The 72089-nt window shown below is 34.2% G+C and overlaps 3 protein-coding genes, 1 long non-coding RNA gene and 1 pseudogene across 6 annotated transcripts; all 5 read left to right on the forward strand.

Annotated features, from left to right (window-relative positions):
• The first annotated feature begins 17415 nt into the window (after positions 1-17415).
• LOC108450382 (pentatricopeptide repeat-containing protein At1g63330-like) lies at positions 17416-19575 on the forward strand (annotated as a pseudogene).
• Positions 19576-20001: 426 nt separating this feature from the next.
• LOC108476524 (carboxyl-terminal-processing peptidase 2, chloroplastic-like) lies at positions 20002-21908 on the forward strand. The gene is made up of 8 exons (XM_053031009.1): positions 20002-20083; positions 20204-20237; positions 20385-20453; positions 20685-20803; positions 21115-21190; positions 21397-21505; positions 21608-21705; positions 21803-21908. The coding sequence occupies exons 1-8, from the start codon at positions 20002-20004 to the stop codon at positions 21906-21908; spliced, it is 693 nt and encodes a 230-aa protein (XP_052886969.1).
• LOC108450390 (uncharacterized) lies at positions 21908-24807 on the forward strand. The gene is made up of 2 exons (XR_008285862.1): positions 21908-22826; positions 24568-24807. It is a non-coding gene; the product is annotated as an uncharacterized LOC108450390 (long non-coding RNA).
• A 6935-nt stretch (positions 24808-31742) lies between these two features.
• LOC108450354 (pentatricopeptide repeat-containing protein At5g18475) lies at positions 31743-33432 on the forward strand. 3 transcript variants are annotated; one of them, XM_053030647.1, is made up of 3 exons: positions 31743-32124; positions 32470-32529; positions 32596-33432. In XM_053030647.1, the coding sequence occupies exons 1-3, from the start codon at positions 31743-31745 to the stop codon at positions 33312-33314; spliced, it is 1161 nt and encodes a 386-aa protein (XP_052886607.1). In that variant the 3' UTR covers positions 33315-33432. The 3 variants fall into 3 exon arrangements, with proteins under 3 accessions (XP_052886607.1, XP_017603444.1, XP_052886608.1); XM_017747955.2 differs by having other exon boundaries at positions 32470-33432; XM_053030648.1 differs by having other exon boundaries at positions 31990-32124; positions 32277-33432.
• On the forward strand, positions 32097-35990 carry LOC108450372 (DNA polymerase II subunit B3-1). Its single transcript, XM_017747968.2, has 4 exons — positions 32097-34118; positions 34545-34629; positions 35496-35537; positions 35678-35990. The coding sequence occupies exons 1-4, from the start codon at positions 33663-33665 to the stop codon at positions 35749-35751; spliced, it is 657 nt and encodes a 218-aa protein (XP_017603457.1). The 5' UTR covers positions 32097-33662; the 3' UTR covers positions 35752-35990.
• Positions 35991-72089: the final 36099 nt, after the last annotated feature.

The following is a 72089-nucleotide window of genomic DNA, read 5'->3' on the forward strand; positions in this document are numbered from 1 at the left end:
TGGAGAGTTAATCACCATGGATTTCAATTATCCAATGTATTTGCATCCTTCATACACACCAGGCACTCAGTTAGTTTTGCATCAGTTAATGGATCATAAAAATTATGTTGTTTGGAGCCTATCAATGTGAATTGCTTTGCTAGCCAAGAATAAGCTTGTTTTGTCGATGGATCTTGCTCAAGATAGTCAGTGCAATCGATCTTTCAGTCACAATGTGATCGTTGTAATACGATTGTTCTTTCATGGATCTTGAACAATGTTAATATCAATCTATCCACAGGAATCTTGTTTGCAACTAATGCTACTCATGTTGGAAAAAAGGGTTTGGAAAACATAGTGGAAAATAAATTTAGGGAAAATCAAGAGTTTTAAAATTTTTCTAAAACAAGATCTTGGTTGTAATATCTAAAGTAATAAATACTTAATCAAAATTGTACATTTTTTATTCGTTTAGGATGAGCACTTCGACCGAGTAGTCTTCTCCACTATCCTCAAGCTCACGTCTGCCGAGTGTGGGCTTGCTATGAATCAAAAAAATTCACAAAAATTACCAATGGCGTAATTTTACAATTTCTCTAACCTTTTGGGTCAAGTTGTAAATCAGAAAAATATCTCTAGAAATTTTCTAGAATAATCTCTTCTGAGAATTTTCTCTACAACTTTCTCTTGAATTCAAGTATGTGTAAATAATGACTCAAGACTCTCTTTATATAGGAAAGTTTAGAGAGTTTAACTATGATTAAACTTAATCACTTTAATATTAAATTAATATTATATTTATCAAGATAAATATTAGATTAAATTTAATATTAAATCTTATTAAATAATAGAATGTTTATCTACAAGATAAACATTAAATTAAATTTAATATTAAGATAATCACTTTAATATTAAATTAATAAAATACTACTAAGATAAGTATTAAATTAAAATTAATATTAAGCTATTAAAATAATGTTATTTTTGGAATAATTAATCTGAAATCAAATTCTCTAGTAGAGTCCCAGTAGGAGTGCAACTCTTCCACTACTCAACCACTAATGACCAACCACCTTTGGTTACCGAGATGCCACCGGCACTGTTGTGTCAGGTGATGTAGGTGTGACATTTTACGGCACCCAGAGTCGGTTCGGTCAGGGTCAATGATGACCCGACCTATCTGGTAAAGCCACTGGTTGGAACGTCGGCCCGGTTTCATATATCGGGGGTTCAGATTTTTTTAGGTCTTGGTCTCGATTATGGGCTTCCTGACCCAATTTATGATCTTAAGTCCAATTTTCAATTTCAATTACCCATTGGGCCAATAGTCTAACTTGAAAATTAACTTCCAAAAATATCATATTAATTTTAAATGATTTGATTAATTTAATTTTACTTGATCAAAATTAATTTTTCCAAAAATCACTTAGATTTCCAAATTAATTTTTTGAGAAAATTCTTTAATCAAATTCTCTACTTGAACAATCCTGATGACCACTTAATTTAATTCCACATCGAATAAATCAACTCAATTAAATTATTCCCAAAGTCATAAAATTTTCTTCTAATTCAAATGCAGTATGATCGAGCTTTTGTTGAGCTAGTGGAGGGACCAATCAGACATATACAATTAGGCTCTAGTGATTGCAATTATGTCCAGAAGTATCGTTCAGATAATTCGCAATTACTTAATCATGGAGTCAGTCCACAAGAAGTACCATGATTGAAAACTCCTTATTGTATACTCTTTACAAAAATAATTCATCCAACTGTTTTATTCAATGACTTTGTCATGTGTGTGTTACCCTCTTATGGCATCATTGATTCCTTTTAGTTAAATACGTTCATTCAATACAATCATATTTTATCTCATTGTCACCATTCTGTCTTTTTAATGATTAATATGATCACTGTCAACAAATGGTTGTGATAAATTGCTCGTTTGAGAACAAGTAACCCGTGGTCACGTTCCATATTTATCAGTCCACACAATGCCAATGAGAGGATACCATTAACTCTTTAATTGAGCTATGAATTCCACTGTTGCTAATAAAGTCATGCCATACACAAGCCATGTACCCAACATACTAGCTATGGGCTCGATCATCTTTAGAGCATAAACCTCCATTTATATCAAAGCATATGAGTTGCATACGCATGGTCAATAACTAACTCAAGATTTAGATAAATCACATCATTAACATCACAAGTGAATTAATTCACAAATGGATTCAGAATTAATTAATCTTAGGTTCAGTCTAATGTATCATTCTACCAATGAATACATCTATGTCTTTACTCGTGGAATCAACTGCTCTGATAGCCAAGACTAGCCATCTCCCCAATTGGAATTGTAGACAATATAATAATCATTCTCAGTATTTGAATCAAATGCTCACTTTAATCTTTTACGGGATTACAAACTCATTTAAATTATCTACTGAAGTAAATCTTCTTTCTCGCAATGTAAACATTCTTTACAATGCCACTTATCTTCAATTTGAACTTTAGACAATCAATGAATTAATATTTCCTTGTTACACTTTTGCTGTGCATGCAAAATATAAAAGACAGAAAATACAAAAGACATAATAGTGAAATGTGAAATTAACTTTATTTATTTATTCATCGTTCAATTAAATAGAAAACAGTTACATGTTTACTACAATATGCGTATATTTCCCAATAGCCTAAGAATAGAAAGACCTTAAGGAACACTACAATAAGGTCAATGGGTCAAGTATCTTCTTTCTTCAATGGGAGATTGCTTTGCATGCTTAAGGTACTAGCTCTATCTCTATTTTCTTTACTCAATTGAAATGCCTTAGTGCAAGTTTATTCATGTAACTATGAAATGTCCCAAATATTTTTAGATGTTCAACAATAGAGATTGTTTTAGTTTCTGATGGGCTTGAATGATTCCTATGCTACTGCACGGAGTCATATTTTATTTATGCAACCATTATCTACGGTAAATCTTAAATACTATATGATGACTTAAGAAGAATCTCAACGGGAACATAGTTCAAAAGTTCCCTTTAATGATCCAAAAGTCATGTATTCTTCAAAGGTGCAACAACAATCTCAGAAAAAAAGGTTCAACGGAGTATGTGATCACTGTAAGGTGAAAGGCCTATGCGAAGTCCCTGGTTCGAAAAAGAACCCCCCCCAAAATCGGTTATACTAAGCTAATATCATTCAACCAAAAGGCTTCTGGTAAGTGGAGATATTGACTGCAAATACTCTTTTTTTTTTTGTCAAAGATTTGGACTAAGCCATGAAATCATATATCCTATAGTTTCTTAGGAGTCCATTCACACGATAAACTTTGAATTCGTCCCTTTGTATAAACAAATCCCTTTTGTTTTCTTAATCTTTTTGTGCATTTTTGTTTTCCTCTTTCTAGTTTGGTTGTGCCTCTTTTTAGCCTTGTTGGCATCTTTCGGAAAAGGTCTTCTTGGAGATACCCTTCCCATCCTTCTTTAGTTTATATAGAGGGTATTATCCTAAAAAATTTCATTTACTGTAGTAATTGCTGTCAAGGAAGCGATCGATACTTTAAAGAGTAATAGCGTTAATACCTTTGCGTTGGAATTTTGTGGTAATAGGTGATTAGCTTTCGACATGATCCATTTTAAACTCGCCCTTAATACAGGTTTCTTTAAAAGATTCAATTTGCTACAGCGGTGGGCTTTCACCCAAAGGAATTGAAACAGCCAAAATTTGGTAAGTTTAAGCCATTGAAACTAAAAATTCCTTTTATCCATGTCAAGTTTCATAGCACAAGTTATCATCATTTGTTTTTTGTGGAACAGGTTAGTCAAATGAGTGATTATGTATTTTTTTATAATCGTGGAGTTTGAGATATATACGACACGGATTCCCTCAGCAATAACAGCTTCAGAACCCTTAGTTGTACTGGTAAGCTTGGTTTAAATAAAAAGACTTCATTTTTTACTATTACAATGTCAAATCTATTTCTGTATGTCAGATCATGGTTTCCATTACCTGAGCTTCCATTAGGTGAACATGGGTACTGCAAGTGCGAGTGAAATTTTAGCTAGTGCGTTGAAAGATAATAAACATGCAATGTTGTTCAGAGAATCGACATACGAGAAAGGGTAATTTATGCTTCGTTTACTACCTTTTTGTATACAATCACATCATCTTCCTATATCCTTATAGATCGTAACTAGAGTGATTTATTCCACACCTTCACCGTTGCAAGGACGACAAGAAGAAAAACAACCGTTTTCACTTTCAAAGAAAAAGAATGAAAAGAGGAAGAAACAAAACATGTCCTAGAACTCAAACGATTCGACTCACTCCCTTGGAACTCTTCTCTTCCCAACGAAGAAGAAGATAACACCTTTGTTGGAAGCGTAATAATAAAAATAACTCAAATACTAATTTTATTACACACAAATAAAATACAATACAAGCTCTCTTTTAATTTTTTTCTCTCTATATTAGTTGCTACTAGTTTTTCTTTCTATATTCACAACACCTTTTTTTTTTCTCAAACTCACTTTTTTTTTCAGCACTCACACACGAACTATACATACATATATATAGACATAGTAAGCCTTAATGATTGCTTATCCCTTAAGTATATGATAATACTTATCTATTGTACATGCCTTGCCTTGTAAGACTTTTCAATGTTGCTACCATCTTGATTTTTCATGAAATTTCCAACATGATAATCTTTATCCAATTTGCAAAGTTGTATTCAATTTGAAAACCAAGTTGTATAAGGTAGAACCCAATTTGGATTTGACTTCTTTAGTTGTAAATTTTGACCTTGAAAAGTTTGGTTTGATTTTTAACACTCCCATTCAAACTAAACTTTTCATTCCAAGCTTTTCTTTGAGTTTATGGAATATGTCCACTTTTAATGGCTTCGTAAAAATGTCCGCTAGTTGACCTTCTGTTCTGCAGTAGACTAACTCCACATTTTTATTTTTCACTTGCTCTCGAATAAAATGATACTTTGTATCGATATGCTTGCTTCGAATATGAGACACTGGATTCTTTGCAAGAGATATTGTGGACTTGTGGTCAACATAAATTGTAATTAGACCTTCTTGTATAATAGATAATTCACCTAAAATATTCTTTAACCAAATTACTTGACACGTGCATGTTACAACAGCCATGTATTCTGCTTCACATGTTGAAAGGGCTATTGTTTGTTGCTTTTTCAATGACCATGAAAATGCTACGGAGCCAATATGAAATAAATATCCGGATGTGCTTTTGCGATCATCCAAGTCACCACCATAATCACTATCTGAATAACCAACCAATTTTGAACTTTGTGAGTATGTATAAAATAAACCATGATCCATCGTACCTTTGATGTATCTCAAAATTCTCTTTGCTACAATCAGTGATCTTGTTTTGGCTTCTCCATGTATCTGCTAACTATTCCCACTGCGTACATGATGTCTGGCCGCGTGATAGTCAAGTACCTTAAACTTCCAATGATACTTTTAAACAACGTTGGATTTACTAGCTCTCTGGATAAATCAACACTTAATTTCGTACCTGGTTCTGCTGGCGTGGCTACTGGCTTGCAATCTTTCATATTGAATTTTCTTAAAATTTGTTCCGCAAACTTCTTTTGAGACATAAATGTTCCATCTTTTATTTGTTTCACTTCGACTCCAAGAAAGTATGACATTTCACCTATATCTGTCATTTCAAATTCTTTAGTCATAGCTTTCTTAAAGTCATTGAACATACATGGATTGTTTCCCGTGAAAATCATAACATCCACATATAAGCACACGATCATGATGTCACCAACTTCATTTTTCTTCGTATATAGAGCATGCTCGTATGGGCTTTTCATGAACCTGTTCTTCTAAAAGTATTCATCTATTCTTATGTTCCATGCTCTCGGGGCTTGCTTCAGTCCATATAAAGCTTTCTTTAAACGATAAACTTTGTCTTCTTGTCCTTTTTTACTATATCCAGGTGGTTGTTCAATATAGACTTCTTCTTCCAGGTAGCCATTAAAGAATGCTGACTTCACGTCCATCTGATAAATTTTCCATTTATTTTGTGCTGCAATTACCATAAGAAGCCTTATAGTGTCAATTCGGGCGACTGGAGCAAATACTTCATCATAGTGTACACAATGTCTTTGCTTGTAACCTTTTGCAACTAGTCTTGCTTTGTATTTCTCCACTTTTCCTTCTTTGTTGGTCTTCGTCTTGTAAACCTATTTGACTCCAATTGGACTATGTCCTTCTAGTAGACTTGCTAGCTCCCATGTGTCATTTCCTCTTATTACTGCAATTTCTTCATCCATTTCCTTCTTCCATCTGACATCTTTAATTGCATCTTTATATAGTATTGGATCACATTCTGTCATTAAACAAAATAATGAATAATCGAGTATTTTTTCTATGGGTTCTGTAACTTCATAAATATCGCGTAAACTACGCATTCTTGTATGTGCTTCCTCTGAGTTGCTGGTATTGCTGCTGGTTGCTGATGATGATGTTGTAGGAGTTGTTGCAACAGGACTTGGAGGAGGGCTTTGATCGTCGCCTTGTTCTTGATTAATGAAGTCATCTTCATTGTCATCACTGAAAAATAAGCCTTCAATTTTCTTCTCTTCTTCGCTCCATCTCCAATAATCAGCTTCATTGAATTCAACATCTCTTGAAATAATAACTTTCTTGGTGAGAGGGTTGTATAACCTATATGCCTTGCTTCTCTTTTCAAAACCAATGAAAATACATTTTACTCATTTATCGTCAAGCTTCTTTCTCGTCTGGTCAAGAACATGAGCATATGCGATGCATCCAAAAATCTTGAGATGTCAGACTCCTGGCTTTTGATTGCTCCAAGCTTCATTTGGCATTTTGTATTTCATACTTTTTGTTGGACACTGGTTCAACAAATAAACAGCACATTGAATAGCTTCAGCCTAGAAAGTTCTCGGTAAATGCCTACCTTTAACCATGCTTCTGGCCATATCAAGAATAGTGCAGTTCTTTCTTTCAGCGACTGTTTTGTTGTGGTATGTATGCAATTGTCAACTGGTGAATAATTGCGTGTTCCTTGCAGAAGCTTTCAAATAGCTTTGAAGTATACTCACTACCTCTATCAGTTTGAGTATTTTAATGAAATGTCCACTCTGTTTTTCTACCATGGCTTTGAACTCGATAAACTTATCAAATGCTTCTGATTTTGTTTTAAGAAGATATATCCAACTTTTTCTACTAAAATCATCAATAAAAGTAACATTGTACCTATTTCTATCAAGTGATGGTATATCAAAAGAACCTACTATATCGGAGTGTACGATCTCCAATGGTCTCCTAGCCCGTCTAGTTTTTCCCGTTTCAAAACTCTGTCTATTTTATTTTCCTTTAATGCAGGCTTCACACAGTCGATCAGAAGGATTAATTTCTGGCAACCCATTCACCATATTTTCTTTTGACAATAGCTTCAAACCGGAAAGTCCAAGATGCCCGAACCTTAAATGCTACAACCATGATTCATCTTTAATTGCATTCTTCATACATTTCACCTCTCCAGATTCAATGTCAATAGTAAACAGACGGTTACGCGTCATATCAACTTGGGCAATTAATTCACCACTCTTATTTTTTAGGGCGAGCATGGAATTTTTCATATGTACTTTATATCCTTTTTTTAGAAGCTGTCCAAGGCTGATAATGTTGCTTTTCAAAGCTGGTATGTCATAAACATCTGAAATGAACTTCTTTTCTCCATTCTTTTGTGTAATAGTGACTTTGTCTTTGCCTTTGACCGTGACTTGCGATTCACCTCCAAACGTTACTTGTCCATGAATATTCTTATCCAACTCTGAAAATAAGTCTTTTCGGCCACACATGTGATTGTTGGCTCAATTATCAAGATACCAAATATTTTTTTCTTGATTTTTCACTTTCTTTATAAGTGAGGAATACACTAGATTCCACATTTTTCTTCTTCTTTAGCTGCTGCTACATGATTTCTCTCCTCCATCTTGGATTTGATCTACACTCTTAACTATAATGGCCATATTTATTGCAATTATAACATTGTACCTGAGATATATTTCCTTGTTGAAATCTACCTCTGCCTCGACCTCGACCTCGAGCTCTTTGTCCACGACTTGATGTTTGATATTCGTTACTTGTTTGGACTTTACTATATGATTGATTGTCTCGTCCACGTGTTTCTCGTCCACCTCTATTTCTGCCTCTATATCCTCCACGGTATCCTCCACGATTGCTCGTTCCTTGTCCAAAATTATCCCTAGCTCCACTTTCATTGAAGGACAACTTACTTTGCAAGACTGGTCCGAATTTCCAATATCATCATTTAGCTTCATTTTATGCTCATTGGCTTGGAGGGAACCAAAAAGTTCGTCGATTGATATTTGTGATAAATCTTTTGACTCTTCAATGGCAACCATCACATAATCAAATTTGCGTGTCAATGACCGCAAAATTTTTTCCATTACTCTGACATCATCAAGTGTTTCTCCATTCCTTTTCATTTCATTTACCACCGCTTTCACTCGGATAACATGATCATCAACACTTTCCGATGGTTTCATTTTCAACGTCACAATCAAGTTCTAGGTTTGGAAAAAAAAATTAAAACTCTTATTTTTTCTCAAATATATTTTTCGCTGCATTTTTCAAACCTGATTTTCCAACGTAATGGAGAGCCTAATTTGACGTAGCAAAATACTACAAATCACATGTATATATTTAAACCATAATCAAAGTTTCATGTGTATAATTGCATCAAATCAAAGTTCATATATCAACTTGTACATAATTTTAAGATTTTGTCCCTTAAAAAATTACATAATTTTAAAGGGTGAGGACCAAATTGACAAAAAAAAAACTGTAATGTTGAAGGTCAAAAAAGTTTAATTTTAAAAACCAGTTGACTCGTAAACATGTACGAATTGGTTGAATCGAGCTTTAATGATAAAATTAAATGGAGGATCAAGATTTTAAATAATAAAATCCCAAGAACTCAATATCTCAAAATTAAAGTAGAGATTAAATTTTAAATTTCAAAATAGTATAAGGACCTTTTGAAATACTTAACCATAATTTTAATATTTTTATAAAATTTTAATTTTTTTTATGATTTTTAATGATTTTTTATAATTTTTTTAGAAAATTGAAAGATTACATAGGGTTTGCCATCTAATTGGTCTATTAATTAATTTTAATGGTTAACATGGTCAAAGAGAGAAACTTTTAATGGAGTGACTTGATTAACTTTTTCTGTTAACGACAAAGGCTCAATTGGTTGCGAATTAAGTCGAGGGGCTTAATATTTGTTTTGTTTCTCAAGTTTTTTTTTTTTTAGCGATAAACTTGACCATTTACCTAAAAAGGCCTATTTCCAAACAAAATTATGGAAATGGGCCAATTAACAAATTATTTACGGAAAAGGGAGTTCTAGCAAAACGCGCCTATGTGGCCGCGTTTTAGGGAAAAAAATCCAGCAAAGCGCACCCTTGGGGAAGCGCTTTATGCGACGTCAGCAAATCGTGCCTATGTGGGCGCATTTTGCTGACGTGGCACAAAGCGCTCCTTTAGGGGAAAGCTTTCTTTGGCAAAGAACTATAATTTTTTGAATTTTTTTGACCATTGGGGGGTCCAATAGTAATTTTTTTTATAAAAACCCCATTCTTATATTTCACACTTAATTTCTTCAAAATTTAGCCAAAAATCTCTAAAAATTCTCCCTAAAACTCTTAAATTTCTCATTAAATTTCTCAAAGCTCTTTATAATTAGTTATTTACTTTATTTTTTAAAATTAATAATATATTTTTTATAATTTCAAAAATATTTGATTGTGTTAGCAATAACTGGAGAATTAATTCGTCTCGATCATAAACATATCTCCGTCGAACAAATGAAAATGGTAACGGTTTATTTTAAATGTTGAAAATTATTTAATATTTTTTTATTTATGTAATTTTAATTAATTTTAATTTTTTAATATTATTTAATATTTTTTTCATTTATGTAATTTTAATTAATTTGTATTTTATAGTTTTCTATAACAGTCTGTAGATCGGGTGTTACAATGTTATATTCGTAATATGACTAGTCCGCCATCACCGTTGATAGAAAATTACTTGAGGGAAACGGGTTTTTGGTACGCGGCCACTATAGGTCGGGGGTGTAAGTTGGACCCAAATCTCATCAGCACGTTAATAGAGAGTTGGAGACTCGAGACGCACACATTTCATCTTCCATGCGAAGAGTGTACTATCACTTTGGAGGACGTCCAGTTACAATTAGGATTGCTGGTGGATGAGTCCATAGTCACCAGGTCCGTTCAATCTGTTGATTGGGAAGCCATATGTTACGATCTTTGGGTGTGATTTCGGATAATATTTACAGAGGTCGGATTGAGATGGGCTGGTTACGAGACACATTCCTAGAGCCGAACTTGTCACGAAACCTCATACATTTGAGGTGACTGTTGAAACTCGTTGATTTTAGAGCAACTGGCAAGCTTAGTTGGGGTCTGCCGTGTTGGCAACATTGTACCAGGAGATATGCGGGGCGATGCGACCAAATAAAGCCAAAATCAGATATTGTCTATCACTACTACAATAATGGGCTCGGTTTCGCTTTTTATTTTTATGTCCTCGAGTGAACCACCCATATACATTCCCACTCATAACGAGGTAAAAAATTTTACTTGATTTTACAATTATTCCATAGATTTAAAATAAAATTGTATGCTGAAAATTTATTTAATTAGGTGAAACCATCCGGCGAGTTATATTGGAATACCTACTGCTCTTGAAGATATACGACTTCTATTAGACCAACGGTCGGAAGTGCAAGTAAGTATTAAATAAAATATATATACATAAAATAGTCGTTTCATATTTAGTACTTAGTATTTAGTATTTAGTATTATGTATATAACTAATATTTTTATCTCGTTCATATAATTTCAATGGACACCGTACGAGGATCCGGCAATACGGGCAGTAATTCCAGAAGAATTGTTTCAAAATCCAAATATCTGGCATGTTAAGGTCCCATTGGTAAACTATTCTATTGTTGAGATGCACCAGACGGGTAGAGTGTTGCGACAATTTAGATTCCAACAACCGATTCCTGAGGAACCTGAGGTGCTCGATGAGTAGCACAAAATTGACTTACAGCTAACGAATACGAATTGGTTGTTATTCTGGTTGGAATATATCAAAATTTAGGAAAACCAGTACGATCATATACCTGATGGTGAACCGATCATCGTCCCAGAGTTAGCGTGTACCCCGGATTACATGTCAGCGTTTAGGATCCATAGCAAGCCATATTTGCTGTCGAAAGAGCAGAGGCGTCGGAAAATCTGTGTGGAAAGGGAACGATGAGACTCTTTAAATCCAAGGAGAATGGATGATGGGATGGGCCCATCAACAGTACCCACACAATCACCGAGCCCAATGCATAAATTGACGACACCCACATCACAGCCCTTTCAGATTATGCTAGGTGCGTATCCTATCCCTTATATGTTTCCTTTTCTCAGTCCTATGGCAGGTTGGAATGCATGGCCCGGTGCATCTCCTTTCCCGATAACTCTAACGACTCAATCGATGATATATAAGCCATCGTCGCTGAAAAGATCACACGAGGCACTGTTGGTGAGCCCATCTCTTTACCATTCCACATCGCCTTATGGGATTCAAACACTTCTATCGTGGGTGATGCAAACACCTCCACATTCTTTATTCTACCAAGGTGGGTCATCCTCCCAACACCCACAATCGGAGCAACCACAACCCTCACCAGAGCAACCAAAGAGGAATCTAGCGCGTAATCGTCATCCACCCCCATGTGGCCATGATTCCGACCTGCATGTACCTTGATTTTTTATTCTACCTATATTTGTAGACGTTGTTTCTATATTGTTTCATTTAATAAAAAAGAAGTTGTTTTTAATATTTTAATTGTAAATTAATTTTATATTTTTAATAAAATATAAGTTCATTTGAATAAGGCGGAATAGAAATAATGCAACATCATTTTATTACAGCAATTATCAACTATTTCGGTTTGGACACGATCAAATTGTATCACCTGGGTTCCTACACTTTTCACACAAATTTCGTTAGTTCGTTCTTTCCCGGATATCCATATTATTATGTATTCTACTCGAGCAAGGTCAACCTTTCGGATTGCGACGCAATTCTCTATCCGGTAACAGCTTAAACGGAGCAAGCGATATAGACTACCAGTTACGTTCATCTGGGACCAATGGCAATACCTGTCTCTACACATTGTACATGTTTTCTATTTTGTATACTTTGTCGACATATTTCATGAGATCCAAACGAAGATTCTAACAAGCTGCAATTGCATGAGTGCATGGATAATGAAGTGCGTCAAACGTCCCACAGTCACAAGTCATATTTATCAAGTGTACACGATATTACCCGCCGGTAATACATTGGCTTGTTAATTTCTTGCAGTACCTTCCGGGACCATACATGCCTCCTAGCATTTGGCCTTTATAACTCGCTGCACGCTTTGGAAATAGATCCGCCAAACAAAAATATGTCTCTCGCACAACTGAGGTTATTGGCAAATGACGCATTCCTTTTAAAACATAATTTATGTATTTAGCCAGTTTTGTGGTCATATGATCATATCGTAGGCTTCCGTCATATGCTTGTGTCCACTGTTCAAAATGTATATTACAGAGGTAGTCTGCACCTTGATCGTTAACTGAACACAAATTCCCTAACATCTCATGAAAATGGTCCTTATTGATCTCGTACCCTGCCAATATAAGTTGATAGCGAAAAATTACATATCAATATTCCATTCAAAATAAATTGAATATTACAACTGAAAGTATATTAATAGAGATTAAATACCCATGTTGGTCACTTGCTTTGGTTCAGTCGTAGACCGATACTGCCTGTAGTAGTTGGACGCATATCAATGGTGTGTTCATTCCCATAGTCTTCTATGCCACTCAATTGCGGCTAGTATTCCAGTGCGCTGATCCGATATAACACAGATATCAAGTAGGGGTATACATGCCTCCTTAACCTAGAAAGAAAGAAATCTCAGTCATCAGCTGACTCTCCCAGTGTTATTGTAAATGAAATTTGAAGGATTCTCCTACCGCCATCCTGTGCCACAGCTAGCAATAGTCGATAGGTATATCTACCATATATAAATGTACCGTCAATTTGTACCAATGGCTTGCAGTACACAAATGCATCCCGATATTACTCAAAGCTCTAGAACAGACGTTTGAACACTTGGCATCCACGGAGCAATCGGCCGTTGTAGTACGCAGGGACTATTTCAAGGTCTGTTATGCAACCTGGGACATACCTCTCTAGCACCTGACACCACTGCCAAACCTCATTATATGAAGCGTCCCACCCACTGTGCATCTTTTCCAGCGCCTTTTACTAAGCTATCCAAGCCTTGTGGTAAGAGAACGTGTACCTCAATTGGCTATGAATACTAGCAATTATGCATGACATAGAAGTCTAGGATCTGCCTTCAACATCAGTAGTATTAAGGTAGCTATCATGCCTAAATCCATCTTAGGATGATCTTGTGAAACACCTATCAACGAAGTAGTTAAATAATGCAACATTAAGTAATAACATTATTATTCAAAACCCTAAACACCCAGTGATACTGTACCGGCAACACAGGTATGTGGACCTTTATATTTTTTTATCTCCACAAGCCTGTCTTTTTCCTAAGAGAAGCCATGATTTTCAATGAACATGTACCATCTTGCACTGCACACTTGGCCTCGAACTTCTCAAATTTGGATTTAACCACATTATAGTTAACCTTGTGATTGATGTTATATTGTTTCAAAGTACCAAGAAAACTATCTTTACTAGAAAACTCCTTACCAACTTCCAAATCACCCTAATCAAATGATGAACTTGTACGGTCACGGGTCTGTGTGGTAGCTTTAGAAACTCAAACGCATCATCTGCCAATATGTCGATATTATGCATGTGGGCCAGAGGTGAATACGCCCTGAATCGCGGATCTTCTTCTTCTTCATCTGAACCTCGTTCAAAGTCTTCAGGTTTGGATGGAACAGGCTCTAGTTTAGAAAATAGAGCAACTTCTACACCATCGGGGTCAGGCTCTCGAGGTGGATCCACATCGAACTCATCATCCAACCCACAATGATCTGCAACGTACGAGGTCCTCTCGCCAGTGGACGTTGTAGGGAGTACATCGTCCCTTATTGTGGATGTTTCGTAACGTCCCCAATTAGATGTGGATTGCCAACCACTAGAAGTTGATGTCATTCCTCAATACGTATTTCCAGCATCAAATATCGACCCACCGATGTGCATGTCCCATCCACTAACCGAGTGTGGTGCAGGAGTTGTGTTTTCCATACTACCACCAAACACGGGCGTTTCCGTGTTCTGCCTCACACTAACGGAGTCATGTATTCCTCTCGAATAGCAGTTGTTGTTGAAGTTGCAAATGTTTCATTTGGCGATGAAAATTGAACATATATCTCAAGATAGAGTGGCCCACTAGCGAGATGAATCTGCACCATCGCCTAAAAGCTACGAACACTTTTGATATCAAATGCATCATATGTCACTGGATTAATCGAAACACAAAATTGATACTTAATAGAATAAACCCTACTTGGCATAATTCCAAAGATTTTGCGCCTAATTCTTTTACAAAATTTTGTAAAATCTATACTCTGGTTAAAAACCATTCGCTGTGTTCTCCGATAAAAAAACAACACCGTTCTTGGTGTCACAGACTTCACCATCATAGTAAATAACAGCACTAATACGTTCACTCATCTTCAATTTCTATTCTGCTTAGCCTCTCTAATTTTTCTTGCTATAACTTATGCAACTTGAGAATGATATTTGCCTCGTTTATAGCCTAAGGCCAAGCATGAACTATTGTAGAAAAAGGGCATCCATGTGGGAGCTTTTTTCAGGAATTTTGCTGAAGCGTTTTTGATACTATTTGTCCAGAAACGTCTTCTCAAAATTATTTTTTCAGGAACTACTGTAGAAAAAGAGCGTCCATGTGGGAGCTTTTTTCAAAAATTTTGCTGACAGTGCATCCTTCTTGAAGCATTTTTGACACTATTTGTTCAGAAACGTCTTCTTAAAATTATTTTTCAGGGTCAAAATAGTTAATTTTGTTAAAAAAATAAACACAATGTTATTTTTAAAAAAACTAAACCCTAATTTAATTAATTTTAGCCCTAAACCTTAAACCCTAATTTAATTTATTTAGAACCCTATAACCCTAATTTAATTAATTTATTTAAACACCATAAATCCTAGTTTAATTTATTTAAAACTCTAATTTTATTTATTTAAACCCTTAAACCTTAATTTACTTAATTCATTTAAAATTCATAAAGTCTAATTTAAATAATTTTTATAAAATAACACTAAATCTGATTTATTTTAAAAATCAACTAAAACTTTAAACCCTAACATGCTTTAAAAAAATAACCACTAAACCCCAACTTATTTTAGCAAAACCTTAACCCTAAGAACCCTAAAAAATCCTAGAGACTAAACATGTAAATATCTCTAAATATAAAAATCCAGCAAAGCGCGCCCGCTTTGTGCCACGTCAACAAAACGCGTCTATGTAGGTGCGATTTGTTGAAATGGCACAAAGCGCTCCCCCAGGAGCGCGCTTTGATGGATTTTTCCCCCTAAAACGCGGCTACGTAAACTCGTTTTGCCAGAACTGATCCTTTTCCGTAAATAATTTGTTAATTGGCCCATTTGCGTAATTTTGTTTAGAAATGGGCCTTTTTGGGTAAATGAGTCTATAAACTTATATATTATTATGATTAAAGTATCATTTATGTTCATTTTACTGTTTATGACAATTGAATTTTTTGAAAGTTGTAACTGTCTCTTTTAACGGCATTATTCTTAAAATTTGAACCTAAGTTTTCTTGTTTAAAGTGCAATAAGCCTTGTTGTCTACATATTTTTGGAATCCATCAAAATAGAGACCTACATGTCACTAGATATTACAAATTTCTTGTCAAATAAAAAAATAAAATTAAAGGATGCTTACTAATCATTTTGTGTAAATTAGTGACCTGATTTTTCTTTTTATCAATTATTTCGTTACATCATATAAAAAATAAATTCGGATAATAACTAAAAACCAAATATAAATATTTAATTGGAGTAAAAATTCTCTCATTAAAAAATAAAGAAAAAATATATGACAAATAATATATTAAGGCTTCGCAAATAAGAATAGTGACCTGATTTCACTAAATAAACAAATTTAACATAACAAACAAATAAATAAAACCTCAAAGCCTTAGATAATGGTGAAATTACTTAAATATCTTACCCACACTACTCTCTCACACATAAAAGGGCTTATTCTCATAAATTTTTCACTTTATTCGATCAAATGTTCAACCTTATATCGAAGGGTGATGTGACATTTAAAAATAGGTATAAAAAAATTTAGCCTTTAATATTTATATTTGATATCAATTTAATCATAATTTTATAAAATTAACCATCAAAATTTAGAAATTGTCTCTTTTGATCATCAAAATTTATCTTCCACTTCTCCTACCGCCACTACTATTGTTGCCTTCACTTCACTTCCACCTCAAAATTAAAAGAAAATTTAAATTATGGATAATAACTTAAAATCTAAATCTAAATATTTAATTTTGACAAAAATAGATAAAAATAATAATATATTAAGGCTTCTACAAATAAGATCAGTGATATGACTTTGCTTATTATCAATAATTTCATTAGATCATATAAAAAATTAAATTCATGATAGCAACTAAAAACCAAATATAAATATTTAATTAGAGTAAAAATTCTCTCAATAGAAAAATGCAAGAAAAAATAGATACCAAATAATATATTTAGGCTTTTATAAATATGATCAGTGGCCTGATTTCGTTAAACAAGCAAACTTGGTAGAACAAACAAATAAACAAAACTCCAAAGCACAGATAATGGTGAAATTATTTAAATATCCTACCCACATTAGTTTCCCTCAAATTTTGTTCTTTCACACATAAAAGAGTTTATTTTCAAAATATTTTCAATTAAACACTTAATCTAAAGAGGAGGAGTAACATTCAAAAATAAATATAATAATAAATTTAACTATTAACATTTACGTAGTAAATCAATTTAATCATAATTTTAAAAATTAAACTTTAAATTTTAGAAATAATCTCAATTTAATTGTGAGAATTTATCTTCCGCTTCTCTTACTGCCACTGCCATTGTTGCCTTCACTTACGTATCAAAATTAAAAAATTTTACATTCTGGATAATAACTTAAAATCCAAATATAAATATTTAATTTTGAAAAAAAAACAAATAATATATTAAAACTTATGCAAATAAGATCAGCGAGCAAGGAGCACAAACAAACAAACAAACAAAACCCACCCTACTCTCCCTCCAATTTTGGAGCACAAACAAACAAACAATTTTAGAGCCTTTAAACGGAGTATAGTATTCTTCTGCTAGTTCAGCCGCGGCCGCCGCCATTTATGGGGTTTCTTTTCAAAGCTCAGCTCTTGTTTTCCCTGTAATTGCAACATATGGGTAGGCTTCTTGCTTCAGTTGTTAATGGTGGAAGGAACCTTTCTAAGTTCCACTCGTCTTTTTCACCTTATTTTAATTACATTTCTACCCACATAGAAGCTTTAAGTGAGAATTCAATGTCTGTAAGGGGAAATCGAAAACCGTATCCTCGCTTCAATAATGTTTATGATGCTCTGGCTTTGTTTTACAAGATGATTGAGGAGCACCCGAAGCCTTCAATTGTTGAATTCACTAAATTATTAAGAGCCATTTTTAGAATGAAACGTTATGCCACTGTTGTTTCTCTGTGTAGGCAAATGGAATTTTCGGGAGTTTCCCATAATGATTATTCTTTCAACATCTTGATTAATTGCTTTTGTCGACTTGATCGAATTGATTCTGGGTTTTCTGTTTTGGGCAAAATGTTGAAGCTAGGTGTTAAACCTGATGTTGTTACTTTTTCCACTTTGATTAGGGGACTTTGTAATCAAAGTAAGATTTTTGAGGCTGTGAGTTTGTTTGATGAATTGTTTGAGAAAGGGTATCAACCTGATTTAATTGTTTACACTACAGTACTGGATGGGGTGTGTAAAACTGGGAATACTGATGGCTATTAGGTATCTAAGGATGACGGAAGAAAGAGGTTTTGAACCTGATGTTATAGCATATAGCACTGTCCTTGACTGTCTTTGTAAGAAGGGCTTGCTAAAGGAGGCTCATGGTCTCTTCTTCGAAATGATAAAAAAAGGCAGTAAGCCTAATGTCGTCACATATAGTATATTGATCGATGCGCTTTGCAAGCAGGGAATGATATCCAAAGCCGAAGATATTGTTGGCATAATGACAAAGCAAGGCATTAAGCCTAATGTTGTCACATATAGCATATTGATCGATGCTCTTTGTAAGAAAGGAATGATTTCTAAAGCCGAAAATATCGTCGGCACTATGACAAAGCAAGGCATTAAGCTTGATGTTGTCACATATAGTATATTCATAGATACTCTTTGCAAGATGGGGGAGGTTTCTAAAGCCGAAGTTGTTGTTGACGCGATGAGAAAGCAAGGCATCGAACCTACTGTTGTCACGTATAGTACATTGATAGATTCGCTTTGCAAGAATGGTATGGTTTCTGAAGCTGAATTTATTGTTGGCACGATGAGAAAGCAAGGTGTTGAACCTAATGTTATCACGTATAATATATTGATGGATTCTCTTTGCAAGATTAGTATGGTTTCTGAAGCTGAAGATATTTTTGGCAGAATGAGAAAGCAAGGCATTGAGCCTGATGTTGTCACATACAACACTCTGATGCAAGGTATGTTTCAGTTAAGGAGAGTTTCAAATGCATATGAACTTTGGAGAAAGATGCTTGCTTCTGGACAAGTTCCAAATCTGGTGACCTATTCGATTTTTCTGGATGGTTCATGCAAAAATGGGAAACTTGAAATGGCATTGAAAGTTTTTCAAGATATGTGGAATAGTAGGTTGCAACTCGATACCATCTTTTATACCATCCTAATTGATGGCTTGTGCAAAGCTGGGCATATCGAAGTTGCAAAGGAATTATTTTGTCAACTCTCAGTCAGTGATCTAAAACCCACTGTATACACATATTGCATAATGATTAATGGATTGTGTAAAGAGGGATTGCCAGATGAAGCATACCGGTTGTTTAAGAGCATGGGAGATAATGATTGTTTGCCTAACAGTTGCTGTTATAATGTAATGATCCGGGGATTTTTTCGAAATGACTATACCTCAAAGGCAACACCACTTCTTACAGAAATGGTCGGTAAGGGCTTTTCGGCTTCCAACTTATTTTTGGATCACATCTTACAATCTGGTGAATCTATCTTGATCTGAAATGTTTCACATGATTGTCACTTGCAAATTTGAATCAGTTTGTTCATAAACACTTGTATATAATCAGTTTAGTTGATGATGTACTTTGAAGGTTAAGGATGAATGAAACAAATCTTATACACCATGATTCACTTCTCAGACGCATGGAAAAGCTATTCTGGGACATAATCTTTTTCATTTGAAATCAAGCCTAAAATTTCATACAAATATAGTCTAAGTTTTGCTCATTTATTGCAGAAAACTACATATTGTTGTTGGTAATGGCTGATTAATATATCATGCCATGATTTGTAATGCTCATCTACATTAAAACACATTATTTCAACTTACATATCTATTTATAGTGAGCATATTTCGTGACACCCCGGGCTCTACGTCGAAGGCTTAACTTTGCTGGCTGCCTTAATCCAATGTATCAGACAGATAAACAGCAAAAACCACAAGTATATCAAACTTTGCAGCTTCTCACGATCACTTCATATCAGACAATTCACACTCCAGCATAGGCCTGCCATCGGACGAAGAACAAGACTGGGGAACAGAGAATGACATGCTGCTAATACTTTGCCTCTTTGATACTGAAGACTCGGCCGAAGAGCGCAAGTCTTCTTCTCCTCTAGAGGTCCCTGCTTGTTTGTTGTGATTATTCGGTTTATCCACAGGCAACCTTTCTTCTTCCACACTTTTTGCTCTCTTCCTATGCAATGAACCATTATTGCCATTTTGAAATGATGGAAACCTTTGATCATTAGATGAATATGTCTATGATGCAGCAGAGAGATTGCAGTAAGCGTGTTACTATCGGTGAAGATATATCTATTCAGCAGAGAGCCGTATATAGATCTTTCATTCCGTTTTCTTTGCTAATGCGTCGATTTATACATTCTTTTTCAGTTGTTTACTGTTATGCTTGTCTTTTTAACTAAACTACAGGGGACCAGAAGGAAGTTCTGTGGAATTAACAGTTCAAACCGGACCCGAAATAAAGCACTTAGCTCTCACGTAAGTTAAGTGTTTCATTTGAATATCTTATGATGTATTTGAACTTGATATATTAGTAACTATATCCAAAGTTCTACCAATATTAATTAATTCGGCATTCGAAAATATGCTATTGTTATTATGCATTCCAAATTAGATGAGGTAGAATATGAGAATTTGTATTTTGTCATTCTTTTATACCTCTTTTGTGAGAGATTTAAGATTGACCCATCTGCGATTGCAACTTTCTAGGCAAGCAAAGATTTCACTGAATCCTGTAAAATCAAGGCTATGCGAAGTTCCTGGTTCGGAAAAGAACTACCCCAAAATCGGTTATATTAAGCTAACCTCATTCAACCAAAAGGCTTCTGGTAAGTGGAGATATTGACTGCAAATACTCTTTCTATTTTTTGAAGATATGGACTAAGCCATGAAATCATATATCCTATAGTTTCTTAGGAGTCCATTCACACAATAAACTTTTGAGTTCGTCTCTTTGTATAAACAACCTCCTTTTGTTTTCTTCATCTTTTTGTGCATTTTTGTTTTCATCTTTCTAGTTCGGTTGTGCCTCTTTTTAGCCTCGTTAGCATCTTTCCGAGGGGGATTCTCGGAGATACCCTTCCCATCCTTCTCTAGTTTATATATAGGGTATTATCCTAAAAAATTGCATTTACTGTAGCTTCTGTCAAGGAAGTGATCAATACTTTAAGGAGTAATAGCGTTAATGCCTTTGTGTTGGACCTTCGTGATAATAGGTGATTAGTTTTTGACATGATCTGTTTTAAACTCGCCCTTAAGACAGATTTTTCTAGAAGATTCAATTTGCTGTAGTGGTGGCTTTCACCCAAAGGAATCGAAACCGCCAAGATTTGGTAAGTTAAAGCCATTGAAATTAAAAATTTCTTTTATCCATGTCAAGTTTCATAGCACAAGTTATCATCATTTTTTTTTTGTGGAACAGGTTAGACAAGGGCGTGATTGTGTATATTTGTGATAATCATGGAGTTCGAGATATATACGACACGGATGGAAGCTCAGCAATTGCAGCTTCAGAACCCCTAGCTGTACTGGTAAGCTTGGTTTAAACAAAAGGACTTCATTTCTTACTGTTACAATGTCAAATCTATTTCTGTATGTCAGATCATGGTTTCCGTTACCCGAATTTCCATTAGGTGAACATGGATACTGCAAGTGCAAGTGAAATTTTAACTGGTGCATTGAAAGATAATAAGCGTGCAGTATTGTTCGGAGAACCGACATACGGCAAAGGGTAATTTACACTTTGTTTACTACAGTTTATATACAAGCATATTATCTTCCTATATCCTTGTAGATCCTAACTAGAGTGATCCGTTCCACACCTGCAGCAAGATCCAATCGGTTTTTCAGCTATCTGATGGCTCCAGATTGGCTGTTACCGTATCTCATTATGAGACACCTGCAAACAACAATATCAACAAGGTTTACTTCTGAGCTCTGTGCGTCTCTCTAGCTCTTTCCTCACGACCCTTGTTTCATCTGTTACTGGGATAAGGGAAAAAGATCATCCATGCCATGGTTTGAATCCGTCTTGTTACCAGGTCACCTTTTAAGGATCGTTGTATAACCAACTGATTGAACCGAGTTTTCAGGTTTTTACAGGTATTTTACTTTGTCTTGGTATTAGAAAGAGATTCAATTGGTTGTGATTTGTATTTCTTTACTTGAATGTTTTACCAATCACGAAGAGGAATTAGAGTTTTGAAACAAATATTAAGGGGGGAAAGAACAAAACAAAACATTGAAACATGGTAAAGGCAATTTACAGTTACGAAAAAGATTATAGAAAGTGAAAACTAATAAAAGAGAGTTCAATGCTTACTTGTTTGAGGAACAAGGAGACTGAATTGAAATGCTTGAAACTGGGCTATTCATTTATTGCAAATCCGAAGCAAAACCAAAGGGTCCAAACATAACCACAAACCAAAATAAAACAAACCAAAACAACAAGCCCAGGTTGGTCGACTATCTATTCAACAGAGGCATAATAGACATCAACATTTCCAAGCTTATCTACTTTCCTTTTCCTCTGGTGTTCAGCAACCAAAGAAACTGAAACAACGCTCCCTGTATCTCTGATTCCAACAGATCGTTTCCCACAACTTTGTTGATGGTGACTCCCAAGCGTCAAGTCCCTACCTGTTGCCGATTTCATGAAACCCAACAGTCGATCCTCATCCCTAACCCTTAAGACTCCAAAACCCTTGAGCTTCCTCCCACCTTTTTTATCCCCACTGTTTCAAATTAGTCATCTGCGACAACTCTTGCAAACCCCCTTTCTCCATCCACCAATAGAGCCCAACGATCCCTTTCCACTGCCATCAAAGCAAAATTTGGCACACCTCCGCTCAGGTAAACACTTTCCCCTCTTCTCAAACCTTTTTTTGCTAATAAATAGGCCATTGTGTTTCCATCTTGAGGCACATGCCCAAATAGACATTGATTAAAAACCTTGCTTTCAATTTAATATCACTGATATAAGCCCGTATGACCAATTCATCATGCTAAAGGGAATTAATCTTTCGAATCACTGTTAGGACATCACCTTCCAAAACCACCTCTTGTAATCCAAGATCCAACCCCAAATGACTATGCAGAGACATGCAAGAGCCTCTGTAGCAAACGCCAAAGATATATGCTCATTTAACATTGCTTGAGAACCAATTACATGGCACTGTCGATCTCTAACAACTATCTATGTGCATGACTTCTTAGCTTGTTCATGAAAAGCAGCACCAAAATTAATCTTCAAACAATGCTCATTCGGGGGTAAAACTAGCGAAAATTGGACAAATAGAGTTGTTTTCAAGAGCCGCACGGCTTGGATCTTCCCACACGGGCTGGATACACACTCGTGTGAGCCACACGGGCTGGATACACACTCGTGTGAGCCACACGGGCTGGACACACGGTCATGTGTCAAACCGTGTCGATTTCACAACTTGCATCCCAAATGTGCAAAAAAAACGTAATTTTTAAATTTTCTGAGCATTCTAAAGTCTATTAATACCAAATAGAAGAAGAAAATAAAGAGCCATAAGAAAATATAAATGAAAACAACTTGAATAACACCGTTAGAGCCAACTCTGAAGTGAATTTCCATCAAGATTGAGTACTTCCTTTTAATTTCTTTTGAAGTTTTTATGAGTTTTTTTATTTTTTATGGTTATTCTGACTTTTCGATATTTTTATTCACAATTATGAACTAATTCCCTAGATATCTAGGGAAGATGAAACATATGATGAATTCTATTATCTAATTTCTGTTTTACGTAATAAATACTTAATTCTTGTTCTCAATTATGAGTGCTTATTTCTTGTTTTAATATTTTCAGGATATTAATTCATGTTTAATGTGCTTAATCAGAGGAGCAAAAGTCCCTGTTTAAGTTAGCATAGGGAATCTATAAATCGAGTTAATGCGATAATAGAGGTTTTAATTAGAAAAAAATTTCAATTAATCAGTCTAGAGTCAATTGTTCTTATCTCGAAAGAGATATTAGCATAATTTAGGGATTTATACAGATCAAGATACCAAGTAAATAAATCGTTTAATTCAGATTCATAATAATAGATTAAGTCTAGGTGAATTTTTTTCCTAGGTATTGTCTCTCCCATTGGTTATTATTCGATTATTTTCTTGATTTATTCTCTGTTGAGTTCTTAATTAAATTAGTTCAGTAATTTTAGCTTAAAACCCATCACTCCAAATTGTCGGCTAAATAGTAAGAAAACGCTAATTACTAATACTTTTAGTCCTCGTGGATACAATATCTCTACTCACCATAACTATACTATTTATCAATAGGTGCACTTGCCTTTGTCGTATTTTTAATTAGTAACGTGACACACATCATCTGTCGAAAAGGTAATTTTTCTTTCAACGCATCCAATTCTTTGATATAGGACTCTACCTTGTATACTGTATCCTAGATTGAGACGATAACATCATCATGAACTGTTCTATTCTTTGCATTCCATATGAACCACAATGAGCACACTACCTTTCTGTATATATTTAAATGAGATACCTTCAAAATATGTATTAGCCAATCCTATAAAAAAGCATCTGAAAAATCACTATGTCGTACAGTATGCAGTTCTTTCCATATATCATTCACAGATAGGCAGACTCGAAAAATATGCTCCAAAGTTTCAATACCAACCAAACACTTGGGACACACTGTTGAATTCCGCAATTTCCTGTTGTACAGGTTATAGAAACTAGGAATAAAATTATGGAAAATCTTCCAAGCTGTAATTTTTATTTTCTTAGGTAGCTTAAGTTTCCATAATTTATTGTGAAAAAGTTTCTAATTTCTATTATTCTCAATTGAAGTAAATGTAATAAGTAACATGCAACCATTCCGAACGGTAAAGTCACTTGAAGCTTCATTCCCCTAAACCACTGAATCTTCATACGAGTTCTGAGCAAGGGGAATACACAACACCTTATCTGCAATTTCACTGCCCAGTAACCGGGTAATTTTCTGTTCATCCCCTTGCCTATTTTGGTGGTTAATCAGCTCCGATACAAACATAATGGATGATTTTTCCTTATTATTTTGTATTATTCGTTCTGGCATCCCTGGAATCCAAACATCCTCCCAAATTCTTATATTGGATTCAATTCCTACACACCAACTTAAGCCCAAATTAAGTAACCTCTTCGCAACACAAATACTCTTCTAAGTATAATATTAAACTTGCACTCATAAAGTCTGTATGCGAATAATATTTTGCTTTAAGAGCTCGCGCTAACAACGAATTCAGATTTTTTATCAACCTCCATCATTGCTTTGCTAACATAGCGACATTAAATTTTGCCAAACTTTTTAACCCCAAACCCCTATTTTCTTTAAAATCACATAATTTTGACCACTCACACTAGTGAAATCCCCTTCGACCCTTATGATTTTTCCACCAAAATTGACTAATAGTACTCTTCAGTTCAGAGCAAAAAGAGGCTAGTAACAAAAAGCCCTTGTGACAAAGGTCGAACACACCAGCTCTCAATCCGGCACCTTATACGGTCCTTCAATAATTGAAAAGATCTTGTTTTGTTTCACCCCACCATATTAGGTAGCCTTAGATATCGCTTGGGCTCAGAAGAGGTCATAACACCCAAACAATTCGATATTCGTTCCTTATTAATCTAATCAACATTTGAGCTAAAATTAATAACTGATTTATCGAAATTAACAAATTGCCCTGAGGAATTCTCACACTCCTCCAAATTTTATTTTAACACCAAAGCTCCCCCAACTGTGGCCTCCCCAAATAATATACAATCGTCAACAAATAATAAGTGGGATATTTGTGGCCCCTCTCGACTAATTTTCGCTCCCCTTACTAAATTATCTTGGACTGCCATTCGCATAAGGGAAGACAACCCTTCACAACACATAAGAAAAAGATACGAGCTAAGGGGATCTCATTGTCTAAGCCTCATTCTAGAAGAAAAATTATGACCCACCTCACCATTCAAAATCACAAAGTAGGAGACAAAATTAATATAATGAATGATAAAATCCACCCATGTTTTAGAAAACTCATTCTCAACATAATTCTTTCCAAGAAACTCCATTCCACTTTGGCATAAGTCTTACTCATATCCAACTTTAGAGCAAAGTGCCCTTTCTTCTCCTTCTTCTTCCTTCTATACACATTAAGAATTTCATATGCAAGTAGGATATTATTTGTAACCAGACTACCAGGAACAAATGCACTTTGCGCCTCATCCACACACAAATTCAACCCTTTTTCAAATCCATTAACCACATTTTTCGAAATGATTTTATATAGAACGAGCTTAAACTAATAGGACAAAACTGTTGTATGCTTGTAGGGTTCATAAATTTAGGAATAAGAACAATGTACGTTTTATTAATATTGGTTAGGGACATACCTTGATTCAAAATTCCAAGATAATAATCTTCAATATCTTGTCCCACAATATACCAATAGCTCTAGTAAAACATAGCGGGAAGCCCATCCAAACCCAAAGCCTTCGTCAGGGCCATTGCTTTTAAAGTAGTATAAATTTCCTCCCACGTATACCTTGCAAGAAGGGAAGCATTCATCTCATCATTAATACACGTGCATGCCCCCTCCAAAATATGGCTCAGATTCCCTATTGTGGTGTGAATAAATCCGTGAAATACTTATTCGTAACATCAAATAGACCCTTTCCATCTCAAACCATTTGCCTATCATTCTTTGTTAAGTAGCTTACTAGTGATACACCCGTCACTTCCTCTTCCTTGTTAGATAATGATATTACTAGACTTTGGCATATGCATTTAAGGCATATGATTGAGAAATGCATGACATAATTGAGCAAAAGAGGACTTCTTAATGGGTAAGGAATTTACAAAATGAAGTTCTGTGAGCACTGCATTTTTGGGAAACAAAAAGAGAGTTCGATTCACCAAAGAAATCCATAACACGAAGGGAATATTGGATTATATTTATTCTGATCTTTGAGAACCATCTAGAGTGCCTTCAACAGGTGGAACTAATTATATGCTAACACTTATTAATGATTTTTTTTCAGAAAAATTTAGGCATTCTTCCTGAAGCAGAAAAGCGATGTGTTTTCTGCATTCAAGTCTTAGAAAACTATGGTTAAGAAACAGATAGGAAAGTAGATAAAACACCTCCACATAGATAATGGCTTGAAGTTTTGTTCTGATGAGTTTAACGAATTATACAAATCAGAAGAGATAGTAAGACACTTGATAGTTCATCATACTCTATAACAAAACGACGTTGTAGAATGAATGAACAAAACAATCATGGAGAAGGTTCGATGTATGTTGTTAAATGATAATTTACCAATGTAGTTTTGGACTGAAACAACCTTTACTGTATATTTTTTGATGAATTGATATCCAAACATTGCTATTGAGAAAAAGACTCTATAAGAGGTATAGTCTAGTAATCCTGTTGATTATTCTGATTTAAAAATTTTTGGGTGTCCTGCGTATGCTCGTGTTAATAATGAAAAATTAGAATCGAGATAAATTAAATGTCTTTTTCTTAGTTATAAGGCTAGTGTAAAAGGGTATAAGTTATAGTGTCTTGAAAATATAAAAGTTGTGATTAGCATATATGTTATTTTTTATGAAACTGCCATGTTGCTAATTTATCTCTTAAAGACTCTTCATATAAAAAACAACAAAAGCGTGGAGCTTCAAATTGATACAATATCTATAACAGAGTTGACTCTTCAAGTTAGTACAGAAATTCAGAACAGAGTCATTTGTTCACCATAACGTTCTATTGCCAAAAACAGAAATAGAAGAGAAATTAAACCTCTAAAGAGGTATGCGAGGTTGATCTAGTTGCTTATGCTTTAAATGTAGTTGAAGATATAAATGTAAATCAAGAGTCATAACTTATTTTGAGACAGCTAGCTGTGAAGACACATAAAAATGGATATTTGCCATGCAAGAAGAGATAGAATCACTCCACAAGAATAGAACATAGGATTTTGTGAAGCTTCTTAAAGGTGAGAAGGTTGTTCATTGTAAATTGGTGTTCATGAGGAAAGAAAGAGACTCTAGGAGTTGAAGAACCCAGATATAAAACAAGACTTGTTGCAAATAGTTACAGTTAGATTTCAAGTGTGAACTTCACAGATGTGTTTTCTCTAGTTGTGAAGTACAGTTCGATTTGAGCCTTGCTTGGTATTATGGGCATATATGACTTAGAGCTTGAACAGTTAAATGTAAAAACAACATTCTTGCATGGAGAACTTGAGGAGGATATTTACATGCAACAACTAGAGGGTTTTACAGTATCAAAAAAAGAGAACTATATTTACTTGCTAAAAAAGTTATTTTATGGTTTGAAATAGTCACCGAAGCAGTGGTATAAGAGGTTTGATTCTTTTATGACTACTCATGATTTCAAAAGAAGTAGCTTTGATAGTTGTGTTTATTTTAAGAAAAACGGTGATGATTTTTTTTTGTATATACTCCTCTATGTTGATGACATATTGATAGCAACGAAAGATAAATGAGAGATAAGAAAGGTTAAAACTCAACTTAGTGAAGAATTTGAAATGAATGATTTGGGAGCAGCAAAAAATATACTTGGTATGAAGATTCTCAAAGATAGAAAAAGAACTAATTTATATGTAAGTCAGAAATGGTATATTGAGAAAGTTCTTTGCATGTTCAATATGCAGAGTGCTAAGCTTGTTAGTACTCCTTTAGCAGCCCATTTCAGACTTTCATCGGTTTTGTCTCCACAATTAGATGATGGGATTGACTACATGTCACATGTTCCATATTCTAGTGCAGTGGGATCTCTTATGTATGCTATGGTTTGTTCACGTCTAGATTTATCATATGCAGTCAGTGCATTTAGTAGATACATGACAAATCCTAGTAAAGAACACTAGAGAGCAGCTCAGTAGATTTTGAGATACTTACGAGGTACTACTAATGATTGCTTACAGCTTGGAAGAAATAGAGATGAAGTCCTTGGGTATGTTGATGCTGATTTTGCATAGACCTTGATAAAAGAAGATCACTCACAAGTTATGTCTTTACAATTGGGGGTTGTGTAATCAGTTGGAAAGTCACTTTGCAAACTATTGTCACTTTGTCTACCACTAAAGCTAAGTATATGCCGATTATTGAGGCTTGTAAAGAAGCTATTTGGTTAAAAGGGCTCTTTAGTGAACTCAATGAAGACCTTCAAATCAGTACAGTATTTTGTGACAGTCAAAGTGTCATCCTTTTTACGAAGATCAAATATTTCATGAGAGAACAAAGCATATTAATGTTCGATATCATTTTGTTTATGATATTATTGCTTGTGGTGATATTGTTGTGAGCAAAATTAGTACTCATGATAATTCTGCAGATATGATGACTAAGTCACTTCCTATAACCAAGTTTGAGCATTGCTTAGACTTAATTGGTATTCATTGTTGAAGATAAACCCTTAAGGGGTTTCATGGAAGAGGTGGAGAACTTGCTCATTAATAATTCGTGTCAAGGTGGAGATTGTTAGATTTGTTTGACCCAAATTTTAAGACATTGCTTGCAAGTCAAGTTAAACAAAATCTAAGAGATTGCTTGCAAGTCAAGTTAAAAAAATATATATTTTCTTTCTAGAAGATTTAGTAGCATAATATATTTTACATTAAATAGAATTAGGCTTTTTCAACCTATAAATAGATGTAGTCGAAACTTCTCTTATATCATTTGAATTCGACATTAGTGAATTTTCTTCTCCTCTACCCGTGGTTTTTTTTGAAAGGGTTTCCACGTAAAATCTGTGTGTTCTATTTTTTTTTCTTCTTTTTCTTTGCGATCTTTCTATATTGTCATTATCAACGTTCAATTTTCACATTTATCTTTCCCCAATTATTTACTATATTTACATCGTTATCAAACTCATTTTATTGCCACAAATAGCTCTATTATACAAATCATTTCAAGTGTTTTCTTAAATTTTGTAACGAAAACCTTAAAATTATTTGCTTTTTGTAATATGTTATATATTAGTGAAAACTGATAAGAGTATTGGAAAAGAATCAAATAGTATATCTCAGTTTGTTTTTTGTTTGTTTGAATTGCTAAATTATAAAATTGTGGCAATATGATTGAGAATTTTCATTATTGATATTGGAAGATACTATTTTTTTTAGTAAATTATAAGAGAAATATAAAGTCCTAACAGTAATGCGATTAACATAACTTAAATTTAGGTTACACTTGAGGTGATGAACACCCTAACCATCAGGTCAATACATGACTTTATTGAAAGATATTACTTTATAACTATATATATAATTGTTTATTATCTGTTAGAATGTAATTTAGTGGGTCCGACTAAATAAATTTTAAGTGTTAAAGTTATGCAGAAATCATTGTGTTGTTAATCAATGTTTAGTCATATAAGAGTCTTCATTTGTGCTTACTGTGTATTAATGAATTTGATTTCTAAAATTATGTACTTGATTTTCAAAATGTGGCAACAATAAGAAAAAGGAAAAATCATTTTTAATTGAATTATTTGTTTTTATTAAAATTTATGTATTTTTTTATAAAAAGTGGAAATGGCAATTTCAGTAAAAACTATTCTCACCTTAAAAAATGAATTTCAGATCAATATTTTAATAGCTCAATCTTTTATTAATGATAAATTTGATATTTTATCCTTATGTTATTATTAAAAATGGGAGGGTTCGGGTAAAAATATAAGCTCGAAATATGAGTTTGGGCAAAAAACGAGCCTGTTTAGAAAACGAGGCCCGTTTAGAAAACAGGCCGGCTCGAGTAAAACTTTTTTGGCCCGAGCTCGGCCGCCCAACCAATTATATACTAAATATATATATATTTATTTTAATCATATTTATATTTTATTTTCAATTTTAATATAATCACTTTTTATTATATTTTCAATTTGTGTATTGTTTTAAGAATTATTTTATTATCATTTTTATTTATTTCTTATTTTAATATTTGTTTTAAATGTATTTAATTTATTATATTTTAATTTTTTTATGGGTAATCAAATAAGACGCAATTGTAATCATTCACTCTATTATTGATGCAACGCAAGTATTAGGGGTGAGATCATTTTGTTCAACAGAATATTTTAAATTTTTTGAACCGTCGATTTTAATTCGCCCTCAATATTTCTATATTAATTTTTATTTTTGTAATTTATTTTGATAAAATTAGTTTGATTATGCATTTTATCATAATTTTGTATAGTTTGAAAGTTTTTATAAATATTTCTAAAAATTATTTTTTAAGTAAATTAAAATAAATTAAATTTTATATGGTATTTTTTTAAAAAAATTTTATATAAAAATTTAAATTTCTTTCACAAATTTAAATAAAAATATTGATTTTACACCATAAAAATAAAAATTATTTATGGAAGCAGCATTTGCTCTTTATTTTAAGGTTCGTTTGGGTTTTATTGTGCCCTTTGTAAATTTGTAATGGACTGGACCAAGCATCTCTTTTAATGAATTGAAACCCACAACTCCACCATGCTCTCTGCTCTTCTTCTCCATTCACGCCGTTGGGGCTTTCCCCTCTTTCCTTTCCTCCACCCGTAACTTCTTTGTACGAAATCATCGACGATTGCCGCCGTTGCCGTGTATCCTTCTTCTTTCTTTTTCCTTTCCTCCTTCTGGTTTTTTCTTCTCTTCTGAGTTCTTCCACCGCCGTGCATCTCTTTTCGAATGTTGTGTTCCTCGGATGATGAAGACTTGTAAAGGTGGAGGCATTTGTCATGAATTTGGTTAGAGTTTCATTCTGTAAGCAGCGCTGCTTCTCTTCCTCTTCATCTCCACTTCCATGGATCTCCCCCCTACAACTCCTAAAACCCAACTCCCAAAAACCAGATCCTCCTCCGCAACCCTCACTTGCCTCTACTGAGTCTCAAAGGAAACCCAAATTTATCTCTCACGACACTGCCATCAACTTGATCAAGCGTGAGAAAGATCCACAACGGGCCTTACAAATATTTAACAAGGTGTCGCGGCAGAAAGGCTTTACTCATAACAGTGCCACCTATGGAACCATCCTTCACAAGCTTGCTCAATCGAAGAAGTTTCAGGCCGTTGACTCATTACTTCGTCAAATGAGCTATGAAACTTGTAGATTTCATGAAGGTATATTCCTCAATCTCATGAAGCATTTTTCCAGGTTTTCTTTACATGATAAGGTACTTGAGATGTTCAATGCAATTCAGCCCATTGTTCGTGAAAAACCTTCACTGAAAGCTATTAGTACTTGTCTTAATCTCCTGATTGAATCGAACCAGGTTGATTTGGCTCGAGATTTTCTGTTGAACTCGAAGAAATCTCTCAGGTTGAGACCCAATACCTGCATTTTTAACATCTTGGTTAAACATCATTGTAATAATGGAGACCTTGAATCTGCGTTTGAAGTTGTAAAGGAGATGAAAAAATCTAAGGTTTCTTATCCCAATCTGATTACTTACTCAACCTTGATAGGTGGTCTCTGTGAAAGTAGACGACTTAAAGAAGCCATCGAATTGTTTGAGGAAATAGTTGGTAAGGATCAGATATTGCCTGATGCTTTAACCTATAATTTGTTAATTAATGGCTTCTGTCGTGAAGGAAAAGTCGATCGGGCGAGAAAGATAATAGAGTTTATGAAAAACAATGGATGCAGCCCTAATTTATTCAACTACTCTGCTTTGATGAATGGCTTATGCAAGGAGGGAAGTTGGGAAGAAGCCAAACAACTTTTTGTTGAGATGAAGAGCACAGGTCTGAAACCTGATACAATTGTTTATACTACATTGATGAATTGCCTTTGTAGGGCTAGTAGAATCGATGAGGCGATGCCATTGCTTAAGGAAATGAAGGAAAACAAATGTGAAGCCGATGTTGTTACTTTAAATGTATTACTTGGTGGGTTATGCAGAGAAAGTAGGTTCCATGAGGCGCTTCAGATGCTCGAGAAGCTGCCATACGAAGGTGTTTACTTGAACAAAGCAAGTTACAGAATTGTATTGAATGCATTATGGCAGAAAGATGAAATGGAAAAGGCAGCGAAGCTGTTGGGTCTGATGTTGGATAGGGGGGTTTTTCCACATTATGCAACATCGAATGAGGTGTTGATTCAGCTTTGTAAAGCTGGAATGTTAGATGATGCAGTTACAGCATTGTTTGGATTGGCTGAAACGGGGTTTAAACCAGAACCACATTGTTGGGAGTTTCTGATTGAAATGAACTGCAAAGATAGGAAATTGCTGCCTGTTTTTGAACTACTTGATGAGTTAGTAATAAAAGAATGTACTCATAATCTTCATGTTGGTGCTACTTTTGCTTAGCCTCCTATGCATGTAAAACTATCATTGTTTAGCATTTGATTTAATGATACGTCCATGTATTTTCTCGGTGATACTTAAATATTACCGAATTATAATTTTTTTTTATTTTTGTCTAAAATTCAGAGTACAATATATTGAAGCTGCCCCCGTCTGAATCGTGTTGCAGTTAATTGGATTTTTAAGACTTCTTTTAAAAGGGAATCCTACTTTTTGTCACTCACCAATTGGTTTCGTAGCCCATTTAAAGTTAAGCCCATGAAGAACCCAATCTACATAATGGCCTTATATATCAGATCTCTGGAGTTCGGAGTTGAGATTTTTCGGAATCTGTGAGAGAGCGAGAGTGCAATGGCCTCCTCTTCCAAGAAACCCAAAGAAGAGAACAAGAACAAGAAGAAGCATAAGGAGAAGAGCAACAGAACCGCTGACAAAGACGCAAAAAAATCCATGAAAAAACCAGAGAAGAAAGGAAGTGCCTCCAAAATACCTACCAAATCAAAGCCAAAGCCCGAATTAAAGCCAGACAAAAGCAAAAACAAGAGCAGCAATGGAATCCCAGTCAAGTCCCAGGTTATTACCGACCCATCTTCAAGCTCTGAATCAGAACCCCAAGAAAACAGAAACAACTACCACAAGAACGTTAAACTCAACAGCAAAAGAAAGCGAAAGGAAGAAGTAGACGAGGAAGAAGAAGAAGCAAAGGTGTGTAGATTTCCAATGAACAGAATCAAGAGGATAATCAAGACTGAAGATTCACATATGGCTGTTTCTCAAGATGTTGTTTTTCTTGTTAACAAAGCCGCGGTAATTCCTTTTTCTTTCCCCCTTTTTTGGGGTTATTTTCCTGAATGCCTTTAGGGTTTCCTTTGAATCTTTTCCTTCCTTTTTTTAGTCTTTAAAGTCATAAAGTGGGGTTTTTTTCTCAATGTGTTTATCCTCCAAGGTTAAAGCTTGATAATCCTTTGCTGTCATTTATGGGGTCTATGTTTGGTTGAATGCATGCCTTAAATGTATTTTGAAAAGTTGGGATCTCGAAATTGCTGGTCTTAAATCATTGCTTTAATTCTGCTCAAAATTGTTGTTGTTTTTTAAATTAAAAAAAATTGGTGTTTTGTATGTTGTTTCTTCTTCTCTGTGGAATTGGTATGGTATGAGCATTGTTTGGTCGAAAGGTAATTATCACTCTGTTTCATATTGTTTATTGTCTAAATTTATTTTTGTTTTCTGCAGGAATTGTTTCTTGAAAAGTTCTGCGAAGATGGATACAAATGCTCCATTAAAGATCGCAAGAAATCACTTAGTTACAAGCACCTATGTACGTTCCTTTTTGAATCCCCCTTGTATATGTTGTTTCCTTTGCCGGTTCTATCTGACATTACTGTAGAATATTAGCATGAGCCTTGACTTACTCGACCTTACACATATTTGCTCAGACAACACTAACTATTGCCAGGATTGAAGCTTGAGATGCATTTTCGGTAAAGATAGGGGTTTTGAGTGGTTTTCTTAGATATGTTATATGTTCATAAAGATTAATATCTATTGTTACAATAATGTTTCTGAGCTAAAAAAGTCGGATTCTTATGGAATGTGATACTGCCAATGGATTCTCATGGTTTGGTCAGCAGAATGAAAGCTTCTATAGATGATTTTATAGAAACATTAGTTTAAAATTGATTTATGTGGCTTAGGGTTATACTTTTATGTTGATTCCTGTATTGAATCAAAATCTACCTTATGCTGTTCTCTCATTTGAATTGAAAATTTTGGGTGGTTAGATTTGGTTCTTTCTTCTAATATTTTAATATGGTTCATGTAGGCGAATGTAAGCTGAAATCAATTGATTTTCAAATGGAATTGTTTCATTTCTCTGCATCAGTATGAATAGCACATATCTTGCACAACATAATCTCCTTCCATTTCTTGTGATTGAATGTACATGTTATGGGGTGCTTGAAGTTTCATTAAGACGTTTCAGTTATACATTTTTCGTCTAGAATTTAAACGAAGTATATAGTTGAATGATATTATACTCTTCATTTCTTGAAAAGTGGACCTTGGGCAAATCCATACTGCTCTTATTGCACAAATTTGAAAGAAATTAATATTATTATTGTTGCAAAAAGGTTTAAATGTATTCAACTGCGGTTGTGTTAAGATGCTCCTCTCTTTATTTTGCAGCAACAGTTGTCCATGAACAGAAGAGATATGACTTTCTATCAGGTATTGCTAATTTTAATTTATTTTTGTTTACAGTCTCCTCCCGTTTGTTCCCTTTACATATGCTGATCCGCATTGCCAGCTTTCTCCCAGCTTTTTCCATGATTATTTACAATTGCTGGAAATTTTTTTGGTGTTTCCAGATTATGTCCCTCAGAAAATAAAAGCTGAGGATGCATTAAAAGTGATGAATTTAGCCGAGACAGGGGAGGGATAGGAGCTTGGATGATCAAGGCACTGGCCTGCTTTTAAGCAAACTAGGACATCATTGGCTTGTTTATGGTTCTAAGTTGGAAGAAGATATTGGTGCTGTACTGTAACTTGTTTCGGTAACACGGGATTTGATCTCTGAGCTCGCCTGCATGCCAATGTTTCGCTAACATGAATTACTGCATGTCCGTACTTTTTTGAGATGGTGAAATGAAAATGATGAAGATATGATAGGTTAGTCATAAATGATCATTTTTGCCTGGTTCTAGCATAGTTTTGGGGGGCACGTAATATATTGCTTTTATATCATAAGATTGTGATGAAAGATCCGATAACAAAGAAATTGTCTTTTGCCCCCCCAACCTTTGATGCTAAAACAAAGAAAAAACTGTTTAGTTTCTTATAATTTGATTTCCAATGAATTATATCGGTGCTTGAACCGTCTAGGAAGCAGTAAAGCTTTTATATTTCTGCCAATGCCCAGCCCAATTGACATCGCACGAATACAAAGTCCCTCTATTTCAATAAAAATGTCACAATTTTCAGTGAAAATTTAAATATTTTGATTTTATAGAAAAATTTAAAATTCCTTTATTGAAAGTTTTGTTTATAATAACTTCTAAAGAAAAATAAGTTAAATTTAATGAGACGGAAGGGTATATTTTATGGATCTCTATGATGACAAATATTATGAGAATTCTTTTCAACTACAATGATGGAACTGAAGGCAAGGGCATTGATCCTAATGTATGTGTTTGCATAACAATAATTCCCATTACCAACTTGATCAAGTGAATCGCACAAATTGAGGCCCATCTCTTTTAAGGTTGTTTATATTACAACAAACTAGAATGGTCGAATTGGATCTTTGTAAGGACATTTGTCCATTTTGAGTTATATAATAATAACGCCAATTATCAAAGTATATTCCACGTTTAACAGTACAAACTTTAGTGATGGCATTGAATCGGTGTAAGTAATAAAGCATAGATATTGGCCTTATTGGCCTCTATTTTTGTATTTATACAACAACACTACTGAGTAATATGTTATTACTGATATTATTACAACTCATGGTAGGACCTCATTATTTTATCTTAATTCTACTGTCTCCAGTACTGACATTCTCTGCGAGCTCCACGTTTGTTGGGCACGTGTCTACGGAGCATGCGGTCTTTTCTGCTCCTGGGACTGGTGTTCAGGGCGAGCTCTGTACCTATTGGACGAGTGTGTGGGTGGCCAATGGAATATGTGGCACTTCTTAAGAGTTCCTTGGATACATACGAGGTGAGACTGCAACCTTCCCTAGGTTCTTACGAGCTAGGTTTGTAACCTTATCTTGTGAGCTGGCTTTACGAGCTGTACCTACAATCCTGCCTTATGAGCTTGAGCAAGGTTCTTGTGAGTTGGGTCTGTAGCCTTGCTTTACAATCTAGCTCGCCTTGTTGTCTTATCATGGCCAGGTTATGGGATAGAGGCTTAGATATTTTCCAGGGTGCAGGTTTCAGGTTATTGATGTATAACAATCTACTCCCTTCCTAAAATAGGCCTAAGGGGTATTATAAAGTGGCACTCCTTAAGTCCATCATATCAGCTTTAAAGGCAGCTTGCGAGCAGTTACAATGTAGGGCATTTTTTTTGCCATCATATATTAAGCATTTCAATTGGAATGCCATAGGAAATGTTTAAAAGAAGTAAAAAATTGTGAGGTGATTTTGTTAAACGGTTAAGTTTTATATGATAACATTCAAAATCAGGATCCAATGAATCGGGTCGGGTTGAGGGTGTTACAAGGTAGCTCACCACTTACTGTGAGTTCACAAATATTGGAGGGTTCACCAAATGTGCATGCTGCATGAATGGTCGTCTCACAACATTAACTTCTATTTCAAGGTGTTCTTTGGTGTAACACCCTTAACCCGTATCCATCACCGGAATAGGATTACGGAGTATTATCGGGAAAACTATAACTTAAAAACTTTCATTCTTAAACATTTCATATATCATAGCTTAATTCATTCAAACACATGCATAACGTCCCTTATTCGAGCCCTCAAGGCCTTAGAATCACTTTAGAAACGATTCCGGACTAAATAAAAAAACATTTAGAATTTCATAGAAAAATATAGAATTTTTCAAACTATAGGGTTCACACGGCTGAGATACACGCTCGTGTAACTCATTGACTTGTGCCACACGGCTAAGTCACACGCCCATGTGCCAGGTCGTGTAACTGGTTGAGTTGAAATCTTTAGAAACTAAAGGGGACGCACAATTGTGTCACATGGCCGTGTGTTACAGATGGTTGAGACGCACACCCATGTGGAAAAGAAAATGATCACTTCCAAGCCATTTCTTTCACCCTTTCAAGCATAAACCTACAAGAAATTTGTACATGTATACAAGGCCTTTAAACATACTCAAATTATGCAAAGAATGACTAATCTCCATACCAAATGTTCATACAACCAATATGCCAAAAGAACCTCAAACATCAAGCATCAATTTATATATATATATATACATGAGCATATTTGTTTAAACCTTAACCATACATACCTAACTTATCTCAATACTATTTCCATGCCATATAAAAAAATAACTTCACCACATTTAACAAAATTTATACCATTTACCAACTGATTTGTTTCCATACAAATATAAAACACAATTGATACATACAAACCTTATCATATTAGGTATACCATATCTCAATCATGCACATATATTCAAGACCTTTCCAAAGCATACCATGTCTTGGCCATGTTGAGGTCGATACAACACATACCACTTTGGTCATTTAAAGATACATTAACACATACCAAATTTGGTTATTTCTAAACATGCATCAAATTGACCATATCAACCACAACCAACAAGGCATCAAGAACACCATAAGTACCTTAAATCTAAGGCAACATTACAAGCCATAAACATCATCTAAACTTTAGAATAAGTCCACCTATACATGCCATTATAACCATAACCAAGACATCAGAATCTATCGATATAATTGCTGGATAGTGTGATAGAGCTCTTCGACGAGCTTCCAAACTGATCGAGCCTCCGGTAATCTGTAAAGTAAGGGATAAACAACTACGTAAGCAATGAATGCTTACTAAGCGCGTAAAACTTTAAACATAATATTCTAATTTAATAATAAACTTTATATGATAAATATAAAGTTATACTAATGCCTTAAGATTTATCAACCACGTAACCACCAACTCATAAATGAGTAAGTCTATCAACATCATATATATTTTCATTTCTAACATAATAGGATTTTATAAAACATTTTACAGCATCATTAACCTTTTCATAAAACTACGAGTAACTTCATTTACTTACTTTCCATTCCATTTACTAAGCATAAACTTAAATAACAACATCAATTAAATAGTTAATATATTTATTCATAACATAGGTAATTTCAACCATAACATACGTAATTTCTCCTATATAAGTACATTATTCAACTCATCAATCCCTTTTCCATCATATCACGTTTCAATTATGAACTTACTGTTTCATTACCTTTTCTTACCGTTTCATTTGTATAATACCATACATAAGCATATACATCAATCATAATCATATCACAGGTTAGTGCATTTTTGTATATAACTCATTTGGGGTCAGTCACATGATAAATCGTTTTATAAGAAATTACACCTTTTGAATCTTACCACCCTTTTCATGAACATAAGCATATTTCCATTTGGCCAATTACCATTTCAATGTATATCATTAATATTAAACATGATATAATGCAACCAAAAGCTTAGCACAAACCTAAGCATCATCCACAATCTCAACTGATGAATTTATTTATGTTCAGGTTAATATTCAATAAATAACAAATATTTCAAATTCATTAAACAAATTACCTTACCGAGATTCTCTATACGATTAAAGACTTACTGATAAGAGTACATCATCAGTCAAACCAATCACACAAGATGTTCACATGAGTCAATCCCTCCAACACACCAATGCTTATAAGAGCTAATCCAACCAACACACCAAACAAAGTATATAACACGAGAGTTTGCAACAAATGCTGAACCTCGGTTTACTTGGGTAATATGAATATACATCACTCCATAATCATCTCCACTCCAATCCCCTGTAACACACCAAATCACGACTGTACTCTATCTTGTGTTCAATTTAATTTGAGTAATCAAATTCAATATTATATCTCAAATTATCGTTAATCATCAACAATTAAAAATAAATATACAAGTTTTACTATGTTAATCTACTCAAAAAAATTCATATTGATGTTAAATTCTAACCGTATGGACTTACTTGGCTAAATTGCATAAATGTCAAAGTATAGGGCATTTTGGTAATTTTCTATTCTCCCTAATTTTCTACTTGACCTTGATCTAAATTAATAATTTCATTAAATATATTAATTTAGACAATAAAACAATTCATTTTATGCAATTTAGTCATTTTAAAATTTTTACAAAATTACCATTAAAGTTTTACTTTTATTCAATTTAGTTCCTGAGCCCAAAACATGCAAATTAACCATTTTTACAAAAAATTGACCTTAGTCGAATTTTCATGGTATCTGAAACAGTCATTTATGTAAAAATTTCACTTTAAATCCTTGTACTTTTATTAATTTAACAATTTAATCCCTAATAAAAAAATTCATCAAAAATCACTTAATAGAATACTTTTAAACATCAACCAACATTTTAAATTCATCATTTAACATCTAAAATCACAAGGTTCATCAATGGAAACATTCAAAATCTTTAACAGTTTCAAAATCGAAGGTACGGGCTAGCTGAACCTAGTTGCAACGATATCAAAAACATAAAAATTAAAAAAAAAGGGGACTAAAATAGACTTACATGCATCAAATGAAACATGACTGAAAGCTTCATCTCAACATCCATGGTGTTTTCAATTGTTGAAGAGAAAAAAAAGATTATATTACATTAACTAGAGCTGATCATGGGTTGGTACTCGGCCCCTAAAGGCCCACCCAAAAATGGGAGGGTTTGGGTAAAATATAGGCGAAAAAATGGGCTTGGGCAAAAAAACGAGGCCTTTAGAAAGCGGGCGGAGCCTCGAGTAAGGGTTTTTGGCCGGCCCGGCCAATTATATATTAATATATATATATTTATTTTATTTTTAATTATTTTAAATTTTAATATAACCATTTTTATTATATTATTAATTTGTGTATTGTTTTAAGAATTATTTTAGTATTATTTTTATTTGTTTTAATATTTGTTTTATGTTTTTAAATATATTTGATTTATTATATTTTTAAACTTTTTTATTTAATGAAATAAAAAATTTAATATGGGCAATGGGCGGGCCGGCTCGAACTTAGTAATTTTATTTCGGGCCGGGCTTGGGCAAAATTTTAGGCCCATTTGGTAGGGCAGGGCCGAGCCTAGTAGATGGGCCTAAAATTTATATGGGCCCGGCCCGGCTCGAACCGGCCCGGCCCGGCCCATGATCACCTCTAACATTAACCTTTTGTTTTTATTTTATTTTAATTTAATTTATCAAATTACCATTTTAACCTTGGTTAATAAACAAATAAAACACCAATTTCATGACCATAATTGTCCATCACACAAATATATGACATAATTACCATCAAAGGAAGGTTTAATTTCACAATTGGTCCTTCAATTAAATTAAATTCTAACTTAGTAAACTTATTTACAATTTAATCCTAAACTAATTAGGACTAAAAGAAAAATTAATCCAAAAGCTATTGGATTCAATCATAACACCACCGCTTGGAAACTTTGACCATTGTTTAATTACCATTTAAGTCCCTTTATCTTTATTCCTTAAGCCATTTAATCACTTAAATCTAATAGTGATCAAATTTTACATCTTTTATGATTTAGTCCTTTTTAATTAATTAACCATCGAAACGTTAAAATTTTCCAACGAAACTTTAATACCACCTTTATGACACTCCGTAAATATTTATAAAAATATTTATGGCTTGGTTTATAGAAATAAGGTCCTAATACATCATTTTCTAGAACCACTTAACCTTAGGGCCTTACCACTTGAACTTAATTAATCATTCAAATATCATAAATTATCAAATCAAAAACCTTTCAAAAACTATATTTGACTCACAAATATTAAATAATAATATTTACGAACTTACTCGTTGGATTTGGTGGCCCCAAAACCACTATTTCTGACACCACTGAAAAATGAGTTGTTACATTTAGTGTCCTGCTAGAAATATGGCTATGAATTTTGAGTACGGTGGAAGGGATAAAGATGCAGGTATTGTAACAGCCCTGACCCTTATCCATCACTGGAACAGGTTACGGAGCATTATCAGACTTTTCATATAAAAAATAGACACTACATATCATTTAACATACATATCATAAATTAATCATATTGTCCCTTTTATGAGCCTTCGAGGCCCAAAATGTATGTTAGAAACAAATCGGGACTAAATCGGGTACTCAGAAAATTTTTCTGAAAACATCAAAAATTTTCAAAGAAAGAAGGGACACACGCCCGTGTGGCCAGGCCGTGTGGGCATTTGAAATAGGGGCACATGGCTGTGTCCCAGCCCGTGTCCAAACTTAGGTGCATACTGACTTGAAATATTAAGGTGCAAGGGTTACACGGCCAAGTCACACACCCGCGTGCTAGGCTGTGTGTCACACACGGCTGAGACACTCGCCCGTGTCTCTGCCTGTGTGAAAATACCTAAGCATTCTGTTTTGAAAATTTAAGTAGTAGGGGACACACGGCCAAACCACACACCCATGTGATAGCCGTGTGTCTCACACGGTCCGCTCACATGCCCGTGTATATGGCCGTGTGGACTCAAAATGAACCTTAAACATCAAGTTTACCATACCCTGCAATCTTAGACACCAAGCAACTCAAAAACTATTCGTTCAACCAATGCAAAACACAATCAAATACTTTTTAAAACATATCAAAACAATCAACATAGATGCCTATCCAATGTTCCCTCATAGATTCCACACTTATATTATCTAAAACATATAATCAAAACATCAATTTAATCCATATTATAAACATACCAATTTAAATCAAATTTTACCTAAATCATAAACACTTAAAGATTAATATGACATACCATATTAAAGTTTCAACACAAACACATGCTTATAGATATATATATCAACCAACATTACAATTTTAATATTATGTTATTATTTACAATCAATTCGAAAAATAGTTAATATTTAGAAGCCCTAGGTACATGCCGACACAAAGAGACATACTTCACCACGTTTGAGATCAGGATCGTTGATGGATGCTGAATCGGCGATCAGACTTAATTACCTAACTTGCACATGGAAAATAAAACCTTACGCTGAGTATAAACTCAATGGTATTTCTATAATCCAAATATTAAAGGTAAAATAATTTATTATGTAAATTTAATCACACAATAACATTAATCATTCAATTAATCAATTCATCAGCACATCATTCATAACATATTCAATTCTCATTTCTTGCTATTTCAAATCTCATACTTGATATTCAAATAGATTTTCACATTCAATGTTTTCCAATACCAATCATAGTATCATTTAATTTAATCACCCCCATTAACATGACTTGGACTATGATAGATACATGGATCCAACCAGAACACACCAGTTTGGTACATAGTACCTCATCGGATAATTTGAAGTAATAATTTGACACCCAATGTCTCATCGGCTAAACCGAAGAAAATTGGCACCTAGTGCCTCATTGAATTAATCCAAAGTAATAGATTGACACCCAGTGTCTCATCGACTCGAAGTCGAAGAATCCCTGAATGCCATCTATATCCGACTCAGCCCGATACAGTTAATAGGGTTTAATTTCACAATTCAACAACAATCAATATCCAATATCCACATTTCACATTAATCACCAATTCATATAAATTCAATTCAATAGTAAAATACTAATTACTCACCTCAATCACTTACCATAAATCTTAAATTAAAATACAGCAATTAATAATAAGATTTGGATTATAGAAATACAAACCAGAATTTCTGAGCTATTCCTCGTCGGCTTTATCCTTTCCTTTCTTAGTCAAAATTTTCGGTACAATGTTAGCTACGGAAATTAAAACAATTACAATTCATCAATACATACAATTCAATTTTCACATTGGATATTTTAAATTTCTATTCAACATTTACCTAAATTTCAATTTAATCCCTAACTTGAGACTAATTTTATTTCTTCAAAATTACTTCCATATTTTCATTCAATTTCCACTTTAGACTAAATTTAACTCTCTAATTTCACTTAAATCCCTAAATTTAAAATTTTATAATTTAGTCCCTATTACTCAAAGCTTATAATTTTTTACAATTCAATCTCTTTTCATTTCTAACTCAAAATTCAGTCAATTTAATCCCAAATACTTAAATTATTCAACATGAACAACATCTAAAAATTTAATAATTTCTAAAGTTTCAACATAGGTTAAGTAATATTTAATATCGGGATTCTAAAACATAAAATTACAAGAAAATGGACTAAATTGACTAACCAATTGAACTTTGAACTTTGAAATCCCTAATTCTCCTTCTTTCTTTTCTTTCTTTCTTTTCTGTTTCGTTTCTACTTTCTACTTTGTTCTTTTTCTTTTATTTGTTTTCTTTTATTATTATAATATAATATATATTACTTAAATATTAAGTATTACTTATTTATTATTATATACATATGTATAATATTTTTATACATGTATTTTACCAAGACCATACACTTGTTTGAAAATAGGTTAAATTGTTTATTTAGTCCCTTTTATTTTCTTTCATCTATAATTCAACTTTCAACCTATCTGCAATTTAGTCCTTATACCTAATTACTCTTAATTCGTGCAAATTCACCTAACCAAAACCTAACTAACCACACAACTAACTTCGTAAATATTTTTAATAAATAATTACGAATCCGTTTTACAAAAATGGAGATCCAAAAATACAATTTTCGATACCCGTGACTATCGGGTCATTACAGGTATTGATTATGAAAGGTTCTTGGTGATGCTTTTCTTGTGTGGGAGGTTGAAAGGTGAAGCTGGTGTTGTCATATTTTGGTGTTCGTCTCTTGCATCTTGTTTAAGGTGTTTTGTTTCCTTCTTTGGATGTTTCAATCTCGTATGACAAAATTTTTGTAATGCCCTAAAATTTGAGTTTTATTTCTAAGTTGCGTCGATAAATATGTATCTGCTTCAGTGGTTGTGTTCTGTTTGCTCACTTGAGATTTGAGGTTTGAGTCGCATAAATTTTAGAATTTTGTGAAGTTCCTTACTTGAACCCTTGGCTTAGGATTCCTTGTTTAAGTTTAATTCTGTGTATTTTTATGTCAAGAATGAGCATGCTGGTTCACTGGTCAAGTATCTGTCTATTCTCTAGTTTCGTGTTTGAGTCACTATATATGCAACAAATATGTATATTTTTGCATTCTTTCCATAAAATTGATCTAAAATTTTAATTTCCTTTCCTATACTGTTAATAGACGTTATTTTCTATTTTTTCCCCAATTTGTTTTTTTTTTCTATTTTTTTCCGTTTACATCTTTCTTAATTCTCTTTTGTCTTGTTTTTCCTATGTAAATTGCTATGTTAGATCGTGTTATCGCTTGTTCCGGTGTGCTTCAAGTAAGTTGAGTCGGTTGTTCGTCATTTTGTATTATTGTGTGATTTGAGGACTCTTCAAAAATCTCGAGGTTTGTTAACTTGTTGTGCGTTGTGTTTCGATGCCTTAAGGAAGATTCAAGAGACACCTAACTCCTCTCGTTTTACTTAGGAACTGAATGGGTACTAGGAATTCATGATAAGTAGTCTTTCAACCGTTTCGTGTAGTGAGTCGAAAGTTTCGACGAAGTTCGATTACTATTACTTACATATTTTGTGAAGGTTTTGTTGAATTGAATGTTTGAAACTTGTTTGAGGCTTGGAATTTGCAAGTTGGTGCCTCTACAGCATTGTGTAACAGATGGGTACTGAAATCCTTACTTTTTCTGCATTTTTTTCGTTAGAAATAGGGCTGTCGATGGCACACGGGTGCGTGTGCAAGCCGTGTGAGTCATACGGGAAAGGCACATGGGTGTGTGTCTAGACTGTGTAACTTCTTGAGTTCGAATTTGAGGTCACACGGGTGTGTGTCTAGGTTGTATAACTCCCTGACTTAAGACTTGGAGTCACATGGGTAGGACACATGGACATGTGTCTAGGTTGTGTAACTCCCTAAGTTTAAACTTGGAGTCATACAGGCAGGGGACATGGGCGTGTACTGAGTCGTGTGAGGTACACGAGCTAGAACACAGGCGTGTCCAGGCTATGTAACTCACTAAATTGATAACTAGTGCACACAGGTAACCACATGGTTGTGTGCCAGGCCGTGTTGGGTGAAATGGGCCACCGTTTGGGCATAAGAGCCCAAATTGCCAACTTCGGTAATGCCATAATTATAGTACGGGGTGAATGTAGATTACTATAAGATAGGTATCATTGTATTAAACTATATGACCTACTTTATTGGGACCATAAACTGGTTTTATTTATACTTTTTTTTATACTAGAATGTGTAATTGTATCTACATCTGAAATACGTATTGATATCTGTTATCTGTTATGCAGCATGGGGCAGAAGTTATGGTTTGAAGGAAGTATTATGTAATGAACTGGTGGTCAAACCACCCATGATACTATCTGATCTGGTAGTGAGATTGTAAACAGTGCATTGTGTCATATTGACACTATGAGGTGTGTTGGGATGGATGTGTATTATATACCGATTGGTGGGTAGGGTGGATAGAGATGGAGTGTAGCAGATGAAATAGGAAATTGCATCTGCATTTGTACTGTATGACGTGTGCACATAATTGTATTTGTGTTATACGTACATCTGTATCAATCTGCTATGCATCAATATTATTGTGCCTGGATCCGATTAAGTTATTGATCTATATGAGTAGACTGAATTGTTATCTGAATAATCAATAATATCTGAATTTTTGTATATAGGTTAGTTTTTTTATATTATGTTTTACAATGCAACACACTAATTGCTTGAATGAATTTCAGGGAACTCTCAGGAATAAGCGGCCGGCAGGCGTAGGACTCGGTCACCTATAGGACTTATATATGTGTGTGAACTTATGATTAGTTTTGCATTGTCTCTAACTTCTAGGATTTGATTGTGTTTTGGATAGTGGTTGTTTTATTATATAATGGTGAAAGTCTTGCTTTAAGTATGACTATGTTTCTGGTAAGACGTCGTAACATTCTAAACTTAGCCTTTTCGTTTAGACCGAGTTTAGAGTGTTATAATTTTTTCCTTTTTGTTTAATAAAATAAATTTATTGCTGAGCCAAAAAAATAATGATAAAATAAGCAGAGATAATACCTTCAAAAATTCATTATCCTTCTCCTTCGATTAGGAACTAATGAAAATGAAAATAGGTGCAAAACATATTTCGGTTCACCTTCACTTCAATTGGGAACAAAAGAAAATGCTTAAGACTCCACTTAGATTCAAAAGAACCCATGGTAAGATAGAATATTGGGGAATGTATTGGTTTTCGGTTTAGATAGCAAGTTGTGGTTATTTTTGTGTAGAGATGTAAATGAATAGAGCGTTCGATGAATAGTTTATGAATGAACCGATTTTTGTTCGTTTATGTTTATTTATTAAGCTAAATAAAAGAATATAAACAATATTTTAAGGCTCGTTTATTAAATGAACCGAACACAAACAAAGCTTGTTCAGTTCATTCATGTTCGTGAACAAACTCGTTTATGTTTGCTTAAAGCTTGTTTATTATTCCATTAGTATATATTAATAAAATTATTATGGTTTGTGTGCTTATTTGCTATTATTTATAATATAATTATTAATATTTATATTTGATTATTTTATATCTAAAAATAATGTATATGTTTATTTATTGTTTGTTTATTTATTATTTATAAATATTGTTCATGAATATGTTCAATTATATATGTTTGTTTAATGTTCACTAACTTGCTCATTTAATTTAAACAAATAAATACAAATACAAATACACATAATTTTAAATAAACGAAACAAACAAAAATTTTGAAATTTGTAATAAACATGAACAGATTTAAAAATAAACATAGTTGCATTTCAGGGGAGAAGCCAGGGGGGCTGGCATGGGCCTTGGCCTCCCTAAAATGTAAATTTACTCTTTTGACCCTTAATTTTTTTTTAAAATTTTAAATTAGTAAAGGTAAAATTACATTTTGGCCTCCCTTAAAATTATAAAAATTCTATTTAATTCTCTACAAATAATAAAGATATAAACTATAAAAAATTAAAATTTGATCTACCTCTAAATATTTATTCTGGCTTCGTCCCTGTTACATTTATTAAACTCGGTTAATTTACAACTCACTTTTGCATGTTTTAATCCATTGGAGCTCCTATTTTCTACCGGAAGTTTATAGTCTAATGAAAACAAGCCACTTAGGTGAAAATGCTTTTACCACTTTAATTTATTTTTAATTTTCGTTTTATTCATTCCAATTCTGGGGTTGGGTTTTATGAATTTGTTTGAAAGTGCATTTTATAAAATTAAATATTATATAATATAAAAATAAATTTGATAATTATAAAAAGATATTATTAATCATGTTATTATATAATGGTATTTTATTTTATAAATTTTATTATAAAATTATAATTTTAATTATTATTTAATATACAGATTATTATAAATAATTTAATTTTATAAAGATATGATTTTAATACTTTTTAATTATTATTTAATACAAATATAATATTTTAATTTTATTTTGTATACACATTTAAATATTGATATAGATGATCATTTTCTATTTTCACCTCATTATCACCATGATTAAATTAAAACATACATCTCATCACCTTTTAATTTCATCATTATAATAATACTCTCACTACTATAATAATTATTCTCACCATTATTACTATTTTTAATCTTCATCTAATTAGAGTTTAAGAAAAATGAAAAAAAAAAAATCCTTCACCTTCAGAACATAAAATGGCTAAAGCTGTAACAAAAGCAAAATTTCTTATCCATTTCATTTTATTTTTTTTGACTTATTGCCTGAGTTTCCTTTCATGATCAGATACAAGATTCATGAAAAAAGGTTTCCCTTCAGATATAAAAAATTTGCAATAAATGTGAGTTTCGTGGTTGTTCTCTCTCCATTTTTCTGCAAAGGTAACAGATTGAAAGAGTTAAAGGTGAACAACACATTATTAATGATTGTCGTTTGTTGCTCTTTCAAAATTTTAACTCACATATTCCCGCTTCGTAATGTCACGGACTTAGATTTTTCCAATGCGATTCGTGCAGCCTTAAACAATTCGTTTGTTCAAACTCTCCTAAGTCAATCTTTTCTCAAGTGATGATTCCTTTAAAAGTCCTCCAAGGCACCAATTTGTATATCGGAAGCGATTTATACTAAAAGAACCAAAAAAAGAACAATAGAAAGAACACACACAAAGTGTTTGTGTAAATGCTCTCTATATTCTCTTATTCACAAAGAATAATGAAACAATGAATGGAGTGAGTACAAATGAGGGGAGGCTCTTTATTTATAGTTGAGCTCCCCCAAAACCGACGGTCAAGATACATATATATTGATAGACGAGATTAACTATACCCCTCTAATCTAATCTTTATAAGATATGATTCTATCAATCTTTTAATATCAATTAGCAAAATAGCCTAAGTTGCCAAATCTTCATTATTAGGCAACTAGATTTCAATCTAATAGGCTTCTCCAACAACTTACCGAATTGGGCCAGTTCTTGCGGGCCAAATGATTCCCATCTACACAATAGACCTTCATCGGATACATTTGGTGCGATGATTACGGGCTTTGAACTGCGGCCCGTAACAGTAGAAGGAGGTGTTTTGTGTTTTTTCGTACTGTAATTTCAATAGAATAAAATTCTGAAATATGATTGATTGAAATGTCAAAATTACTTTATTATATTTGGAATGTATTAGAAAGTATTGATTAAAATCTTTAAAAATTATATTAATATATTTGGTACATTCAATATTTTTCTAATAATGTAATGTAATACAATGCTACTTTACTGAAACTATCCTTATTAAATAAAAAATAATATTAATGTATTTTAATAATAATAATTGTTAGTAAATATTTGAATTAATCCATTTTCTCGTAAGATTGTGAAAATATGTAATTTTAACTTTTTTCCTACATTATATTGCAAGTATAAATCCTAAATTACATATGTGACTTAAAATTATCTTAATACTAAAATTCGATATCGATAAAAATTATATTTAATAAACAAAATATAATATTTACCTAGTAATGCACACATGTATGACTTGTTAAAAGAAGGAAGAATTTGTATATTTAGAACAAAGCAATAATGATGAAAGAATAAGAGAACAAATGGTGACAGTGTTTTCCTTTGCGACCAATAAATTAAACCCTAAACACAAATAGAAAAGGTTAATTTTATATATATATATATATATATATTTGTATTATTGAGAGATGATAATTATTAATCATAACAAGCAAACTCTAATAATCATGAGGTATGTATTTATAAAAAGAAAAGGGAAAGAGAGCGCAAAGAAAGGGAAAGGGCAGCAAAATTTTAAGGGCTAACATTGATGGCAATGGTGTCACCTTACAAACCACTACTCATTTCCATAGGACCAACTTGCTTCTTTATGGTGTGCCGTGCAATCAAATCAATAATATTTTATCTCAACTCCAGATTTAACTTCCTCATTTAATATTTAATTCTAAAATTAAAAAACATACCCTTTTTCTTAATACACATTTTTATTCAATTTTAATATAATTTTCTAACTATTACACTTATACACAAACCTATATTGTGACAAGTGGGGCATCTCCATTTTTTTTATAATTTTATTTTATATCCAAATTATCTCTTCAAAATATTTAATAATTTAACAAATTAAAAAGATTAAACGTAAATTCACTTATATATTATAACTTAAATTGATATCATAACAATTTTATTATAATGATCATATATTAACCCTTGCATCATTTTATATATCTTATTTACTTATAATTTAATAATTTTAACCTTAAATATGATCATATTATAAAATAAATAATTATGTATTAATTATTATTTCCTCGTTATCGTTCTGAAAACTAAATATTATAATAATTGATGTCTATTGTTCTTACCCGTTTTCAATTTTATGAAAGTAAATATATTTTAATCAACAATTATGCACGGCTTTGGTTGATCAATAAATTTAAAACTGTATAATTGGAAGTTACGGGTAAAATACATAATTTTATTTACTTATAATTTAATATATTATTATTTTATAAGGTCTCCCATTTTTAGTATTTACAAGCAATCCAATCCCTGCATGTACCTTATTTCCATTAAAATTTAAATGATTAGACTTTTATATTATTAAACTCCTTTATTTAATTTATATAAAATATCATTTCAGTTCATTTCATTAAAATACTTTAATATTTTGATATTATATATATATATATATATATATATATATGTATATAATATACCAAGATCGATACCCTATATTTACACCAATTCACGTTCTCTCAATTTTGTACATTTAATTTTTATTTTTTATTTATGTGCTGCTTATTATTTTCACCTTGTGCATGGTCACTTTCACCTCAATTTATATATATATATATATATATATATATATATATATATATATATATATATATATGCATTTGAGATCCAATAAAAAAAAACTGATGGACATCACTGCACGTAGTCTTTTCATACACCAATCAAATATTCATTCTCATAACATGTAATTCGTATTCAACAAATGTTACTTAATGCAATTTTAAAATAGTATATTGTAATCTTTATTTCCATACACTTTTCATTATAATTTTATCTTCTAATATTTTCACATGCAGCATACACGTCTGATCCAATTTTAACTATATTTAAATGTATAACAAATATTCAAATTCTATTATTTTCTTTCCAGAAATTTAAATTATTAAACACAATTGAAAAATAAACACACAATTAAATAAAATGCACAATAAATTTAATTAATATTTATTAATACATGTGTGGACAGTGGCAGAGCCAAGGTTGGCAAGGCCCTCAGCCCTAGAATGGAAAAATTTTTATTTAGGCAATTTATAATTTATAAAACTTTAAATTAATAATGGTAAAATTACACTTTGGCCCCTAAATGATAAAATTTTGATTTAATTCTTTAAAAATTATAAATATATAAACTATTAAAATAGTGAAATTGTATTTTTACTATCGTAAATGTCGAAACCATTTTAAAATCGAGTTTTGGAAAATGGGAATCGACTTTAAGAAAAACAAAAACGGGAGTCACCACCAATCTTTTTAGGTGTGATTGGATCACCTCTAAAATATTTTGTTTTAAAATCGTTAGTTTTGGTCTACAAAATCAGAAGATGGGTTCGGGAGCCAGTTACGTACGAGGAAGGATTAGCACCCTCGTAACGCCCAAAAATTGGTACCTAATTGATTATCAAGTGTCTTTAATGTCGGAAATTTGAAATTTTAAGATGTAATCCTCTTTAAAATATTTTGATTTTTGTAAATTGGAGTTCACTCGTATCAAAGTATTGACACTAAGTTAGCTTTTGGAAATCCCTATCTCGAAGCAACAAAACGCTACATCCAGTAAGTTAGGACATATTACTTTGCAATTCCAAGATAGTTGCTCACATTTTGAAAACCGTTAAAACTTAGAAGGGTACTTGATTATTCGAACTTAACGAGAAAAGTCGCAACCCAATAAGTTAGGGCACTACTTTCTCGAAATTTCCAAACACTAAGCATTGCCTTTATATTTTTTGAAAACTTTAGAGCCTTATTTTTTTTAAAATGACACGTGGGGAATTGAATTGTGTTATAAATCATACATAATAACATATTATTGTAATAGGTAAATAATACATGCATTTAAACAAAATGATGGCAATAACATAAAAATCGTGCATTAGATACATACATATAAAAATAATATATATATAGCAAATATTAACAATATACATACAAAGATATATATAACATGTATTGAGAATGAATAAACAAAACGCACAAACATACAAAGTAATAATTAAATAATGCATGACATACAAAAAGAGTAATACAATATCAATGTATATGCTCATGAAATGTAATATCAAATAATAAATATAAAATAACATATAACACATGATATATGCAATACATATATAAAAAATGAAATGAGTTATTATTAACAAAATATACATATAACACAAATAAAGACATAATATTTAATAATAATCTTAAAATAATATTTGCTATATAATATATAAAACATAATAACAAAATATTTGTAAAAGAATAATAATTATATATAAAATATATTGGGTTTAAAAATATATATAAAATAAAAGTATGTAAAAGAATTTATAAAATAACACATAATATAAAAATATCATTTTAAAATAATACATAATAAATAAATAATTAATAATTTAATATGAGTTAAAATATAATTTAATTTACAAATTTCAGAATTTTAAATAATGTAATGAATGATATAAATATGAATAATATAATAGATAACATAAAAAATAAGTAATATAAAATACAATAAATGTTATATAATGAAATATAATTTGAATATATAGGAAATAAGAAATATAATATATATACTATAAAATAACGAAAATATATATGTAAGAACAATATATAAATAATTAATAAATATATAATATAATAATAATATAAAAATAATGATGTAAAATAATAATAATTTGTGAAAAATAATATATAATAAATAATAATATAATAAAATCGTATTATAATGTATAATGTAAAAGTAAGGTAAAAAACAAATAACAATATATAAATATATATAAAAAATAAATAAATATAGGACTAAATTTAAAAGTTCAAAGAAAATTATAGGCTAATTTAAAAGAAATAAAACTGAATTAGGGCCTTAATTAAAACACGCGCAAAACAAAAGGGACTCATTGGGAAAATTTCCCTATTCCCAAAACGACTGCGTTTTAAACTTAGACTTAATGTAGCTACTTCAGGGATTAAATCACAACTGAGACAAAACATTAGGGTTAAATCATAAATAAAATAAAACTTAATCGCAAACACAAAAAAGGTGGAGGGACTGATTGGGTAATTAACCTAATTCTAAAAAACAAGCGGATCCTCCCTGGGTAATCGGGTCAACGCGCGGATCCTATGGCTTAATATGATACCGTTTTGAGCTTATTAAATTAAGCAGAAACGACGTCGTTTCAAAGAGGCTATATAAGCCAATTTCGCAGCTTAAAAAATCATTTTAACACCAGCCCTAAAAAAAATCTTGAAATGCTCTGCAGAAGGGAGGAGAGAGGTCCACACGGCCTCCGCCCACAGTGCAAGTGCTTGCACACGCCTCACGCCATCATCGTGACACGTGGTCTGAAGGCTTAAAAACCTTCGCCCTTCCACAAGTGACCTCTTTTCCCTTAGATCCTTACTTGTATATGATAAAATAGTTCATATATGTTCAAAATAAAGCACAAGATATGTGATTAAATCACCTTTTGAGAGACTGTTGGTATTTTTTTGAATGAATGTCTGTGAGTATATTTCTTTCTTCCCCCTAAAAAAGAAGGGTCCTCTTACACCGTTTTGATTTGGGCTTTTATAGCCACTGCTGTTATTACATAAATTGGGAAAGAAATCAAAGATTTCTTTCCATTTTTTGTTTGCTGTATCTACCATAACTTTGATTGTGATCTGCTGAAATCCTTTTATTTTAGTTTCCTTTTTTTGTTTTTTTTGTATCTGCTGTGTTTCCTTTTCTTGCAGGTGACTTGCGAAGATTTCAGTGGTGACGAGGGCTTGACGATGGTCCACTAGTGGCGGTGATCTCGGCGTGACTCGGAGCCTTAAGATTGTGGCCTTGCTGGAGAGTAGCTGGAATGACGCGTCTGTTGGGATGGATTCTGGAATCTTCTTCTTGCGGCGCGAGGAGAAAGAGAGGCAGAAACCCTAGGGTTTCATGCCTCGGTGTAACGGTTTGGACCAGTTGGGCCACTTTAGTCTTGGGTCCATTTGGGTCTGTTGTAATGGGCCTTAAGAGTAAGATTTTAGAAATGGGCCAGTAATGTAACGGGTTTGGGTCTGCTGAGTTGTAACCGGGCATAAGGTTTAGGCCAATTGATTTTGGGTCTACTGGTTGGTGGGCCAATGTAAATGGACTGTTTTAAAATATTTATTTGGTTTACAGCCCAGTCAAATTTGGGCTACTACAGCTGCCCCTCTTTGCTCATTACTGTATAACGGGAATCGAGCAAAGATTCAGAAAGACCAAATTTGACCAATCCTACCAAATCATAATCTTCAATCTTCTTGACTGTCATGTTGATATCTTCGATCTGCTCTTCGTCGAACACAGAAACGCCAAATCTACTTCTTCAATTCGTTCTCTGACAATACAGAGATGACTCATCATCTTAGATTTGCTTCATCATAAGCACATGAAAGCCAAATCGGCTATGTCTTCGATTCGCTCCTTGTAAGCACAAGGATGCCAAACCATCTTGGATCTACTTCAGTATAAACATCTGAAGTTTGAATCTGCTATGTGTCTGCCCTCCATCGAAGTGGAGATGCCAGACTTCGATTTGCCAATACAGAGATGCCAAATCATCTTAGATTTGCTTCATCGTAAACACGTGAAAGCCAAATCAGCTATGTCTTTGATTTGTTCCTTGTAAGCACAAGGATACCAAACCATCTTGGATCTGCTTCAGTATAAACATCTGAAGTTTAGATCTGCTATGTGTCTGCCCTCCGTCGAAGTGGAGATGCCAGACTTCAATTTGTTCTCTGACAATACAGAGATGCCAAATCATCTTAGATTTGTTTCAACGTAAGCATGTGAAAGCCAAATCAGCTATGTCTTCGATCTGCTCTCCACTAATACAGAGATGCCAAATCTGGTATCTTCGATCTGTTTTCTGACAGTACAGAGATGCCAAATCTGCTATCTTCAACTTGTTTCCTATAAACACAAGGATGCCATGCTGAAATCCTCGATCTGCTTCGCTGTAAGCACATGAGTGTCAGATCTGTTATCTTCGATCTGTTCCCTATAAACACAGGGATGCCAAATCTGCTATCTTCAACTTGTTCCCTATAAACACAGGGATGCCATGCTGAAATCCTCGATCTGCTTCGCTGTAAGCACAGGAGTGTCAGATCTGCTATCTTCGATTTGTTCCCTATAAACACAGGGATGCCAAATCTGCTATCTTTAACTTGTTCCCTATAAACACAAGGATGCCATGCTAAAATCTTCGATCTACTTTGCTGTAAGCATAGGAGTGTCAGATCTGCTATCCTCGATTTGTTCCCTATAAACACAGGGATGCCAAATCTTGTTTCTTTGATCTACATTGCCCCATAAAAGACATAACCTGTAGCATGCATATGAGTTCATGTCTAATAATTAGGATGCTATGATCGAAGTGAGTCAAATTCTCCTAATGCAAAATGTTATGAATATGACCCCTATTTCGGACGTCATCACTTATTCCCTCATCGAAGTTTTATCTTGATGAATCAACTTAGTCCTATTGTACCATTCTCTAAATGTTGTGACCCGCTGAAAATGTCTGTAAGATGATCCTCTCCTAGGATCAAATTGTTTGATTTGTTCAATCATCATTTAGACTGAAGAAGAAATTTTAGTTTCCCCGAGTACATCCAACCCTCACATATGGGAATTCCTTAAACAATTGTCTTGTTTCAGTTTCTTGTATTATCTAGAAATTCCTAGAGTAATATGCAAAACTTCATTTGTGAAGATATTTTAGTTCATCTATCATTATTTCAATGCAACATACTTAAAGAATAACGAAAGATGAATAATTTTTTAAGAATAATTGGATTTGAATGAATTATCAAAAAGATACAAAAGAAAATTAATCTGATAGCCTATCTTCTAGAAGAAATAGAATCTAAAGATAGCAAACAAGATAGAAGTTAGATGCCCTAGATATCGCCGCTTGAGTGTCTATACACTAACTCCATGAAGTCTTTCTTGAGTTCAACATGTGTTTAGAAGATCCCAAGTACTCCGTTGATGCCCCAGTTTGCAGCATCCTTCGCTCTTTGTTGCATCAGATACAGTAAGATTACCGTATGCCCTTCAATATTTGAGCCGCCCTTTCAGGTTTTCAACTCAAAACCCCTTTGGTCACAAGGCGCTCTTTGCGGGTTTTCACCTTGGCCTCTCCACTTTTTTTTTTTGAAATCTCAAGGCGCCCTTTGCGAGTTTCACCTTGGATTCTCCCTCTTTAGACAAAGTATTTTTTAACTGAGTCTGAATTTACTAGACTAGGTAAACTTTCCCATCCATTTCCGTTAGGATCAATGCACCACCGGAGAAAGCTTTCTTCACGACATACAGCCCTTCCCAATTCGGCATCCATTTTCCCCTAAAGTCCTTTTGAATAGGAAGGATCTTTTTCAGCACCAGGTCCCTTTCGTGAAACTCTCTTGGTCGAACCTTCTTATCATAAGCTCGCATCATTCGCTTCTGATACATCTGACCATGACGGATGGCTCTTAGCCTCTTTTCCTCAATTAAGTTTAACTGGTCATATCGGGATTGAACCCACTCAGCTTCATCTAACCTTACCTCCGTCAAAATTTGAAGAGAAGGTATTTCTACTTCAATAGGTAATACTACTTCCATCCCATAAACTAACGAGAATGGGGTTGCCCCAGTAGAAGTTCTGACAGATGTTCGATAAGCCAGGAGTGCAAACGGTAACTTCTCATGCCAATCTCTATAGGTCTCAGTTATCTTCCCCACTATTTTCTTAATATTCTTGTTGGCGGCTTCCACTGGCCCATTCATTTTTGGACGATAGGGAGAAGAATTATGATGCTTGATTTTGAACTGGTCACAAACCTCTGCTATTATTTTGTTGTTCAAGTTCAATATATTGTCAGATATGATCTTCTCAGGCATTCCATACCGACAAATGATCTTCTTCTTCAAGAATCGACTCACAGCTGGCTTAGTAACATTTGCATAAGAAGCGACCTCTACCCATTTTGTAAAATAGTCAATTACCACGAAGATAAACCGATGTCCATTCGAAGCTTTTGGTGATATTGGTCCAATAACATCCATGCCCCACATGGAGAAGGCCCATGGAGAAGACATAACATGCAAAGGTGAAGGTGGAACATGAATTTTGTCCTCATAAATCTGACACTTATGGCATTTCTTGGTATAGTTGATACAATCTCCTTCCATAGTGGCCCAATAATAGCCAAACCTCATGATTTGCCTTGCCATCGTGAACCCATTTGCATGCGTCCCATATACACCTTCATGAACTTCTTCTAAAATTAGCTTAGCCTCCACAGTATCGACACATCTCAAAAGTACTTGGTCTTTCCGTCTCTTGTACAGGATATCTCCATCTAAGACATAGTCGCAAGCTAATCTCCTCAAAGTTCGTTTGTCATTTTCACTGGCCTGCTCAGGGTATTTACGATCTCTCACATATTGCAATATATCTTGATACCAGGGGTTATTGTCATTTCCTTCCTTCTCAATGTTACAACAATGAGCTGGAGCCTCGTAAACACTCATTTGAATTGGCTTCATCTCTTCTTCTTTATTCACCTTGATCATTGAGGCCAAGGTTGTGACACCCCTAATGTGACCCTAGTCGGAGAGTGGTTTCGGGACCACGAAACCGAGTCACAAGAATAATTAAGTGTTATATTCCGTGCTTATTGTATGTGGAATTGGTATGCGTAAATATTTCGTGTCTCGATTTTTATTAATTAGGTGCAAATTTATAAGAAAGGACCCATGTGCTAGGACTTGAAAATGTGATAGGTGTATTTTTAAGTGGCCTAATAAAGCATGAAGTGAAATAAATGGAGTTGCATGTCAATTATCCCATTCCCTAAGGTGGATGGCCGGCCATGACAAATTATGGGCAAGGGGAAACATGTTCCCAACATGTTTTACTAATGGATGATGTTAGAAATGATAAAATAAGAGTATGGAAAAAAAAAAAAGTGTTCATCCTTCTCCATAGGCTTGGCCGAATGTTCTAAAGAAAGAAAAGAAAAATTTGTTCATCCTTTCTCATCTTCTTGGCCAAAAATACTAAGGGAAAATGGGGAGGATTTTTGCTTCATGCTTGGGTTGGAAGAGATCTAGAAGGAGATTTGGCTAAGTTTGCATCAAGATTAAGGTATGTATGAGGTTGTGTTGGGAAGTTTCATGCATGGTTTGGTTGCTAACTTGATGTGCATGTTAGCCATGGCTCAAATCCTTGTTATGCCATGGAAATGGTATTTGGCCAAAGTTGTTATGGTGATAAAGCCATTGCATGCTAAGTGTGAAGCTTGATGATGATGCATGCAATGATGGATTGTCTACTTTTGAGTAAGATTTTGAGTTTTCTTTTTTGTGTTTAACCATGATTGAAGTTGAAAGGAGCATGATTGTCATATTCGGCCATGATGCATTCATGAGCATGGTTCATGCTTCTTGCATGTTAGTTAAAATTTGTATTTTTGGATGGCTATGGACACCTTGAAATTCGACCATGCTCATATTGTATATATATGTTTGCACATGATGTTTTGGCTATGAAGTAAGTGATGAATATATTGGTTTAAAGAAGAAGATGTGGAAGAATGCTTGTGAAATGGCAAGCACAATTCGCCTAGCACACATATAAGTGCTTGATGCTATATTATAAGTTTTAATACAATGTGCAAAGCATTAACTAGTAAAATGCATGCTGTTTTTGTGAGGTATTAAGTGCAAAATTGGCCTCAACATGTATATGAATATTCGCCTTGGGTAGCCTATTGAAGGCCTTAGCTTTTCCTTGATGCTCAAATAAATTGTATTGAATTGCTTGATGTAGTATAAAATGTGCATGACCATTGTGCATTCAAGCTAAAGAGTGGCCATATGACCATTTAAACTCCTTGTCATATTCGCCATAAGCAAGCACAATGAGGTTTTAATAAATTGAATTTGTTTGAATTAGCTCAAGAGCTAAGAGGGCCACAATTGGACAAGGGAAGGAAAAGGTGATCGAATAGCCGAAAAAGCCGTTCGACAACATCCGAGGTAAGTCCTCAAGAAGTGACCTTACTTGAATTATGTGAGATGAAGTATGGATGTGTATGATTATTGATTTATGTGTATGAGAAATTGAATGATACCGGGCTAAGTCCCGGCGGCGAATATGCTTGTGAATATATGTGCGTTTGAGCCTTAGTAACGAAAATGAAATATGTATGTCCAATGATTATTGATGTATGTGTACATGAGAAATTGAATGATATCCGGGCTAAGCCCAAGACAATTATGCTGAAATTATATCCGGTTAAGACCAAGGCAATTGTGCTAGTGGCTATATCCGGGCTAAGACCAAGGCATTCGTATGAGTTATTCTATCCGGCTAAGACCAAGGCATTTGTGCACGTGATTATATCCGGTTATATTCAAGAATCTTGGGCTGGAGGTGAGTGTTGGTTGCTGTAATGAATTCAATTAGTACACTCGAAAAGCCCAAAGGATAAGGTACGTTATATGTGCATTGGAAAGTCGACATGTTTGAGCAACATTCGCTCAATCGACTAATGAATTTCAGTTATCGAATTGATTGATACTTTGTGAAAGTATATAATGATGAAGTGTGAAGTAAGAATGTGTATTAATGAAATGATGCATTTGGCTATGTGAATGTATTGCTGTAATTAGAGTTGATTATATTCCTTGAGACTTACTAAGCATAAAAATGCTTACCCCGTTACTTTGGCTCTCTGTTTTATAGATTTCGCTCGATAGCAATTGGATTCGGGATCAATAAAGTCGAAGTCATCCACACTATCCACGCCTCTATTTTGGTATAAATTTTGGTTGAACTTTGAAATGGCATGTATAGGACTACCCTTGTTGGTTTAAAATGTGGTGATGTATATGTATACGGCCATGCGAAAATGGCTCGTAAAAGGAAGCATGAACTTGGACTATTTTTGGTTTGTATGGATATATATGGTGTCATGATGTGATTATGGATTGGAAATGGGAGTGTTGGTCACATGATCAGCCATTGGTATGGTTAAAATGATCATATATGAACCTATGTATGGCAAGACTAGTTGGTTCATGGAGACTACAAAATAGGTAAGACCTACCTTAAAAACAGATGCTGCCAGCTGCAGTGACGTGAATGTGAAAAATCACCAAAATTTGTAGGAATGGTATTAAATAGTGAATAAGCTATGTAAATGAACCTTGATGAGTCTATTTTCATATGGAAGAAACTAAATGGTCATAGGAGTTACATGTTAAGAGATATTAAAGCTATTGTGAGACAGGGCCAGAACGGTTTCTGGGTCCCCTGTCGCAACTTTAAAAATTTACTATAAATTATCCAGAAAGAATTAGGAGACATACCTTATATGTACAGATTCCATTTTGAGTCTAGTTTCATTAGAAACAAACTACACCAGCATTAAAGCACTGTACAGAGATATATTCAAGTTATACCGCGCGAAGGTCAGAGCAGTCGATCCCTGTAACATGGGTGACTTTAACTAATAAACTGTACCAATTGGCCCGACCAAAAATTCTAGAAATAAATTCATGGATGGATATATGAGTCTAAATTGGGGGAAAATTTACGAAACCAGTTTCCGAGTTTTGAAACTCGAGATATGATTTTCAAGGCGACAGTGACGCAGTTTTCCAGCTTGACTGGAAATGTCAAATGGATGGGCAAAACAAGTGAACTTGGCTTGTTAACCCCTCGTGTCCGACACCGGTGATGGTCTCGGGTTCGGGGTGTTACAAAGGTTGCTAAAGCATCTGCCATCTGATTTTCGTCTCGTGGGAGATAATTGAAGGTGATGTCATCAATCTCCTCAAGAAACCCTAAAACTACCCTTCGATAATTGATCAATTTAGGGTCCCTTATCTCCATTCACCTTTAATCTGATAAAATACCAACGCAGAATCTCCATATACTTCTAAGGTTTTTATACCTCGCTCTATAGTTGCTTGAAGTCACATGATGCATGCATCATACTCAGCCATATTGTTCGTGCAATCAAAGACCAACTTGCACGTGAAAGGGTAATGATCACCATTCAGGGATACCAAGACTGCCCCAATTCCATTTCCAACTACATTAGAAGCTCCATCAAAATTTAGCTTCCAAGGAGAATCCTCAGACATTGCTATGCACATTAGCTCCTCATTTGGAAAATCAAAGTTCAATGGCTCATAATCCTCTAGAGCCCTACTGGCCAAGAAGTCTGCTACCGCACTTCCTTTTATAGCCTTCTGGCTTATGTAGACTATATCAAACTCTGAAAGCAAAATTTGCCATCTCGCCATTCTCCCATTTAGAGCCGTTGACTCCATCATGTATTTCAATGGGTCAAGCTTTGATATGAGCCAAGTGGTATGGTATAGCATGTACTGTCTTAATCTCCGAGTTGTCCAAATCAGCACACAACACAACTTTTCAATCGGTGGATATCTCATCTCACAGTTAGTGAATTTCTTACTGAGATAATAAATTGCCTTCTCTTTTTTCCCTGACTCGTCATGCTAGCCAAGCATACATCCCATGGAATTACTGAACACTGACAAGTACAGTATCAACGGTTTATCTAGGCTTGGTGGAGATAATACCGGAGCATTCAACAAATACTGCTTGACCTTTTCAAAAGCATTCTGGCACTCCTCATCCCAAGTACCTTGATTGTGCTTTCTGAGGAGACGAAAGATAGGATCGCATTTCTCGGTCAGTTGTGAAATGAACCGAACGATGTAATTCAACCTTCCTAGGAATCCTCGAACTTCCTTCTGAGTGCGTGGTAGAGGTAGCTCTCGTATGGCTCTAACTTTGTATGAGTCGACTTCAATTCCCTTTTCACTGACCACGAAGCCTAATAACTTTCCCGATCTGGCTCCGAAGGTACACTTTGCTGGATTGAGCTTCAACTGAAATTTTCTCAATCTCAAGAACAATCTTCTCAAGACCTCAATGTGCTTTTTTTCTCTATGCGGCTTGGCAATCATATCATCAACATATACCTCAATATCCTTATGCATCATGTCATGGAATAAGTTTACCATGGCCCGTTGGTATGTTGCCCTTGCGTTATTTACTCCAAACGACATTACTTTGTAGCAAAAGGTGCCCTATAAGGTTATGAAGGTGGTTTTATCCATGTCCTCTGGATGCATCTTTATCTGATTGTATCCTGAGAAACCATCCATAAAGGAAAACAACGAATATCCTGCTGTATTGTCCACCAAAGTGTCTATGTGTGGCAGAGGGAAATTATCTTTGGGGCTAGCTTTATTTAAATCTCTGTAATCAACACACATTCGTACCTTCCTATCTTTCTTAGGAACTGGTACAATGTTAGCTACCCATTCGGAGTATTTTACTTCTTGCAAGAATCCTACATCGAACTGCTTCTTGACTTCATCCTTTATTTTCAGAACAATATCTGGCCTCATTCTTCGCAACTTCTGTTGGACTAGCTTACAATCCTGTCTTATTGGAAGACGATGTACTACAATATCGGTACTCAATCCGGGCATACCCTGATATGACCAGGCGAAGATATCCTTGAGCTCTTGAAGTAACTCAACTAGATTATGCCTTGTGTCCTCGGTAATCAGGGTTCCAATTTTCAACTCCTTCCCTTCCTCTAGGGCTATATTCTCTATTGCCTCTTTCTCATGTGGCATGATTTGTTTCTCCTCCTGCTTTACCATTCTTAACAGATCGAGAGATACGTCACAATCTTAAACATCTTCAAAATCTTGAGGTTCCTCTAAACACATGTCTTGCTCACAAGAGAAATCAGGAGTTGCAGTATCAGTGCTCATATCATTGATATCTAAGGACCTGTGGAGGTATGAAAGAATATACAAAGAATGAATGAATCTAAGAATGATTGTTTATGTGCTATGAATAAAAGAATAAGAATTTCCAGAATTCAAGGGAATATTGGTTGATAAAAATGAAACAATACTCGTTTAAATTGATAAAAGTTATGTTTTATTGAAATAATTATAGATGAACATAGGCCTATTTTCACAAACGTAATCCTACTACTCCTAGGCCCTAGAGTAACAGGCATGTTTCGAGAATTACTCTGAAAAATTTCTAAAAACTACAGGAAGGTCCTCCACAGTCCAATTATTCAGAGAGCTCCCCGGTTCGTAAGGGTGAATGCGCTCGAGGCTTCCTTGCTCTGATCCCTCATTGTGTACAGTATTAACTTGATGACTTTCTTCTATCAGCAATCCTCCCGACTTAAAGGATTTGGATATAGGTGGGAATGTCCTCGGTTCCCACTCCACTTCTCCTCCATTCAAACGCGTCTTTCTTCTCGCTTGACACTTTTCAATTTCCTGCCTCTTGTGCTTGTGGTCTGGCTTGAAGCCCAAGTCAAAACGATCCTTCTTCTCAACCAGTTTTGGGATCTGAATCCCACCTTGCAATTGTCTTCCTAGTCCTTTTCTTGGCAATGCTCCTTTCCCCATTATCATTTGCAGGGCTATCCTAGTGGCTCTAGACATTTTGGGTACCGGCATCTTATTTCCTTCCAAAATGAAGGTGGCATTAATGATTTCTAAAGAGTGGAAAGAACACTCGATAGCCTCTTCACTTTTCTAGACATAAGGGACCTTGCTGGTGACTGCCGCTATGATGTCCTCCTCTGCATTGATGGTTATTAAGCGTCCTTCTGTCACTAACTTCAATTTTTGGTGCAATGAGGAAGGCACCGCTCCTGTCGAGTGTATCTATGGTCTCCCCAACAAACAATTATAGGAGGGCTTGATATCCATCACCAAGAAATCGACTTCATATGTATTTGGCCCAATCTCCAGAGGGATGTCAATTCGTCCTATCACTTTCCTTTCAGTTCCATCAAAGGCTCTCACCACATTGTGACATGTCTTCATATACGAACTATCGATGGGTAATCTATTTAATGTGGATAATGGAAGGACGTTCAAAACAGACCCATTATCAACGAGTACACTTGGGAGAGTGTATCATTTGCTTTGGTTGACCCACACCCTCGGGTGGAATTTCATCATCATTGAAGTAGATAAAATTGTCAGCACTAATGTTGTTTACCAACCGGTCCAGCTTATTGACGGATATGTCATAGGTGACATATGTTTCGTTAAGCACCTTTAACAATGCATCCCGATGCACCTCAGAACTCAGGAGTAGGGCTAACACTGATATACGTGCTGGCTGCTTACGCAACTGCTCGACCACGCTATACTCACTATGCTTAAGGAATTTTAGAAACTCCTTAGCCTCTTCTTCCTTCACTGGCTCATTGATGGGTACTTCAATTTCTTTCTCCCTCTCAACCTCAACGCCTTTTGTCTTTGTGGGCTCTACTCTGCCGCTCTCTGCATCATAACGTTTCCCACTCTGCGTATGGGAACCTTCATTTTGCACATCTCTAGATGCACTGGCTATATTCTCCCCCTTAGGTATTGTTACACTGCAATCATAAATCCATGGCACCCTCTTGTCATCATTGTAAGGGAAAGGATTGGGTTTATGGATGACAACCCTGGGCCCAGTTTGCGCCCCCATTTCATTATTCCCTGGTAAGGAAATAATAATCCTCGGCCGGTGGTTTTCTTTCCGTTCATTTTCAAGTGCACATATTTGTCTTTCGCCAGAACTACCCTAAAAAATCTGCAGCTCTTTGTTAACCATAAGGCCTTGTACCATGGCCTTGAACTTCTCACAATTTTGGATCACATGACCCATCTCTCCATAGAATTCGCAATAATTTTCTATTCCTCTTCTACTTTTTCTGGAGGTCAACATACCTCTCTTCACCATCTCCTCCCATATTACTTTCATGGGTGTCTTCACCTCCACAACATCTTCTTTGACTTTTCCTTCCCTTGTTTCGTCGATGGCATTCACTCCTTGATTACCATGATCTGGTAATGGATTTTTAGTACTAGGGGTATTGTCAAATTTCACAACCCCCATTTTAATAAGCCTCTCCACAACCTTCTTGAATTCGGTGCAATTTTCAATTGAATCCCCCGGTATTCCTGCGTGATATTCATATTTAGCATTGGCGTCATACCATTTGGGAAACGATGGCTGCAGTGGTTTCAAGTGGAATGGAGCGATGGCATGTGCATCGTATAAGCTTTGATAAAGCTCACGATACATCACAGAGATAGGCGTGAATTGTATCCTCTCAGAATTTTGTCTTGTACCCGATTCCTATCTTTGAATACTTTGTTGCTCTGCTTTGGGTTGACCAATTGTGACTGCTCTCGAGTTGAGGCTATTCACCTCGTTGTCCTTTCTCCTTGGGGCCGATCTTTTAGCCACTTCCCCCTCGATTTTACCGCCCTTCACGGCATTCTCAATCATCTCACCTGCCATAACTATATCCGCAAAACTTTTCGTGGTACTTCCAATCATATGAGTGATGAATGGCGCCTTCAAAGTGTTGATAAATAACATAGTGGTCTCTTTTTCCAATAATGGTGGTTGTACTTGCATTGCCACCTCCCTCCATCGTTGTGCATATTGCCTAAAACTTTCATTAGGCTTTTTTTCCTTGTTTTGGAGTGTGATCCTATCTAGCGTCATATCAGTCACATGGTTGTACTGTTGCATGAAAGCCTGTGCCAGATCTCTCCATGAACTGATTCTTGCACGGTTCAACTGATTGTACCATCTAGCTGCTGCTCCTACTAAGCTGTCCTGAAAATAATGGATCAATAATTGATCATTGTTCACATATCCAGTCATTCTCCTACAAAACATTATTATGTGTGCCTCTGGATAAGTAGTCCCGTTGTACTTTTCAAACTCTGGCATCTTAAATTTATGAGGAAGCACCAAATTTGGGACCAAACTTAAGTCTTTGGCTTCAATCCCATGATAATTGCCTGCGCCTTCCAAAACCCTAAACTTTTCCTCTAACCACCTGCAACGATCTTCCAATTGTTTCGCAGATTCAGTTGCCATTCTTTCCTTCTCCATCAAATCCAAATTAGGAGTGCTAAGGTTGATCGAGCTATCACACAAACTATTTCCCAACCCAGATGGGAAATTTACGGGGATTTCAGCATCTACTGGCCCATGTTGAGGCCTTACGGTGACAGATGGTCTTCTAGGAGGTGCCTCGATTTGCAGTGGCACATGAGGCAGAGTAAAACTCGGAGGAGGACCTTCATTCTCCTCTTCAGTAATCACCATGGGCACTTTTCCTTTATCAGTGGCCCTCAGCAGCTGAGCCATTTCAGTCATCATGTTCCTCTGAGCCTCTAGCATTTGCTCCCTCATTTCATTCTGCATTTTGGCCAACTGTTCTTGCATTTGGTCTTGCATATCTTTTTGTAATTGTTCGAACCTTTGATCCATACTCTTAGTTTTAGTGCGAGTGCTGTAAGGATGTGTGATTTCCAGTTTTTCCTTTCTACCTTTTGAAGTAAACTTTAACTAATTAATTTCCTTCTATAACTTTGAATGCAAACGATGTGATGAAATACTATGAGATGTAAATGCATGAATGCAAAAAGGATATCGATTCTAGTTCAAATTCATTTAGAAAAAGAATATCTAATAAATGGGCTAACTCTCGTCCTATATCCGACGACGATGAATACATCAGACTCAATACATCAGCTCGAATTGCCAAGTCTTGCACATATTCAACAACCTCTCGAATCTGGGCTATAGCCTCACCAATGACATGATCCCTTTCTCTAACTTGTCCTCTAGCCTGATGAAGCTCTCCCTTCAGATAATGTTCTTGCGCCTTGAGCTGCTCAACCCGGAGTTCACCGTCATGCAATGCCACTTCCAAATCCTCAACCTTGCTTTTTAGCTCCTTTAACTTGACTGTAGAATTATGGTTTTGGTTCCAACGTAGGGATCTTCCAAGCTCAGCTACCTTAGTCTTTAACCCTTTATTCTCTTCCTCTAATGCCAAATTCTGCACCTGCATCTCTTGGAACTTTCTCTCCCAATACTCGGCTCTAGCCTTTTCCTCTTGGACCTCTTTCTGCAATTGATCTGACGATCCTCCTACTCTCGCTCTCCTTAAGGATACTTGTGCCCTTTTGTAATGCTCCTTTAGATCATCACGATCTTCCTCAATCTTTTTCTTTTCTTTCCTCTCTTTCTTGACTCCATCCTTTGAACTTTGACGTCCAAGCTCAAGTACATCTTTTCTTCTTCGAGCTTTGCTACCCTCTTCTATTACTCCAAGCTCTTTCTCTCGAACTCCTGCTTCATAATTTCTAACTCTGAGGGCATTACTTGCAAATATTCTTCTATCGGTCGAGTCCCTTCCATACTTGGCCTAGGAATGTTATCATTAACCCTTCTGCCTCTCCATTCAACGTATTCCGGTGTGGTTGCAGGGCTAATAGCTACTCCTTTTAACCGACAAGTCTTTTTCCAAGCACTAGAAACTTCACTAACTTTCCTCTTGTAATCGGCTCCTCTATATACGAGCAAAGGGGCATAACCAATGGCATCCCAAATTCCCAGCAGGGGGACCCAATCAAAACTGCCGCATCGGTACAGAACCTCACCAGGAGTCATACACGGAGCCCGCCACTCAACATCTTTCGACTGAAGGTTCTGAAGTAGCGCCATCCAATTTTCTTCTAGAACATCAACTCTCCTAGTTGAAGCTACTATGTCCCTCAATGGTGAATAATCCTCGAAGAAGACCCGACAAATCACCCTATCTATTAACTGGAAATGACTGTAAAACCAAGCCAAAAGTAACTGAGCACATCCTATAAACTTGCCAGCACCAGCACTCCTACATGCACCTAAAGACCTGAATGTCTCCGCCAAAATTGTAGGGACGGAAGTGACCTTTTTACTGAGTCAATGAAAAAGATCCGTGGTTGCCTCATCCACATATCCCAAAGCCCTAGGGAAAACCATCTGTCCATACAAACTTAAGGCAAAAACATCTACCTTCTTCGTCTCATCAGGGTGTGTCATAATCAGATCTTTCAAAACGTCCCACGAAATGTACTTGCTCTCACCTTTCTCTTTAATTCTGGCCGCGATCCATTGCTCGCTCATCCCCGTAATAATCATCAATTTTTTCCAAAAGGTAGGGACACAAGCAGCTCGAGAATAGATCCTATCGTTCTGAAATCTGGGACAACGAAGCAAGGCAGTGTACTCCTCCACAGTAGGTATCAAGTCTACTTCCCCAAAAGTAAAACAACTGTACGCCGAGTTCCAAAACTGAGCAAGGGCTCGGAACAAGTGCTCATCTACCTGAACATCAAGCAAGTAAGGTAAGTCTCCGTAACTATCGTAGAATAACTGTTTAGTCTTATTGCCCCACTGATCCCAAATTTCCTTAAGCTCTTGGAGATTATTCTGTGTGACACTAATACGAGTATAATTTGATAGCTCTGACACATATCCCATAGTTATACTATCCCCCTTTTCTAGTTGAGTTTGCTCAGACCATCTATGGACGTTAGCATTGCCCTCCACTCTATCAAGAAGTCTGTTCTCCATAATAAAACTTCCTAACTTAGAAACTGACCGTGAATCGATACCTTTGTAAATGCAAAATGACAAGCGAACGAAAGAAAATAAATAGTTAGTATCACATGATATCAATAAATCTCAACGATAAATTATAAGGGTAATATCTAAAGTTTAACTCTAACCAAGTTGGGCTCTTACGGTTTTTCTATATGAGGTTGGTTCTAAAGTTTGAGGTACCTGAACCAGCAGATTCCTCGATTCTCACCCATTATAGGCTCATTTGAATCGAGTTCAGTTAAGGGGAACACATTTCCCCATGGCTACACAGAGATGAAAATCTTACGAAGCCATAGGTACGGATGTATCCCAAAAGTGATCCACTATCCTGCACGGAGGCGAAAACCTCATGAAGGCGTAGTTTCTCACTCCCACTTAAGGGTGTGACCACAACGGTCATGCAAATGCAATGTGCATCAGAATATAGCAACATATGCAATAATACAAACACATGTAATACAAAGAGGATTAGATTTTAAAATTTTTAATTTCCGACATTAAGACAAGAGATAATCAATTACACGGCTTGACTCTCTTATGAGTTCCCCAGTGGAGTCGCCAAGCTGTCGAAACCATTTTTAAATCGAGTTTTGGAAAATGAGAATCGACTTTAAGAAAAACAAAAACGGGAGTCGCCACCAATCTTTTTAGGTGTGATTGGATCACCTCTAAAACATTTTGTTTTAAAATTGTTAGTTTTGGTCTACAAAATCAGAAGATGGGCTCGGGAGCCGGTTACGTACGAGGAAGGATTAGCACCCTCGTAACGCCCAAAAATTGGTACCTAATTGATTATCAAGTGTCTTTAATGTCGGAAATTTGAAATTTTAAGATGTAATCCTCTTTAAAATATTTTGGTTTTTGTAAATTAGAGTTCACTCGTATCAAAGTATTGACACTAAGTTAGCTTTTGGAAATCCCTATCTCGAAGCAACAAAATGCTACATCCAGTAAGTTAGGACATATTACTTTGCAATTCCAAGACAGTTGCTTACATTTTGAAAACCGTCAAAACTTTGAAGGGTACTTGATTATTCGAACTCAACGAGAAAAGTCGCAACCCAATAAGTTAGGGCACTACTTTCTCGAAATTTCCAAACACTAAGCATTGCCTTTATATTTTTTGAAAACTTTAGAGCCTTGTTTTTTTTTAAAATGATGCGTGGGGAATTGAATTGTGTTATAAATCATACATAATAACATATTATTGTAATAGGTAAATAATACATGCATTTAAACAAAATGATGGCAATAACATAAAAATCGTGCATTAGATACATACATATAAAAATAATATATATATATATATAGCAAATATTAACAATATACATACAAAGATATATATAACATGTATTGAGAATGAATAAACAAAACGCACAAACATACAAAGTAATAATTAAATAATGCATGATATACAAAAAGTAATAATTAAATAATGCATGACATACAAAAAGAGTAATACAATATCAATGTACATGCTCATGAAATGTAATATCAAATAATAAATATAAAATAACATATAACACATGATATATGCAATACATATATAAAAAATGAAATGAGTTATTATTAACAAAATATACATACAACACAAATAAAGACATAATATTTAATAATAATCTTAAAATAATATTTGCTATATAATATATAAAACATAATAACAAAATATTTGTAAAAGAATAATAATTATATATAAAATATATTGGGTTTAAAAATATATATAAAATAAAAGTATGTAAAAGAATTTATAAAATAACACATAATATAAAAATATCATTTTAAAATAATACATAATAAATAATTAATTAATAATTTAATATGATTTAAAAATATAATTTAATTTACAAATTTCAGAATTTTAAATAATGTAATGAATGATATAAATATAAATAATATAATAGATAACATAAAAAATAAGTAATATAAAAATACAATAAATGTTATATAATGAAATATAATTTGAATATATAGGAAATAAGAAATATAATATATATACTATAAAATAACGAAAATATATATGTAAGAACAATATATAAATAATTAATAAATATATAATATAATAATAATATAAAAATAATGATGTAAAATAATAATAATAATTTGTGAAAAATAATATATAATAAATAGTAATATAATAAAATCGTATTATAATGTATAATGTAAAATAAGGTAAAAAAACAAATAACAATATATAAATATATATAAAAAAATAAATAAATATAGGACTAAATTTAAAAGTTCAGCAAAATTATAGGGCGAATTTAAAAGAAATAAAACTGAATTAGGGCCTTAATTAAAACACGCGCAAAACAAAAGGGACTCATTGGGAAAATTTCCCTATTCCCAAAACGACTGCGTTTTAAACTTAGACTTAATGTAGCTACTTCAGGGATTAAATCACAGCTGAGATAAAACATTAGGGTTAAATCATAAATAAAATAAAACTTAATCGCAAACACAAAAAAGGTGGAGGGACTGATTGGGTAATTAACCCAATTCTAAAAAACACGCGAATCCTCCCCGGGTAATCGGGTCAACGCGCGGATCCTATGGCTTAATACGACACCATTTTGAGCTTATTAAATTAAGCAGAAACGACGTCGTTTCAAAGAGGCTATATAAGCCAATTT

The sequence above is a fragment of the Gossypium arboreum genome, chromosome 7 (genome assembly GCF_025698485.1).
Source record: "Gossypium arboreum isolate Shixiya-1 chromosome 7, ASM2569848v2, whole genome shotgun sequence".
Classification (NCBI taxonomy): Eukaryota; Viridiplantae; Streptophyta; class Magnoliopsida; order Malvales; family Malvaceae; genus Gossypium; species Gossypium arboreum.

Coding starts and splice junctions, on each gene's coding strand:
- LOC108450372 (XM_017747968.2), top strand. CDS start 33,663: ATGGCCTCCTCTTCCAAGAAACCCAAAGAAGAGAACAAGAACAAGAAG. Junction 34,119..34,544: donor TTCTTGTTAACAAAGCCGCG/GTAATTCCTTTT, acceptor TGTTTTCTGCAG/GAATTGTTTCTTGAAAAGTT. Junction 34,630..35,495: donor ACTTAGTTACAAGCACCTAT/GTACGTTCCTTT, acceptor TTTATTTTGCAG/CAACAGTTGTCCATGAACAG.
- LOC108476524 (XM_053031009.1), top strand. CDS start 20,002: ATGCTGCTAATACTTTGCCTCTTTGATACTGAAGACTCGGCCGAAGAG. Junction 21,191..21,396: donor TTGGACCTTCGTGATAATAG/GTGATTAGTTTT, acceptor TTTGTGGAACAG/GTTAGACAAGGGCGTGATTG. Junction 21,706..21,802: donor GAACCGACATACGGCAAAGG/GTAATTTACACT, acceptor CCACACCTGCAG/CAAGATCCAATCGGTTTTTC.
- LOC108450354 (XM_017747955.2), top strand. CDS start 31,743: ATGAATTTGGTTAGAGTTTCATTCTGTAAGCAGCGCTGCTTCTCTTCC. Junction 32,125..32,469: donor AACTTGTAGATTTCATGAAG/GTATATTCCTCA, acceptor CAACCTTGATAG/GTGGTCTCTGTGAAAGTAGA.